This window comes from Rosa rugosa, chromosome 1 (genome assembly GCF_958449725.1).
Source record: "Rosa rugosa chromosome 1, drRosRugo1.1, whole genome shotgun sequence".
Classification (NCBI taxonomy): Eukaryota; Viridiplantae; Streptophyta; class Magnoliopsida; order Rosales; family Rosaceae; genus Rosa; species Rosa rugosa.
Genome location: NC_084820.1, coordinates 10,573,510 through 10,643,403, shown reverse-complemented (window position 1 = coordinate 10,643,403; position 69,894 = coordinate 10,573,510). Strand labels below are relative to the sequence as shown.

The 69,894-nt window shown below is 38.5% G+C and overlaps 6 protein-coding genes and 1 long non-coding RNA gene across 11 annotated transcripts; 3 read left to right on the top strand and 4 right to left on the bottom strand.

Annotated features, from left to right (window-relative positions):
* The first annotated feature begins 961 nt into the window (after window positions 1-961).
* Window positions 962-2,680, top strand: LOC133734995 (protein WUSCHEL). Its single transcript, XM_062162537.1, has 3 exons — window positions 962-1,645; window positions 1,763-1,839; window positions 2,190-2,680. Exons 1-3 carry the CDS (start codon window positions 1,240-1,242, stop codon window positions 2,553-2,555), a joined length of 849 nt encoding a protein of 282 aa, XP_062018521.1. The 5' UTR covers window positions 962-1,239; the 3' UTR covers window positions 2,556-2,680.
* A 3,086-nt stretch (window positions 2,681-5,766) lies between these two features.
* On the bottom strand, window positions 5,767-8,385 carry LOC133727195 (protein ANTHESIS POMOTING FACTOR 1). Its single transcript, XM_062154812.1, has 11 exons — window positions 8,230-8,385; window positions 8,051-8,139; window positions 7,858-7,958; window positions 7,687-7,787; window positions 7,533-7,599; window positions 7,330-7,429; window positions 7,120-7,233; window positions 6,870-7,007; window positions 6,680-6,764; window positions 6,345-6,394; window positions 5,767-6,254 (listed from the first exon to the last, which is right to left on the bottom strand). The coding sequence occupies exons 1-11, from the start codon at window positions 8,252-8,254 to the stop codon at window positions 6,108-6,110; spliced, it is 1,017 nt and encodes a 338-aa protein (XP_062010796.1). The 5' UTR covers window positions 8,255-8,385; the 3' UTR covers window positions 5,767-6,107.
* A 5,241-nt stretch (window positions 8,386-13,626) lies between these two features.
* On the bottom strand, window positions 13,627-15,223 carry LOC133727370 (WEB family protein At3g51220). The gene is made up of 2 exons (XM_062154964.1): window positions 14,908-15,223; window positions 13,627-14,302 (listed from the first exon to the last, which is right to left on the bottom strand). The coding sequence occupies exons 1-2, from the start codon at window positions 15,049-15,051 to the stop codon at window positions 13,796-13,798; spliced, it is 651 nt and encodes a 216-aa protein (XP_062010948.1). The 5' UTR covers window positions 15,052-15,223; the 3' UTR covers window positions 13,627-13,795.
* A 5,820-nt stretch (window positions 15,224-21,043) lies between these two features.
* LOC133716767 (uncharacterized) lies at window positions 21,044-42,777 on the top strand. 2 transcript variants are annotated; one of them, XM_062143434.1, is made up of 35 exons: window positions 21,044-21,409; window positions 21,592-22,331; window positions 22,486-22,611; window positions 22,706-22,791; window positions 23,703-23,811; window positions 24,208-24,303; window positions 24,393-24,455; window positions 24,555-24,614; window positions 24,976-25,044; window positions 25,899-25,980; window positions 26,068-26,120; window positions 26,234-26,299; window positions 26,372-27,604; window positions 28,121-29,125; window positions 29,210-29,545; window positions 29,902-30,160; window positions 30,256-30,478; window positions 30,834-31,224; window positions 31,519-31,668; window positions 31,781-32,002; window positions 32,145-32,366; window positions 32,858-33,508; window positions 34,298-34,555; window positions 34,651-34,998; window positions 35,889-36,295; window positions 36,371-36,797; window positions 36,988-38,286; window positions 38,546-38,806; window positions 38,901-39,191; window positions 39,273-39,740; window positions 40,189-40,620; window positions 40,843-41,121; window positions 41,289-41,840; window positions 41,949-42,158; window positions 42,438-42,777. In XM_062143434.1, the coding sequence occupies exons 1-35, from the start codon at window positions 21,352-21,354 to the stop codon at window positions 42,555-42,557; spliced, it is 11,652 nt and encodes a 3,883-aa protein (XP_061999418.1). In that variant the 5' UTR covers window positions 21,044-21,351; the 3' UTR covers window positions 42,558-42,777. The 2 variants fall into 2 exon arrangements, with proteins under 2 accessions (XP_061999418.1, XP_061999413.1); XM_062143429.1 differs by having other exon boundaries at window positions 26,201-26,299.
* Window positions 42,778-45,680: 2,903 nt separating this feature from the next.
* LOC133727194 (uncharacterized) lies at window positions 45,681-47,967 on the bottom strand. The gene is made up of 3 exons (XM_062154811.1): window positions 47,734-47,967; window positions 46,878-47,323; window positions 45,681-46,413 (listed from the first exon to the last, which is right to left on the bottom strand). The coding sequence occupies exons 1-3, from the start codon at window positions 47,813-47,815 to the stop codon at window positions 45,838-45,840; spliced, it is 1,104 nt and encodes a 367-aa protein (XP_062010795.1). The 5' UTR covers window positions 47,816-47,967; the 3' UTR covers window positions 45,681-45,837.
* Window positions 47,968-57,348: 9,381 nt separating this feature from the next.
* Window positions 57,349-58,311, bottom strand: LOC133727192 (gibberellin-regulated protein 1-like). The gene is made up of 2 exons (XM_062154810.1): window positions 57,920-58,311; window positions 57,349-57,812 (listed from the first exon to the last, which is right to left on the bottom strand). Exons 1-2 carry the CDS (start codon window positions 58,056-58,058, stop codon window positions 57,631-57,633), a joined length of 321 nt encoding a protein of 106 aa, XP_062010794.1. The 5' UTR covers window positions 58,059-58,311; the 3' UTR covers window positions 57,349-57,630.
* Window positions 58,312-58,790: 479 nt separating this feature from the next.
* Window positions 58,791-61,885, top strand: LOC133716750 (uncharacterized). Of its 4 annotated transcripts, XR_009849357.1 has the most exons (8): window positions 58,791-59,071; window positions 59,240-59,258; window positions 59,354-59,480; window positions 59,729-59,840; window positions 59,944-60,025; window positions 60,484-60,749; window positions 60,889-61,004; window positions 61,396-61,885. It is a non-coding gene; the product is annotated as an uncharacterized LOC133716750 (long non-coding RNA). The 4 variants fall into 4 exon arrangements; XR_009849355.1 differs by having other exon boundaries at window positions 59,951-60,025; window positions 60,889-61,885; XR_009849354.1 differs by having other exon boundaries at window positions 60,889-61,885.
* The last annotated feature ends 8,009 nt before the right edge of the window (window positions 61,886-69,894 follow it).

The following is a 69,894-nucleotide window of genomic DNA, read 5'->3' as shown; positions in this document are numbered from 1 at the left end:
ATGTAACTGCGAGCTAGTGTCTTGGATTCGAGTAATCAAAGAATCTATCATACCTTTGATCATAATCTAATTAACGAGATTTGATTCATAATCCTTGTTGTTAAGATATAGGTCAAAAACTTTCATGGTGAGGCTTACATGGATCGATCTATTGAATATATGTGGGCAAAAAAGGGAGATCACCGGTTCAAAATGCATATAATTACAGACTGAAAACATGCATTTTATTTTATCAAGATATATATTTAATTGCTAGCTACCTGTAATCTGTACGTAAATAAATAATCTAGAACTGCTTGCTTTAATTCAATTGCCAGAGGTCTCGATCACTAACCTAATTCACAGCTACATAGCTCAGCAGATTATTAATTTTACTGCATGTATAGAAGTTAGCACTATTCAATTTCCACCAATTGTAGAGTCTAAAATTTCACAGTGGAGATTTGATGATGAGCTTAAGATCTAGGCATCTAGGCTACACAGAACCGAAATATAGAAACCCTAATGGGAAAGAGACTCGAGTACAGAGTGGAACCTACATCTGCAAAGCTAGCTATCTAAGCTGCTAGGGTAGTAGTACGTACTTCATCAACTGCAATTTACAGTTTTGCCCATGACAAACAACCCTAGGGTAAAGTACAAGAATATCTCTGTGGGTCTGGCTAGCTAGCTAGCTAGCTAGCTCTTGGGGCTAGCTAGCTCTTGGGGCCTCATTTGAAATGTTAAATGAAGGACCCTATGATTCTATATATTATTCCTATTGAAAGAAGAACCCTCTTCTCTCTAAATCACACACCCCCCATCATAATTTTTATTCCCATTCATTCATTCATTCAGAGCAGAAGGCCCTCCCCTTCCTTCATTTTCTTTCCAATCCAATACATCACTTCATATCATGCCCTGCCCACACCACATACAATCATATATTAATATTATATTTCAAAAGTGAAGGTGCATCGATCATATGTCATACCCTTCCTTCCTCTTTCTTTTGTCCCTGCCCTTTTTACGAACACTTCGCTCTCTGTCTACTTCAGTCCTCCTCTCTCAGATATTTCTCTGATCTCATTTCCTCTCTTCACTTCACAACTCTCACATTTCTATATCTCCCTCCACACTATAAACCCAAATCCCCGATCCCAAAACCATTTCATCAACTCCAATATTTCTAACAGCAACCTTTCTTAATTACTCATCATCACCACTCTTCAATTCTCGCATTCTCTCAACCCATCACCAATGGAACCACAAACCCAGCAACCAACCGAGGATGGAGGAAGCAACAAAGCAGCCGGGAGTAGTGCTAACATCCTTTGCAGGCAGAGCAGTACCAGGTGGACTCCCACTACAGATCAGATAAGAATCCTCAAGGAGCTTTACTACAACAAGGGAGTTAGGTCCCCAACTGCAGAGCAGATTCAGAGGATCTGTCTCCAGCTGAAACGGTACGGAAAGATTGAGGGCAAGAATGTCTTTTACTGGTTCCAGAACCACAAGGCTCGGGAGAGGCAGAAGAAGAGGTTCACTTCGGATGTTCATGCGCCCATGCAAAGATCAGGGCTTGTTGGAAATGATAATGGTACCAATTGGAAACCTGAGGATCAGTATATTAACATGAACAACAAGTACTCTAACATTTGTCAAGGTAATCTACCAAATTTACCTACTTTAATCTTTTCTGATCCCTTGAGTTTTAATTTTTTGGTTACTTAAGTTGGGTGCTTTTAATTTTTAGGGGTTTCTTCTGCTTCTGCTTCTTCAGCTGGTGTGATCGCTTTTAACGGGCAGATGGGGAACTATGGTGCTTATGGATCTATGAACATGGAGAAGAGTTTTAGGGTAAGCACTTAAAGATGAATCAATAAAAGGGTTTCTTTTATGTCTAGATTTGCTACAACAAGTTAATAAATGGCAAGAACACAACAAATTGTACTAGAAACCCATGTGATCACAGTTTAATTTCGATCCACTAGTACTAAAAGGGTGAGGCAAATTTGTACCTAACAATTCTACTCTCACACATCTCACCATGAATTTTCTATATTGAGGAACAGTCTCTTTAGCCGTTTTGAGCAAATTGTAGGGAAAAAAAAAAAACATTTCTCCATTATTTAGGAAAATGTTGTTGGAGCAAAATTAAAAGTGCATTACTTACAGTGTGTATTTTTTTTTTTTTTTTTGTGAATCAGGATTGTTCAATCTCAGCTGGAGGGGGAACTAGTTCTACTGGTATTGGTGGATCCATTAGTCACAATTTTGGGTCATGGGTCGGCTGCAGTGTTGACCCATATTCCTCCTCTAGTACTAGTACTACTTTCCTTGACATGAATGAAGAACAAACTTTCATGGAACAACGAGGAGAAGATCACCAGGAGATTGAAACCCTTCCACTATTCCCTATGCACGGTGAGGACATCTTTGGCAACATGAAGACTACTTCCGAGGAAGGTGGCGGCTACGGCTACTACTCCGGTGGCTGGGGCGGTTACAACGGTGGCTCTCGCACTTCCCTTGAGCTCAGCCTCAACTCTTACGGCTACAACACTGAATTCTGAAGATTCCGCCTTCATCTCCACCCTAGCCAAGCTAAGCTAGATAGCTAATTATTCTCAGTTCTAATATTAATCCCCATGTCTATACTTTCAAGTTCCAATCGAAGTCTCACGCGTGTCATGCAAAGAACTTGTCATTTATGCTTATTTATAAATATATCTTTCTTTCAGAGTACTTGCTCTTTTCCAAGATTATATTCCATCATTACTTTGCTAATTAAGATGCATGCAATAATAATCCCATGATTCATTAGTTAATTAACTCCGAAACGCAGGCTAGGTCTACGTCAGTCTTCTTCAATCGTCATCACCAACAAGAACAGGATCACGACGAAGATTTCGTGAGATTACTGAATTTTACTGTCATGTATGGTTTGCCGTCGCCATCTTTGAATTGAATGGTGGTATTAATTACTTACTGGCTCGGTCATTTTCAAGCTCTAGGTTGAAGATCTGGGTAGATGGTAATTGGTAATTTTCACCGGCTTGCTCTGTGAGTCGTGACGTAATCTCTCGACAGAGATTTAGGTGGGGCCCTAGCTTGGTTAGATTACTTGTGAAGAAGAAGTACGTAGATCGAGTCGGTAGTAGTAGAACTGGCTGTGTATGTTATAATGAGTAGGGTTCATTTCTCTGCAAGGTTGTGAAAAGATTTGCGAATGATATGAACAGATAGGTATAAGGAAAAGAAGATATATGGAGCTACTGCTAGCTAGGGCAAAAATGATGAGAATGTGTGAATATATATGCAGCCGTTTTTTTGATAAAGTTGGAGTTGGAGTATAAGTTTTGAAGTTTGAACCCACTTTGAATTTTGAAAATACCAAAAATATTCTTTTTCTTGTTCTTTTGGGTATATGGAGGAAAACTGTTTCACTGTCCCATCAAGCAAACTAGCTAGCTAGACTGTATATATACAAGAGTAAGAGTAGTGTGAAAATGTGAATACCCCAAATCAATTCTTTGTTTGTAAATAGGATCGATCTTATATGAAATAGCTAGTTGTGTTTCATTTATATATTCTTTTATGTGTTTGGTCAGTTAAATTGCTCATTTGATTTTGAGAAGGAATTTTCATTGAACAACATGGTGATTGACGTTTTGTCAAAACAATTTATGGCACGACCTAATTTAAAATTATCTCATATAAGTATAATCCTATACATTGTAGCGGATTAATTAGTTCGTTATACGTATATTGGTCTGCCAACATATTATTTCATTTAAACGTATGTAACTTCTAATTAATGATTGTAATCGAACAATTTGCCTTCATACAATCTTCTTATTATGCAAACTCTCAAGTTAATTAGAGAATAGAAACCCTAATAGCAGTTACACGTGCAAATGGTAGAAAGAGTAACACACCAAAGAAAAAAGGTCAAGGAAAGAGGCTCTCTGGATTTGAAGAAATTCCACACCCTTTGACCTTTGTTACTAGGGCATATGACCATAGCCTGTATGTATAGCCAACCCATATACACCAATAAGTATTTGCAATAACATAAGAAAGACCAACTTTAGAGAAGCCATATATACAGCGTACACCACCTACATCTATGCATCCATGCTTTGTTTTTTGTTTTTAATAAGAAAAGAACTACAAAGAACTGAATTAATAGCTGTGAAATGGGAAGATCGATAATGGTTCGAAACACAGCTTGTACTAAGATTACGATCTATTTTGTCAAGTAATTAGTAGCAAAGTTAATTTCCTTAAAGATGTACTTAAACTTGATCTATTCGAAACATATTATAAGTTTCCTAATGTCTCCAATAACTAACTTGAGTCTCAAAGGATTGAAAATGAACCGGTGATACAATTGTATGCTTGCGAGATCCATCCGATGCATACACATACTTGTTTTGACCCATTTCAACATGTGCGTGGATAATATTTATGGATGGTAGAGGTGAAATGTGGGTCTAAATAAATGTGATACGAGTCATGCCACACACACACACACAAAGACATTCACCAACTGAAATCATGCATGCATATATAAATCACTAATTATGTGTATAAATGTTGAATATTTGTTCATTTATTTTTGCGTTTGGTAGAGCACCTTGTGATCTCAACCCCTCCATAAATGAGGTCCCCATCGTCAAGATTTTCTGATTTTGTGTGGATGCATTTCCTTTCTCTGGTTTGACAGAAGTCGAAACTCCACAGCTTGGGAGTGACCCTAGTATCGTTTAGAGCGTACAAGGTCATTTAAGAAGGGAAAACGACAGAGGGTATGGTCTCCATGAGGTAACTATCAGACAATTACTTCTTGCTCTGGGTTGGATAGATATAATGGAGATATAATTTAGTTGGGGATCGAAGCAGATCTTTGAAGCTTTCTGAGACTTGGAGTACGTAATGTCCCTTACCAGTAAAATGAGCCATCACATACATCATGATTGTGAGCCTATTTCATGTAAAGTGTTTCAAAGCCACACTTCGACTTGGTTTCATTACCATTTCGACCACAAAGCTTTTACCTGTATAAATTACCTCTTACCAAAGAAAACAATCCCTTGGTTAGGTTAATTTCTGTCTTAATCCGCATTCTAAATTCATGTGATGTAGCAATATATATAATCATTTTCCTTAGATCTTAATTTTGTGGGAAGAGAAATTTTACGAATTCTTTGTTACACGTGACCGTTAATTAGTAAATGTCAAATTCAGCATTGATCAATTGTAATCCCCATATATGGGAATGAAGCAGATAAAACTTCAACAATTTTGTTTTAATTTTAAGCGAATCTAGAGTATTTTTGTTTTTGTTTTTTTTCAATGTACTTTTCCAACGAAGTATTTGTAAATAGAACTGAGAAACTTTTGCGGATGAATTTTCAAAAGCAAATTTGTGTTTTTTTTTTATTATTATTTTTATTTTTATAAAAAGCTTCGCCAACAAATATTCATTCGGTAATTCAAAAGAGATTTATGATATAATCTAAACCATTAAAGAAATAACCTCGAGTACTAAATCCGCCGAAGCATTGTCAATCAGCCACGATTCCATAGCATCAACGACAGTCGGGTAACAATTTTCTTGAAGTTTCTTTCTTTTGGTAAAGATTTTCTTGAATTTTTGGAGGGCATGGTTTCAATTGGTACTTGAACAGAAGGAAACACCCATTCTGTCTCTAGTATGACACAGTGGTCAGTGGTCACCACTCTGTATTTCTGACCTGACATTTTATCTCCAGAAAACAATTTATAATCATGGAATATTCATACAATCAGAAAAATTGGAAGGTTATAATTCTGTAAAACTTTACATGTTGATGCCTGACACCGACTTTACAAAGGGTGGAAAATACAATCTTGACTATACTGGCAGAGCATCTATAAACCCTTTAAATATATTTTTTTAATTCTAAAGAGTCATAGAGAGTACAAGATTGTCTTTTCTCTGTTCGATTGGGTCCTAGAGGTAAGGTACATGACAACAATCCAGATGGGAAGACTCTCGGTTGCTTCAAGATTATGGACAGTTAGAATGGCATCTTTGAACTGCTTTTTGCCAGAAATCAAAGGAGAGCTGGCAAAAACTTCTACTTCCTTCCACCAACATAAGCTGCCAGTTTAGACAAATCCGGAATCCAAAATGATAGTTCAGAAGACCCAGTTGCAAACATGAGGCTTCCTGGAGCCCATTTAATAACAGGAGGTTCACTTTCAGTACTAAGCCAACTTGTGACCTGGAGATATTACGAACATTATTTTGCGACTGTTAAGAGGGTGCACATACAATGTTCATAAATGGAAACAAAGAATTATCATTATCATACTTCTTTCCCGCTCCGAACACTCCAAGCATAGACACTACCATCACCTGAACCTGTAAAAGTCCAGTAATCATACGAACTTTACTTTGTCATAGATGTTTGCTAGGAAGTCTATAGCATAAGATACATGGATGAAAATGATATCACAGCCTTTTAGAAACTATGCATTCAAAAATGCAGTTCATTAACAGCAATCACAAACACGGTTTCCAGAACTTCGTCACAGGACATAAATATTTGGGAACTTTATGCCCACTGAGCACAATAGCAAACAAGTGATAACAGCAAACAAGATACTTGGTGCCCAAAACGAAATATGTAACAGGAGACATGTATACCTGACATAACAAACATCCCATCTGGGCTAAAAGAAGCCTCTAATGTAGCATTGCTTGAAACGGGCTTTACATTGTACGTGGATAACTAAACAACAATGACAGCAAAACCATATTAGAAAGACTACATTGTGCAACGGGTATCCATAAATCAAAAGCAAAAAGAAAAAAAATTATAGAGAAAACTACTTACAAGCGTGCCACGGAATGAATCAAGTACATGAATATGTCCATCTGTCGTTGTTAACAGCATAAGTCTACCATCATTACTGAACTTTACAACATTTGCATCAGACATATCTCCCCCAACAGAAAAGATATCAAAGGGACCCTAAGAGGATTTAAATATCGAAATCAGCCATGCTTAATTTTGTCACACATATGACACAAGACAGCTCCCAACTTTCTCAATCCACATGTGTATTGAAATACAAACAACTGACCTTTTCATACATGCGGGCATCAAACATTCGTATGTATCCACCAAAGGCAATTGTAAAAACAAGCCCTTGGTCATCATAAGCAGTGGCAGGCCTTCCTTGTACACGTAAAAGACCCTATCATATGAATACAAATTAGAAATCTTTCGAGGCAGCAACATGATATAAGAAACTTGCACAGTTTCACCCAATATCCAAATCCCAAGCATCTACCTGGCACTTCTCGGCTCGTTGATCCCAAAGCAGAACTGTCCGATCAAGAGAACCAGAAATGAAGCACTCTTTGCGGGAGCACAAGCTAAGTGAGACAACCCTAAAAAAACAAAACACAAAAACACATTTTGCAATTACAAAACATGCTTAGTGCAAGCACTCACTTAATTAAAACACATAGCAATCAGGATCATAATCCACACCTGTCATGATGTCCTTTGAAATAGCGCAAGTACTTGTTGTCATTCAATGAGAGAAGCCTCAGCGATTCTGAATGAATTGAACATGTAAATAAGTGCATCTAAATTTCGAATAAACCACACAGCTAACAGAGTGAAGTCCCAAATGCAAGCATACCATCCCAGCCATTTTTCGACGAGTATATAACCGTGGTAGGATGAGAAGTAAAGCGGACCAAATCAACCCCATATTTTTTGCTGTTAATGGTCTTCAAGCACCTGTCAAAAACAAACAAAAAGAGTAAACCCTAAACCTTTCAAATCAACAAGGAAAGGGCTTATGCCTTACGTTGCAGTGGACACATCATACAAGCGAATCGATTCATCATCACTAGCAGTCACTACATAACTCGAAGCCTTGTGAAAATCCAACGAACTGATTCTACCATTCTGTAAATACACAATCAACAAGATTAGGGTTTTGATTCAATTGAGCTAAAAGCAATCAGAAACAGAGAGAGACAGAGAGACAGAGCCATTACGTAGTCTCTGAAAGCCAGCCCAACTTCCATGCTTTGGAGAATCTCCTCCGTCAGCTCCAAAGAGACCTTATCTTCTCTTTCCGGTCCTCCTTTTCGCGCCCAAAATTGAAAAATCAAATCCCTAATTCTCTACTGATTGATATCAAAATCGAAGACGAAAGCTTTGAAATTTCGGTTACCTGCCATTTGGGGAATGCTTGACATTGCTTATTGCTCTATCTCATTTCGGGGAACTGGAAATTTCAGAGCGGCCCTTCGTCTCCCGCGAACAGTCTCGCCGTCTCGAACCTCCGGACAGGGTCGGGTTTCTTTTGCCTTAAAAGTTAAAACCCCGACTTTAGCGGTTTAACCCGATTTCGGTATCGGGTGGGCTGTTTTATGGGCCGAAGGACGGTCTTTAGTTTGCCCCACATGCTTTTGAATTGATCCATTAAGTTTAGCCCGTGGGTAATTTGCACCCAATTTCTTACTTTATTTTAACGGAAATAATAAACGGAAGCTAAGACCATCTCCAGTTGATATGTCAAAATCCACATGGCAGCCCAACAGCTATAAATGACCTATGAAAATACTCTCTAACCCATATGTCATTGCCACGGTGGATGACATATTGAAACCAAACTGTCAAATTTGACAAGTCCTGTGGTCATCTGTCTTTTCTTTTTTATTGTTTCTCTATCATTCTCTCTCTTTCTTTCGCGTCTCTCTCTTATGTTCTTCCTACCCAGATCAACCAAAGCAAAACTCTCTTTTCTTCTCCCTCTTTCTAATTCCCACATCTCACAAAACATCAAAATCCCAGATTAATCAAAACAGGTAAAGAGAGAAAGGAACAACCTCTACATCATCAAAATCCTAGATCTTTTAAAATTGTTTTTCACTCCTCTCTAATTCTTTCTCATCCCTCTTTTTCATCATATCCAGTACCCAAAACGAAGCAAAACTTATAGTCTTGGCCCGAGTTTCACAGATAAAACAAGAAAGTAAGAAATGTCTCACACCAATTGCTCTCCCTATAATTCTTCATTTTTTGGCTTATGGGTTTTCTGTAATAGTCTCTCCGTGATCGATCTGATGAACAAGATGAAAGGGGTTGTTGCTCTATCTTAGAATTCAAAGGCCAGATTTCATAGATTTAGATGTTTATGTGATTGTATTGAGCTTATGCGGCTGGATTTGAGCAGAAGAATGAGTCATGGGCTTTGGATAGAGATCAGAAGCAGAAAAAGGAGGATGAGATCGAAGAAGAGAAATAGAAGGAGATGGAGATGGTGTATTTTGTGATTAATAAAATATTCATAAAGTTAATAAAAAATACATTTATTTTAAGTGATGGGTTGAAGTGTAAATATAGTAAAATTGTCAAATGCTACGTCATTTGTCAAATTCAAATTTGACCCAAATTTTTTAACATATCTGTTGGAGATGAGAGCATCTCCAATGATAATGTCAAAATGCGTGTGTCAAATTCAAATTTGAAGGCTGACGTGTTAAATGCCATTTTGACAAATTTTTACTCCAATAGATATGTCAAATTTAAATATTATTTTAGGGCTAAATACTGGTTACTACCCTGTGGTTTAGGTCCAAAATTAATTCAGTCACTGGACTTCTAATTTCATCAAAAATACCCATGTACTTTCAATTTTAATCTAATAAGTCCAATTCGTTAATCTTCTGTTGTGGGTTCCAGTTATAATTGGGTTATTTGTTTAAAAACTTTTTATTTGATAGATTTCTAATAGTGAGACTTACTCCTAAACTAACTATGCATACTACCTCAACACCACATCATAAAACATAGGCCCCATATGAGCCACGTCAGCAAGTTAATTAACGGACTCAATTAACGGAAAACTAACAGATTGGACCTATTAGATCAAAATTGAAAGTGCAGGGGTGTTTTTGATGAAATTAGAAGTTCAATGACTGAATTGATTTTGGACCCAAACTACAGGATAGTAATCAATATTTAGCCAATTATTTTATTATTTTTCAGAGTATTTTATATATGAAAAATCAAGAGAACTTTTTCTCTTTCTCTATATCGGCATATCCCATTTTGTTTCTACTTTCTTCCCTTCTCTTTCATCATTTCGTTATCTTCCTCTATCTTCTTCTCCATCTGGTTCTCTTCTTTGTCTCCTCCTTTTTCTGCTCTTCAGTCTAAATCTCTATCTTGCCCTTTTGATCCATATATGCACAACCATGAACAAAGTTCTGCTAGGATGAACTATTCTTATACTCATTGATATTGATTGCTTTTTTCCTGCTAGGATGTGAATGATGAATCTGGGTGTTCTAAGATTGTTGTTCTAATTGGTGATTGTATTGGATCCGATTGTATTTGCTTTGGTTTAAGCAATTGGGTTAAAGAACTGGGTTGAAGCAACTGCAAAGAACTGGGTTTTTGAAACTTGAATGTATTGTACAAGTTAAGAAGCTTATTGAGATTGAGGAAATTTGATTTGGCATGGGTTTTCTAAGAACAAAGAGCTTATTGCGTTTGAAGGCTGAACTTAGCCTTGCAGATCACACTGGAAGTTTTTTTTTTTGGTCTGGTTCTGGGTACGAAACTACGAATAAAGAGAGAGAGAAGAGAAAGAATGAGGGAGAAGGAGAGAGAAAGAATAAAAAAAGAAAAGACAGAAGAGTTTGGATCTGTCAATTTTGACAGTAGGATTTGACATATCTGCTAGAGTGAATTCCTCTTTCATTTGTTATCGTTGTGAATTTCATGTGGCAAATGACCACACCATTGGAAATGGTCTAACAAATGGATAATACAGTTACGACCAGACTCTATGAAAATTTATAGGTATTAAAAAGTGTATTTCGTGATAGTTCAGATACCATATGGAGATTTTCTCCTACCAATGTATGGTAGGAATTGTGTATCTCACTCTCTCTCTCTCTCCTTTTTTTTTTTGCTCGAGACAGCATCTAATGGTAAGCCGGTACCAACGGCAGACCCCACAACATCAAAAATTTTATGTCAATCTGATATGATTAACTCTTGCGTCGATCATCTATACTTTCGGAAATATGTGCTTGAATTGAATTTCTCTCAACAATATATGAAACCTCGACTTTATGTAACTTATCAGATTATCATATCCATTCATAATTAAACAGAAAACGTACGTGAATAAGAATGGTTAAAAAGGGAAAGAATAAGACGAACTATATGATCATGAAATTCCCTGGAAATGCATATCAATTTACAATTCACTCCTAACAATTTCAACAAATCCTTCTATAGAAAACCTAAAGAGAAAAAAGGGTAGAATATAAATGACATATTATAACTAAATAATACTCTCACAGATTCACAATTACTGACTCTCGTTAACATATGTCACATAATTAACTAGCACTGGTATGATGACCTCTAGATCCGCTGCGGCATCAATATTGGAACTACTAGCACTACTAGCTGACGATCCCCGGTTGTGGTCCTCGTCCTCGGGAGAAGCCTTCTTCTTGATGAACTCGATGCAGTCGGCAACCGCCTCGCTGTGGTGAGGGTCATAAGGACAGTATGTACATTGCTGCACATAATCTGTGGATCGATTTTGGTTCGCTGTGGACTTGTTGGACACTGCAGATAACATGATCAATCGCAAAACCGCCTCGCGAAACCGCTCGAGCAGGGTCATGGGAGATACCAGGGGTTTAGAGGTTTTGTTGGAGTACTTGCTGGTTTTCATCAGCCTTGGAATGCATAGATGGGTGGTTCTCATCTTGGGGCTTCCTATGGGTTTCTGCATTTCTTGTGAGACTTATTCGGTTGTGGTCGTTGATGCATATGAGAGAATGAGAGACAGAGAGGGGAGAGCGTCTATTTATATGAGAATCTAATTGCATGGAACGACAACTCGGATTCATTTGTATATGAATTGCTTGTTGGTTGGTTGGTTTTAGACTTTAGTAATGGGAGAGTGAGGCTTGGGGGCTTGGCTGAGCAAAATGCATCTCTTTTAGCTCAGTGATCGATTGGCTAGCTCTTAGGTTGAAGCAGCTAGCTGATTCATATACTAGAATATGGACAATGTTAGGAGGTGTATTTTTCTTTTTAAGTATATAAATTACTTCATCGAAAAATTCTTCTTTTTCAGAAAGAAAAATTTTCAATATTAATGGAGGACATGAAAATAGATGACGGGGTCAATGAAACCCATTACCGGCGCCTAAAAGTTATCAAAATTGCTATCTAAACTGGATACATGCACTTCATTAATCTCTTAATGTGACCGGATAATACATTAATACGTGCGGTGAGAAAGAATTAGCTAGGGCGATGCTTTCCCTACAATTTTCACATTGTAAGCCAAGCCACGCCAGTGGTCATATATAGAGCTGAAAAGTAGAGGAGCTAGCTAGCTATGGATATGTGCAGGCATGTTACTGCTATGAAAATTTTGTCTTCATCACTGTTATGCTTCACATGGCTGCATGTGCATGGTTACATAAAACTACTACTTTTATATATGCGTGGTGTCAATTCACCTTCCTCTATTCAATTCCGCCGACTTACCAGCCAGGAAAAGAGATTGAATTAAGGAAATGAATCCCTATGTATTAGTTTGGTATCTGTGATCAAATATACCAGTACGTCCCCAGTTGCATTCTTCCACAAATCTCTGGGTGTGGAGGAGATGAAACAGGTCTAGAATAAACAAAGAGGTATGTGAGGGGATGGAGCAATTTAAGTGAGGTACGTGGGGGTCAAATCTCTCTGCTCTCCACCACCATGCTTACATGTTGGATTTGCTGTCGGTCTGTGTTTTTTTTTTTTTTTGCTAGGTTAATTCGTATCCATGGATTGAGGGAGTTGTTGGGTTGACTATAAGTACGTACTTAGATTTAAGATAATCAGCTTGTTAGTTTATATTATGAATTAGTTTGGGAAAATTCTACAAAATGTTAACGTATGACATGCATACAATTGCCTTAAAAGTGGTAATTTGAGTCCTCAAAATAGTAATATTAGTCCTCAAAGTGGTAACATGAGTCCTTAAAGTGGTAAATTTTCTTAGTTACCACATGAGTCCTCAAAATAGTAATATTAGTCCTCAAAGTGGTAACATGAGTCCTTAAAGTGGTAAATTTTCTTAGTTTACCATATGAGTCCTCAAAATAGTAATATTAGTCCTCAAAGTGGTAACATGAGTCCTTAAAGTGGTAAAAATAGTTGATGTATGAGAAATGTTAACATACCATAGCTTTACCCGTTAGTTTGATGGATTCATTTATAGAAGAGAGAAAAAATGTCAAGACAATCGTTTTCACTCAACATATAATGTATTTTTTATGATAAACAAGAAGAATATGATTAAAGATGAAATCAAGTTAATTAATTAGGTGCTACAATATCTACGTAGGACAAAGGATGGCAATCTGGTGATAGGTTAGATGTGCCATGAACTTCAAACAAATAATATGGGAAAATTACAAAACATGGCAGTTCATGCATTAGTCGGCAACCATATATATATGGTGAGAAATATATATTGATTGCTATTTATCTGAATATTCAATCATAAATTCAAAATGCCATCAAAGGCAAGGCAGCAAGCCTTTGATTTCTTTCAAGTCCTCCCTATTTTCTCCTCATATGACACAAAAAGTGGTAGTGATATTGCTCATGACCGAGGACAAACGTTATAGTACATCTTGAAGACAAAAAAGAAAAAAAGAAAGAGAATACATTTACTTCATATTTTGCTTAATCTGCTGAGAGCATCAGCCTGATCTTGGAGACCCTCCTTGAAGGGCCTTGTTTTTGTTGAAAAGCCACCCTATTAGAGGCTTCTTCTTGTTCATCTTCTTAAAAGATGGGTCCCTCAGCCCCTCTCCTTGCATTTCCTCTTTGTTAACAATGACTTGAGCAAGTGAAGGAGGACTTGCAAATTTCACATATCTTTTCTTCTGAAACTCCTCTTCATTTTGGTTCAATTCCCTCTTAGTTTCAAACTGATCCGTTGCATTTTCGATGAATTTAAAGTCTTCGATCTCGGGATCCTGATGATCAATTGACTGCTTTTGAAACTGCTCTTTTGCTTTCAAGTAGTTATACAGCTCTCTCCTTGCATGGTCAAGATCATCTCTGAGGGACTTTATGCAGTATGCCATTTCCTTGTTTTCTTCTCTGGCTTTCTCCAGATTTTGCTTTGTTTCTTTAAGCTCAGCGGTTAAGATTTCAACTTGGGATTGAGTGCGTCCATTCTCATTTGCTCCTGCAGCTCCAATCTAACAGACAGGAATCGTGTACTAGAATGTGAGGAAGAGTTGTCTATTGAATTAAAACGAGAAAATGCTGAGCTCTTGTTTAAGTCGTAACATTCAATTCAACATCAGTCTTGATAATGTGGAAGGCCCTGAGATTTTATATGTTGTATTGTCAAGTTCTAAATGCTCAATATATGTGCATGGAATGTGATCGTCTTGAACCATATATAGGTCCATTATCAGACCACACATAATCTATGTCACCCAATATATTGTTCACTTGTTCACGTGTGTTTAAGAGCACATGCATTACACGCAACAATAGTAATGCGTAGAGATCATCTAACTCTAACAGGCAACAATTAAGATAGCTAGCTAGAATTTGAGAATGCGCGCAATCCAAAACTAAAGGACAATGGGTGGAAAATTTCAATAAGAGGTAATCCAGCTAGCTTGATTAGGACCATCTAACTCTAATGCGTGAATGCTTTTTCATATATAGACGTAATATCTAGTCAAGGCTTTAAATATGCAATGCGAGCCTTAATTTTACACTTACATGGAAGAGAGAGAGAGAGAGAGAGAGAGAGAGAGAGAGAGAGAGAGAGAGAGTACATTCACCGTACCTCTTTGAGCTTGTTGCCATAGATCTCCCCAACTAAAACTCTTTCTCCAAACAACATCACTGCTTCCTTAACAGACCTGAAAGGCGCCCTAGTGTCAATCTCGGCACGCCCCCGGACCACCAGCTTGCCCTCTTCGGCGTTCATGATTGCTTATACAGCACAGATCGAGTTTCCACTACCACCTCGCTAACCCGATTTCACAGATGATAGAGAAAGAAAGCAATGCTAGCAGTACGGTCATGAAATGAATGTTGAAGGTCCTTTAATACAACAATGTTTCAAACCAGTACGTTGAGCTATAAGGAGGTCGTTACAAATGGAGGGTGGTTTGATTTTGGATTACTTGGAGGAAGTTAAAAGAAAATGATCATCATGGCCTGGGGCTTTGTTATCTTTGCGTCCACTTCACTGGAATTTTGTTAAGTGAAGTTGACAAGGGGTTGGTTGGACCGTCTTGATCATTTTGTTACTGCCCTATATCTGTGAAGGGCGCTATCAACCTTGATTAGGACCCTGCATCATTTTAAGTGGATATAGTTTATATTCACACAAATTTTAACCAACATTTTTTCTTAGTAATTATCTAATGACAATCTTGTTCAGGGCTAAAATGTTGATCAAAATACTTGGAACGTCTCAATTTGTTTACAGAGATTTTAAAGAAATAATTTGGATTTGACAAATGTATAACCCACCTATTCTATAATGCTAGTGAATTAAAATTGTGTTTTCCAACGAGTTAATTATTCGGAATAACTTCGCTTCTTCCAAAAATCTATGAAGAAGAGTAAAGACCTGCTAGAGCATTGATAATGACTCAAATTTCTCAAATTAGGACATTGAATATTTGGCAACTGTTGCCCTGTCAGCACTAGGAAAAGGAAAAGGAAAAGTAAAAGTAAAAGTAAAAGGTAAAAGGTAAAAGTTTGATGTGACAAATTATGGCGTATCAGTAACATTGAGTACATGCATGTTAAGCATGCGACTGCACATCTAAATGCATGCATAATCTTACCAAATGTCTTTATGCACGCTTTAGATTAGGGTTGTCGATGGTTGTGTTGTGTTGGGTTGGGTTCGTATCAGGTCAAAGTATTTGTCGTGTCGCAAAAAACAAATCCAAATCCAACCCATTTAATAATCGTGTCAAAAATTTAAACACAAACCCAACCTATTTATTAAACGGGTCGTTACCCGTTTCCAACCCGCTTAACTCGTTTAATAAATAGGTCATGTCATGTTAGACAAAATGACTTATTTAAGGATTAACAATGCAACCCATTTAACTAAAAAAATGCATAAATTGATTAAATTCGCTAAAAACCCCACAAGACGAAAAATATAAATAATTATAAATAATTAAATCCAATAATTATAAAGAAAAATATTTCAAATTGTCTAATCCTATGATCAAATACTCCCGACGTCTAAAATTTCAAGAAGTATAGCATATTCGGGTTATACAAGTTCATTTCGTGTTGGCGGGTTGACCCGTGGCCGACCCATTTATTAAATGGGTCATGGTGGGTTGACCCATGGTTCACCCGCTTTTTAATCGTGCGGGTTTCGAGTCGTGTCGGAATTGACAGCCCTACTTTAGATTTTCTTTAGAAAATGCTAGAATGTGTATCCTCATGTATGATATAAATTTTAGCATTAATCATATTACGAACATTTTAAAAGCATTCGAACTTATAAGTAAATTAAGAGATGTTTGTAATATATATATATTTTACTATATATATATATATAAGAATATATATTACAAAGTTTTTTCTCTCCACGAGAGAACCCTAAAGCGGGCGGCGTCCCGATCTGAGCAATCCTTCTCGTCCGGCGGCGCTCGGACGAATGGGCTGGCCTCTGGCCTTGCCGTCGTCGTGGGATCTGCTGCCGGACGGGTAGTCAAGGCTATTGCTCTTGTTCCATCAGAGGGAGTTTTGCTCGAGGCTGCTTGGTGGTTCTGGCTGGGATGGTGAGCGGAGGTTGTCGTGCTAACAAGTCCGGCGTTCGAACCCTGATGACGGCGTCATCGGTCTGAACTTGGTGGTGGTGGGAGATGAGTTTCCTAGATCGGGGTTGGTTTTTCTCTGTGATGGCGTGGGTTGAGGCGGCGTGGTCTGTGCAGTATGGGTCGTCGGTGGTGGGCGCTAGTGGCGGCGCAGGTTGGGCGACGCAGATTGAGGCAGGTGCATGTCGTGGCAGCGTGCGGCGGACGGAGCAGGGTTGGGCTGGTTCGTACGACGGGGATGTGGAAGTGGGTGGACTGGACCGGATCTGGCAATGGGCCTTGGGTGGACTTTGCTTTGGTGGGCTTTGAGTTATGGGCTGGGGTTTCTACCCTAGTCCAATAGCTTCTAATTTGGGCTAGGGTTTAGGCTCTTGGCCCAAACCTATGTTTTTGGCTTTTGTCTAATTACAATAAGTTTCTTGTATTAGGGACCTAACGAGTGTAGTTTGGCTTGTCTATTTGCTATGTTTCCATAGCTTTTAGGCTCGCTTTTAAAGTGAGCGATTAGTTCGAATATAGTTGGTCTACCCTATGTACTACTGTGGCTCCTCCACGAAACCTTGATCTGGCAATTGTTATGTGTCAGCGGGTGAGTATGTAATGACCTTCTTGGCATGCGCTATTATCAATGGAATTACCATTATTCAAAAAAAAAAAAGAAAAAAAAAAAGAATATATATTACAATTCTAATATATATATATTTTAATATGATAAAGAAAGCGTGCTCTTGTAATATTGATAATTTTAATTCTTCTTATAAGAAAGCGAAATACTGGCAGTTTAGGAACCACAAAAAACGAAAAGCGTTCTCATGGATAAAAGCCCAAAAAAAGGTGAAGACGCTGGGTTCACTCAGTGGCGGATCTAGGATTCGAAAATAGGGAGGGCTATATATTTATGTGTCCCTTTGGGTGAAGCCCAAAATTTTTTTAGTACAATTATGCACAGGTGTGCAAATGCAAGAGTGAGGAGATGAGAACCTGAGAGTTCAAGTGTTCAAATATTGAATTTGGTCCATAATTTAGGCCTTTTTGTGAAGAAGAAGAACAAGAAGAATGAGAATTTGTGATGGACAGAGAGAATGGGAGAGCTAGAGAGGAGTTTGACTTCGATAATTTGAGAGTTCAGGTGGGGCTTCGTTAAACAAACATATATATAAACAAAAAATATACATCATATATATAGTTTTTTTTTCAACCCAAAAATTTGTTCTGAATATAAAGCCATGGATAGGACGAAATAACTAGCAAATAAACTCAAGTCCAATATGCAAAGTTAACTCTATAAACTTTAACTGATTACTCGACATTCGAATGAGGCCAAGCTCTTGGCCGAGATACTAAGATAGCACAACAATTGATAAAATGATAAGTATTGAAATCAATTAAACCCACAACAATTGCACAACATAAAGAAGACCCACTGATCGACCTTAATAAGTTTTGAAATCAATTAAAGTACACATCTGATTTTTTTTTTAAGCCTAAAAATCTCGGACGGGCTCCAGCCCGCCCAAACCACTACCTAGATCCGCCCTTGGGCTCACTACAACCCCTCCACAAGCTGGTATTTCTGAGTTCAAAATCATGTTCTCGTCCTTATTACAGTACTTTATTTTAAAATCGGTAACAACGTCTTAAATGTCTTTTGTTATTTTGTTTTTCTATGATTCTCTGTCTCTTTCTCTCAACCTCTCTATCTAGGCGCTTATCACTCTCATTCTCATATTATGGCTCCCTCGAGGGTTTAGGGTTCATCGATCATCAAAGTTTCTTTATGTCTCGTTCACTCCAATAATCTCACTTTCGGCCATTGATTCAAGGTAAACAGAATTAACACAAGTTGTAATTAGATTACTTTTTTTTTTCTTCAATACCAACGAGGTTTGGAAAAAAGAAACAGTTAGTGATGCATTTTATCTACAGTTATAATAGTTAATCTTGAATCGGTTGTGTAAATTCACAACAAATACTTTTCTTCTTTCAGTCTAATCTCTACTTGATTTTTTTGCTAGCTCGTAAAGAATGCTAGCTACTTGCTTCATCTAATTTGATAATTCTCGTAATTTCCAACAAACAACAACCTCAGCGATTGTAATGGTTTTGTATTTGATTACCATCTAGAATCACCAACATAACATAATTATTCGAACCTCGTAATTTAGTTTCGTATTAATATATTGAAACAATTTGTATCCATCTACTAATCATTTTGTTTCTATATTTATATTACATGTTGTTTCTTATTATACATTTCAATATTCAGGGATATCATGGTTCTCTGTATGTTGGGTTAATGATTTGATTTTAGAGTGGTGATATATTGGCAATTCAGGGAGCAAATAGATTCATATTGTCAAAAACACTAGGATCGATCTGGCTTTTGTGTTAATTAATTAATTGCATTTAAGGTGCTATAAACTACAATTTTTGTACTCTCTCTTGCATGAACTCCAACTGTCGTCCAAAAAACTTTAGGATTTGAGCATAAAAATTGATTGTCTTCTGGTGACCTCTTTTCATAAAAACCTCGAATTAATACAGTTTTGCTTTGAATGAATTCTTTTGATGAAACTACCGCATGAAATTGCATTCAAGGATCAAACAGTTTCTGTTTGCACTGGGATCAAAACTCGATAAAGGGGTTTGAAAATTGAAATTCAATTAGAGAAGACAAGATGATAAAACCAACTTCGAGAGCTAAGATTCCAAGCTATCCCCTATTTTTTTTTTGACAATTATGAAAGAGTAAAATACTAGGGTAAACTGTTTTAACCTCATAGATATATAGTGTGCTTTTAAAGTATTTTCTCTATTTATTTTGACATTAAACGGACTAGCCATAGCATGAGGGGAAAAAAGTAACTATTACCAAGAACGAAACTTACGGAAGCATGCATGTAGTGTGTAAAAGTAAGTTATCATTTAATTCGTCAAAATTCGTAACAACTTATTTTAAGTAATGAGTCCGATCAAAGTCGTTTATAAAGAATTTAACGACTACAAATCTCATTTTGTCCAAATCTTAAATTGTCTAAAACAAAACAATGTGCATGTTTATGGAAAAATTATAATGGGTAAATTATTAAATTGAAATTTACTACCATACCTAGATTACTTTTGAACATAGTCAATTACATAGTGCATGAACATCTTAATTTATCACAATAATCGTGAGGCCTGCTCAACTAAAGGATAATTTTTAAGAGACTGTGAATGACAAATGAATATGACGGGTAAAACAGTTTTAAATTGTTATAATTTCAGCTTTTTAATTTAATACATGTGGTTGAGATACATTTGTCTTTCACAGTCTACTCCTTAATTAGGTGAGCAAACATAAGATAACTGTTTAATATTTACAAGCCTTTACGAGGGCCAGGAGTGGCGTAAATATTAGTAAGTAGAGACTTTTTTTTTGTTTGAAATAAAGGGTTGGTGCGGCTGCCCTCAGTCCTCTATTAATAAAACTGCCAAATACAAGGGGGGGGGGACATTGAGCCTAAACTCCTGATTACAATAAGCATTTAGAGTACGTCCCGAAATGATATCAGGAGTCTCTACTAAATACATGTATTCAAACAAACACCAATTAGCAAATAGTGCACTACTGGCTACTCCATTTGCTTTGACATAGGGGTGACATATCGGAAAGATAACTCAATTACAACGAAGCATGATTACCAAAAACACAGCTTTCCCACTATGTTAGTAAGTAGAGACTTTTTAGAGCAACTGATTAAACTCATCCATGGGTGTGTGTGATGACTGATGAGCAAGGAGTGGAGTGCAAATAGATGACACGTTTACTTACTTGGAATAAAAACTAATCATGAATCGAAGACAACTGGAATGAGAGAAGAAAGCAATTAGTATTGATTCCAGAGGAGTTGATTTCTAAACCCATCTTCCCCCTTCGTAATCAAATTCCTGAAGGAATCGCTTCATGTGTTAGTAAACGCAGAAATACTTTTACTCCGTAATCATTCCAAGTAAGTAAACATGCCCAGAGTTTCAATCGGACCCTAAAGCCCATTAATCGGGTCCAGTCTTTGGGCCGGTTCGCCATTCGCGACTATAAAAAGGGCTTCGTCCCCACACTCGTTTTGATCAGTAGAAGTAGAATAACAAAGACCTCAATTCCCCCCAATTCTTCGAGTCCTCAGGCACCTGAGAGTGACCGTAAATATAACCTAACTCGTCCCCAAAACCCTAATTTCTTCGCCTCTGGTTCGTCTTTTCACAGACCATATGATCTCTTCCGTTTCAGCCGTGGCCTCATGGGCAGTGGCAACTCCGGTTGCTTGTACTGCTGCTTGAGGTAGAAGGGAAGAAGAAGGGAATTTACAGAAGCATTTCGACTCTGAAATCAGAGAATTCGATTTTGGAGCGTTTTCCGGAAAAGCTAGGGTTTCCTGGTTGTTCTACTAACCATGAGTCCCGTTCAGGACTTCAATCAACACTCTCGGCGTCTCGTCGAGCCCGACCTCCGTAAGCTCTCTTTCTCTTTCTCTGTCCTAAGCATGCATACAGTTAGTTTCTCTGTTTCTATGCATACAGTTAGTTAGTTTATGAGCAGATTTCGGTTTAATTTTATGGAGTAATTTTGAACTAAATTCTTCGATCAATTGCCGAGTCGCTGATATGATTGTTGTTTCTTGTTTGAGAAACAGCAATTCAGGTGAGACTGCAGATGGCAATGGAGGTTCGGGACAGCCTAGAGATTGCGCACACTGCGGAGTACTTGAATTTTCTAAAATGCTACTTTCGGGCGTTCTCGGTGATTCTTCTGCAAATTACAACACCACAGATGACTGACAATCCGGAACACAAGCTCCGGAATATAGTGGTGGAGGTTCTTAATCGTCTCCCTCACACTGAAGTGCTCCGCCCTTTCGTCCAGGACCTCCTGAAAGTTGCAATGCAAGTACTAACCACTGACAATGAGGAGAATGGATTGATATGTATTCGTATAATCTTTGACCTCCTCAGGAACTTCAGGCCCACGCTGGAAAATGAAGTTCAGCCATTTTTGGACTTTGTCTGCAAAATCTACAGCAATTTTGAGGCAACTGTTAATCATTTCTTCTTTGTCAAAGAAGAGAAAAGTGCGGCCCCTGTGGTTGGGGAAGATATTAAGTCTATGGATACTTCTTTGGATCAGTCATTAAGTGGTGGTAGTAGTTCTTATACTGCGGGTGGGAAGCTTAACCCCAGTACCTGTTCCTTCAAGATAATTACCGAGAGTCCCCTGGTGGTCATGTTTTTGTTTCAGTTGTATAGTCGACTTGTCCAGACCAATATTCCTCATCTGTTGCCTAAGATGGTTGCTGCTATATCTGTCCGTGGTCCCGAATCTGTTCCTCCGCACTTGAAGACTCATTTCACTGAGTTGAAGGGTGCACAGGTGAAGGTAAGCAGCTGTTATTTATCCGTTTATGTATCTATTAAATGTTCTCTGAGTGTGGTATTGTTGATTCATCTGCAGTTCCGCACACACCTATTCTTTTTGTTACCTCATTGATTTCTTTCTTAGTTCTTTACTAGTTTGTTTCCTGTTACTGCAGACTGTTTCGTTTCTGACATACCTGTTGAAGAGCTTTGCTGATTATATCAGGCAGCATGAAGAAAGCATATGTAAAAGCATAGTCAATTTGCTAGTTACATGTTCAGACTCTGTATCAATTAGAAAGGTAAATTTTTTTGTATCTCGACTCATTTTCTCGACCAGTCCTTTTCTTCTTTTCTGAGCGTAAGTCTGCAACATAGATCTTTTGTTGATTGCAGGAATTGTTAGTAGCTCTAAAACATGTTCTTGGAACAGATTTCAAGAGGGGCTTATTTCCTCTGATTGACACACTATTGGAAGAAAGGTGATACTGTTGATTCAATCTTATTACGACTTTTAATTGTGAAAAAAATTATACAGAAACTATTGCCAAGTTGACTGGGGCAAATCATGGATCAATGTCATCCTTATATAATGAGGAAAATATATTCTTGTTAGTAGCCTTTAAACATGTTTTTGGAACCAGGAAGGGTTTATTTCCTCTGTCATATCTCCTGTTAGAAATTTTAAGCACTATGTGCTGTGCATACATATATGGCTGCCAAAACACAGAAGAATGTGAAAGAGCATTTGACCAATGACTTGCATATAAGTTCTCTTTTGATTTTATGGTACCGTTTATGCCCACCTAGTTCATGTTGGTTGCCATGAGGTTAGAATAATCTTTAAACTTTTTCGAATGTGGTCTTGTGGATTTCATGCTAAGATATAAGAAAGTTAAAAAGTTGTTGAATGTATTAGTAATGAGAATGGTGAAAATGTTCATACATAAGGTAATGCAACCACTGATCATTGTTATTTATTTGTTCACTCTGGTGTTCCGTGATAAGCTTTTGTGATGAATTATTTTATAGTCACGGCTTGTTTGGATACACTTTCTGGAACAGGTTCTCTTGAAATTTATATATGTGATATTGATCGGATGGCACATATAACCACACAATAAACATAAAATGGGCCACCGACTTGTATTTGCTTGTAGTTTGCTCAGGATTATTACATCTTTGATTTTTGTGATAACTGCATGTCACATTGAGCGCATTCTACTGTTCATCCCACATTGTAACTAGCAATTATGTCTGATATGTACTTTCAGATGCAAATAAGAATATTATTCCATCTGATGCTGACTTTTGAACGGAAGTAAGAATGTTATTATAGCTAATATCTGCTCTGATTAATTTATGAAACTCTTTTTATTACTGATCTTTTCAGGGTTCTGGTCGGAACTGGTCGAGCCTGCTTTGAGACATTGAGGCCTTTGGCATATAGTCTACTTGCAGAGATTGTTCATCATGTTCGAGCGGACCTTTCCTTGTCACAGGTATTCTATCTGGTGTCTAATTCAAAATCAGTCTGGTTTTAGTGTCATTGTCTGTACTGCAATTCAAGCATTTTGCTCAACAGGATTTGGTTCTCTTTTTATTGTGCAGTGCCTAATTTGGCACTTTTTCCCTCTTTTTTTTTTTTTTTTTCCAGTATTCAAATTTCATGGTTATTTGGTTGATTAAATAACTGATAATAATCCTTTTGGGCTGGGCTCTCTCTCTCTCTCTCTCTCTCTCACTCTCACATAGTGCTGGGGTTGCTAGACGTGCAATTTGTAGTTTCTTTTTTTGTGTGTTTGCCCCTTCAACTGAAAAATTAATTGATATTTTTCTGCTTTCTCATCAGTGATTCTCCCATCCTACACTAACAAACTTGCGCAATTGTGCTGCAGTTATCGCGGATCATATACTTGTTCTCGAGCAACATGCATGATGCTTCATTGTCCTTGAGCATTCATACTACTTGTGCCCGCTTAATGCTGAATCTGGTGCATATACAAACTTGTATTCTTCAAGAGACTTTACTAGTTTTTGTATTCATTTAGTATTCATTTCCTGTATATTTTTATGGACGTAGGTGGAACCAATATTTGAGAAAGGTGTTGACCAGCCATCTATGGACGAAGCACGGATTCTATTGGTCTGAGTTACAGTCTAAAGCTTTTGCTATGATCTGAACTGGTATAGTTCATCAATTCTCTTTTTCTCTAGCTAATAAAAATAATTTGTTTCTTTGTAGGGGCGTATATTGGATGCTTTTGTTGGGAAATTCAGTACTTTCAAGCGTACTATTCCTCAGGTAGTCTTTGATTGTTGTCCAGTTAGGTTCGCAGAGGTGATATTATCTGTTTGATGTGAACCAGTATATATATATACACACACATATAGTGTTTTGAATATAGTTTGTTTGCCAATTTTTGTGTGGCATCTCATATTGTTTGGAGCTCATGGTGGATTATTATTATTTTTTTTTCACAATTTATTGAAAGAGTCTATAGCGGGTTGGAAGTTAATTGAGTGTCGTTATGAGGCTATTGAATTGTGAGGTTATTTGCATTTTCTTATCCAAATGCTACAGGTCATGATTGTTTTTATTTATGTTTTTATTTGTTTATTTTAATTTTATTTATGAACACTGACATGTCTATAATTTCTCATAGCTGTTGGAGGAGGCTGAGGAGGGAAAGGATCGTGCTACTCTAAGGTCCAAGCTTGAGCTCCCTGTGCAGGTTGGTGTTTTGACAAATTTATTTATTATTATTATTTTGTGTAAGACGGTGTTATGGTTTCCAGTTGCTTTTTTTAATGTTGTGTTGCACTTCTCCACTCTTTTCTATTTTTTTCTTTCATTTTTTTATGTTAAAGGTTCTTTTGTGTAATATTTTTGTTGGTAAACAGTATTCTATCATTCACTGCAAATTGGTAAAGCTCCAAAAATAGTTCGCTTTTGTTTATAGTATCTAAGTAAATGGTGATTTAATGGTTTTGGCTGACCGGCTGTTTATATGCTGTTTGAGTCCAGGAAATTGGGGAGGTTGATTTGCATGTAATTATGTCTGGTTTCAGGATTTATTCAATTTTACTGTTGTGATGTTGTCAGATTTCTATTGTGTTTTTCTAGTTTGAACATCTGGATCTTTCTTATGGTTAAGCGGAGTCACAGTTTGAAGTACATATTGGGTCTTCAAAAGTTTGCTTTAGTTCTTTTCCTTTGCAGTACCATTCCAGATTCTTGCGTACATTACACTTCCATAAGATTGAAAAGATGGTGTTTAGTATGGTTTATCATTGAGGAATCAGCCAGTCAATGGTCTTAATTGTTCTGTTGATCATGGAATGTAAAATCCTTCAGTGATGTCTTTAATATGAACTTTACATGGCTATTACTTTTGGTTTGGAAGACAATAGAGTATGTTGTCTTCATTAAATAGCTTGAAAGTTGATATACATGCTTCAAGTTTTTGTTGCTTTTCTATCTATTCATTTTTTAATTGCTTGATCATATCCTCTTTTTGTAAACTGCAGCAGTTTCTTACTTTGGCATATGTTTAAATATTTAATAGTGTCAATAATTTGGTTGCAGGCAGTTTTGAATGTGCAGGTCACTGTGGAACATTCCAAGGAGGTCAATGATTGTAAGCATCTGATCAAGACATTAGTCATGGGTAATTGATCCACATTCTCATTTCCCTTTACTATATCTTTAGTTATATATCATAATGATACTTATAAGAAATGTGTGATCTTGTCAGGAATGAAGACCATCATATGGAGTATCACACATGCACATTTACCTCGCTCACAGGTATTAATATTACGGTTAAATAGTTTGTCATGAATTTAATTGACATTTATTATCTTATGTGACATTTCTGATGGTTTAAGGTTTCTCCTTCTACGCATGGAACGCACCCACAGGTGCTTGTTTCCCCTTCATCCAGTTTACCGGCACCACAAGCATTTAAAGGAATGCGAGAAGATGAGGTAATACAACTCTTGAGATGTTGAATTTGGTTTTTGGTTTGATTCCCTTTGTCTGACTTTGGCATTGCATAGGTCCGGAAGGCTTCTGGTGTTTTGAAGAGTGGGGTGCATTGCTTAGCGCTCTTCAAGGAGAAGGATGAAGAGAGGGAAATGATGCAACTCTTTTCCCAGATTCTAGCTATCATGGAACCTAGAGATTTAATGGACATGTTCTCGCTGTGTATGCCCGAGCTTTTCGAGTCCATGATTAACAACACTCAATTGGTTCACATATTCTCTACGCTTTTGCAAGCCCCTAAAGTATACCGGCCTTTTGCAGATGTTTTGGTTACTTATCTTGTGAACAGTAAACTTGATGTCTTAAAGTATCCAGATACACCTGCAGCAAAACTGGTCTTGCATCTCTTTCGCTTCATTTTTGGTGCAGTTTCAAAAGCGCCTCAAGAGTTTGAACGTATTTTGCAACCTCACGTGCCTATTATAATGGAAGTCTGCATGAAAAATGCTACTGAAGTTGAAAAGCCTCTTGGTTACATGCAACTTCTCCGCACCACCTTTCGAGCGCTTGCAGTATGCAAATTTGAGCTTCTTCTGAGGGATTTGATTCCAATGTTACAACCTTGTCTTAATATGCTGTTGATGATGCTTGAGGGTCCAGCTGGGGAAGATATGAAGGATCTTTTGCTGGAATTGTGCTTAACCTTGCCTGCACGCTTGAGCTCGTTGTTACCGCACCTTCCCCGTCTTATGAAGCCTCTTGTTTTATGTCTTAAAGGAAGTGATGATCTTGTGAGCTTAGGTTTAAGAACACTTGAGTTTTGGGTAGACAGTTTAAATCCTGATTTCTTGGAACCTAGCATGGCTAATGTTATGTCTGAGGTGATTTTAGCCCTATGGTCTCACTTGAGGCCTGCCCCCTATCCTTGGGGAGCGAAAGCGTTGCAACTCCTGGGGAAGTTGGGTGGTCGTAATAGGCGTTTTCTCAAAGAGCCCCTTGCCCTCGAGTGCAAGGAGAATCCAGAGCATGGACTCCGTGTGATTCTTACATTTGAGCCTGCAACCCCATTTTTGGTGCCATTGGATCGATGCATTAATCTTGCTGTGGTAGCTGTTATGAACAAAAATGGTGGAATTGATACATTTTATCGAAAGCAGGCTTTGAAGTTTCTTCGTGTTTGCTTATCATCTCAGCTTAATTTGCCAGAAAAGGTTACTGACGATGGATGCACACCTAGTCAGTTGTCAACATTATTAGTTTCTGCAGTTGATTCTTCCTGGCAGCGGCCAGAAACTTCAGACATAAAGGTTGGTTTGGTTTAATCTTATCACTTTGTGAAGTGCTGAATATGGCTCTGTTAGTGTTTACACTCAGTCTCTTATTGCCTTTCGTTGATTTACGTATAACACATTAGTGAACAATATCTTAGTAAGAGGGAGAAGGGTTAAAGATTTACCCAGTGAGAGATATAACATTGTTCGAGGAACCCTAGATGCTTGCATTCAACTCTATTGTTTATTGCTTTTTGTTGATTTATGTAAAGCATGAGTGAACAATATGCATTATGATACCTATTTGGGTATCAATGATTTGTTATAAGTTTACAATACCTTTGCTTCTGTACACCATGTAAATGACCGCACGTTGGATTACTTCGTCTCATCTTTATGGAAACTGAATGGGCTTTATTTTGTTCCAATTTCTATGCTATAGCCTTTATATTGTTAACTGTGCTTTTATTTTTTTCCTAATGAATTCATGTTTTGAGATAACCCCAAAAGGAATACAGTACTATAGTGTAACAAATGTATGCATGATTGCAGGCTGACTTAGGCGTAAAGACGAAGACACAACTTTTGGCTGAAAAGTCTGTTTTCAAGATTCTGTTGATGACTGTTATTGCTGCCAGTGTGGATCCTGACTTCCATGACCCCAAGGATGACTTTGTTGTCAATGTCTGCCGCCATTTTGCAATGATGTTTCATATTGACTCATCCTCAAGTAGCACTTCAGTTTCCACTGCTGCACTTGGCGGTCCTATGCTTTCTTCAAATGTCAATATTGGTTCCAGTTCCAGGTCAAAGAATAGTTCTTCTTCAAACCTCAAAGAGTTGGATCCTCTAATATTTTTAGATGCTTTAGTTGATGTTCTAGCAGATGAAAACAGACTCCACGCTAAAGCTGCACTTAGTGCTTTAAATGTTTTCTGCGAAACACTTCTGTTTCTTGCTCGCTCGAAGCATGCTGATGTGCTGATGTCAAGAGGCCCTGGTACTCCAATGATGGTCTCTAGTCCATCATTAAATCCTGTATACTCTCCACCTCCAAGTGTTCGCATCCCTGTTTTTGAGCAACTTCTGCCCCGTCTATTGCATTGTTGCTATGGAACAACCTGGCAAGCACAGATGGGAGGTGTTATGGGACTTGGTGCTTTGGTTGGGAAGGTCACTGTTGAGACTTTGTGCCTTTTCCAAGTAAGAATTGTTCGCGGTTTGGTATATGTTCTTAAAAGGCTTCCTACTTATGCTAGCAAGGAGCAAGAAGAGACCAGTCAGGTGCTTACGCAGGTTCTTCGTGTAGTTAATAATGTTGACGAAGCAAATAGTGAACCTCGCCGGCAAAGTTTTCAAGGAGTAGTTGATTTCCTTTCTTCAGAGTTGTTTAATCCCAATGCATCTGTTATTGTGAGGAAGAATGTGCAGTCATGTTTGGCACTTTTGGCTAGTAGAACTGGTAGTGAGGTATCTGAGTTGCTTGAGCCTTTGTATCAACCTTTGCTTCAGCCTCTTTTGGTGCGACCGCTCCGATCAAAAACTGTTGATCAACAGGTAATCTATGTTTATGTTCGTTAGTAGTTATTTTTAATTTTTGAATTTTTAATTTTCTCTGACTTTATCTGATGGTGTATATAGGTGGGAACAGTTACCGCTTTAAACTTCTGCTTGGCCTTGAGGCCACCTCTTCTCAAGCTTACTCAGGATTTGGTTAACTTTCTGCAAGAAGCATTGCAAATAGCTGAGGCTGATGAAACTGTATGGGTTGTGAAGTTTATGAACCCAAAAGTGGCCACGTCACTAAATAAGCTTCGAACAGCTTGCATCGAGTTACTCTGTACTACAATGGCATGGGCAGATTTCAAAACTCAAAATCATGCTGAATTGCGCGCAAAGATCATTTCCATGTTTTTCAAATCTTTGACATGTCGAACCCCTGAAATCGTTGCTGTGGCTAAGGAAGGCTTACGACAGGTCGTGTTGAGCTCTTTTTTCATTAGTCAATCCATCAAGTGTTTCTTTTTCGTTGTCTTACTTTATATTGATGATTAATAGACATTTCATTTTTGAGTGTTGGCCTCCCGTTTTGGGTATTATTTTAGGTTATGCCTTGGCCCATTGACTCGTTGATGTTACTCATCTGATTTGGCATTTTTCCTTTGGCCAGCTGAGTCATGTGTGAATGTTTCATGGAGGACTATTTTCATATTATCATTGACCTATTTAGTTCCCTTCCCTTACTTCGGTTTTCACTGGAAATATTTTGGATTTTTAATGTACTCATACCACATTTCTCATAATAAAATGTACTCTACTATGTTGCTGTTCAGGTTATAAATCAGCAGAGGATGCCAAAAGAGCTTCTTCAGAGCAGCCTTAGGCCTATTTTGGTCAACTTGGCACATACAAAGAATCTGAGCATGCCTCTTCTGCAAGGTCTGGCCCGGCTTCTTGAGCTTCTGTCTAATTGGTTTAATGTTACCCTTGGTGGCAAGTTGCTAGAACACCTAAAGAAATGGTTAGAACCTGAAAAACTTGCACAAAGTCAGAAATCATGGAAGGCCGGTGAAGAACCAAAAATTGCAGCTGGTAAAGTACTTTCAGTCTACTTGTGTTTATTGATTTTTCATTTACCTAGTATGCATAATTACTGACAATATTGTGTCAATTTCTGTTCATTTCAGCTATCATTGAGCTTTTTCACCTTCTTCCTATGGCTGCTTCAAAATTCCTTGATGAACTTGTAACTTTGACCATGGAATTGGAAGGAGCTCTTCTCCCCGGACAAGTATACAGCGAGATTAATAGTCCGTATCGTCTTCCACTTACAAAGTTTTTGAATCGCTATGCAAGTCTTGCTATCGATTATTTTCTTGCGCGATTAAGTGAACCAAAGTACTTCAGGAGGTAATATTCCAATGTGAGATACACACACACAGAGATATATGTATATATAATTTTAATCTCTTAGTGACCATATACAATGACAATCAATGGTTGGATCAGAATTCAACATTCCAAAAAAAAATAAAGGCCATACTTTTTTTGGGATGTGATACAAGTTTGAATGCCAACAATTTGATTTATTCAATGATTGGGGGCCATGGGATCTCATGGATTCATGTTCAATACTGACCAAGGGATACCTGAATTGTGGACATGCTCAATGTATTGAATAATTTTTTCTTTACTTTTTATCATTCAGTTCTGTACTATACATATAATATACATATATTTACTTCTCTTTGCTCATCCAACCTAGGTTTATGTATATAATCCGCTCGGATGCCGGCCAGCCATTGAGAGATGAACTTGCTAAATCGCCACAGAAAATACTTGCAAATGCCTTTCCTGAGTTTTTGCCAAACTATGATGTAGGGATGGCTTCGGGGTCATCAACTCCACCTCCGGCTTTGTTGGGTGACGAAGGTCTTGCTAAGCCTCCACCTGATAGTTCGAACCCACCATCTGCACAAGCTGGTGCAACTTCAGATGCTTATTTTCGGGGACTTGCACTTGTTAAAACTTTAGTCAAATTGATACCTGGCTGGCTACAGAGTAATCGCAATGTGTTTGAAACCTTGGTTCTTGTTTGGAAGTCACATGCAAGACTATCTCGTTTGCAGAATGAACAGGAGCTGGACTTAGTGCAGGTAAGTTTTATGCCGTCCCTTTATTGGTTGTTGATTGGGTGTCAAAACAGGGGAAGAAACCCTTTACCTTTTCTCTTAGTTTGTAGTAATATATCTTGCTGTTTGCGGGGTGTTATACGTTATTTGGATTGTTGACTGCATGCTGCAGAAGTTTGTTCTAATATGAACTAACACACTGTCGGCCTGTTCTTAGCATTTTGTTTTTATTTTCACCAAAGTGATTCTTTGCTTTTTGTCTGGATCAATTGATCTGCTGTCTTTTGATGAATTTTCCCTAATGATTTTAAATTGCAGGTTAAAGAAAGCAAATGGCTTGTCAAATGCTTCTTGAATTATTTACGCCACGAGAAAACAGAAGTGAATGTTCTCTTTGATATACTCACCATCTTCTTGTTTCATTCTCGAATTGATTATACATTTCTGAAGGAGTACTATATCATTGAGGTATTTTATGGGTTTTCGTTTCTTTTTTCTCAGTTATTCTACGTAGGTTGACTGTTTGTCAAAAAGGATCATCTTTTTGTTTTTTTTTGTTTTTTGTTTTCTTTTTCTTCAGGTTGCAGAAGGTTATCCACCGAACTTTAAAAAGGCACTTCTCTTGCATTTTTTGAGTCTCTTCCAATCGAAACAACTTGGTCATGATCACTTGGTGGTTATTATGCAAATGCTTATTCTTCCAATGCTTGCTCATGCCTTCCAAAATGATCAAAGTTGGGAAGTTGTAGACCAGGCTATTGTGAAAACAATTGTTGACAAACTTCTTGATCCTCCAGAAGAGGTATTCGTTTCTGAAACCCAAGAGTTTCCAGTGCCATTAAATGTTTTCTCCTAACTTCTGTTTATAATTTTTTGTTAAAATACTTTTGACTAGACTTTTAAGTACACATTTCATTGATCTCATTTATTCCATACCTTTGTAGGTTTCTGCTGAATACGATGAGCCGTTGAGAATAGAACTTTTGCAGCTTGCCACTTTGCTGCTCAAGTATCTGCAGAATGACCTTGTCCATCATAGGAAAGAGCTGATCAAATTTGGTTGGAATCATCTCAAACGTGAAGATAGTGCCAGTAAACAGTGGGCATTTGTAAATGTTTGTCACTTCTTGGAGGCCTATCAAGCCCCAGAAAAAATCATACTACAGGTATGGCAGAGGAAGTGCATGATATTTTCTAGTGTCCTGTTGGCAGTTACCGTCTGATTGGCATTAATGCAACTACTTCTAGATTGATGTTTGATTGTCCTAATGGCAGTGTCTTATTGGCATTAATGTTACTGTTTCTAGATTTATATTATTTGGTGTCTTCCATGTGGAAGATTCCTGTTATTTGTGATTTACAAACAAACAGCCCTTTTGCATGTGGACTGTGGAGAGTGAAAACCACATCACTATAATTCCAAGCCATAATGCCATATTTTCTATTATATACTGCTGTTCTTATGGAGTTGGAATGTAGACATTGTAGTTGGCATTACTAGTGGACATCTTGTCGCGTTGTTGTGCTTTATTCTTACAAAAAGACAAAAGGAGAGTGCACTAGCATGTACATACAGACTTCCCTAATACGGACATAACTCTTGTTCCTTCTTTAGTTACTTATTAAGTTTATCCTGATTTTGTACCATGGTTTCCAGGTTTTTGTGGCACTGCTGAGAACTTGCCAGCCAGAGAATAAAATGCTGGTCAAGCAGGCCCTCGATATACTAATGCCAGCACTGCCCCGAAGGTTGCCTCTTGGAGATATTCGTATGCCAATTTGGATACGGTACACGAAAAAAATTCTGGTTGAGGAAGGCCACTCAGTTCCTAATCTGATTCACATTTTCCAGCTTATTGTGCGCCATTCAGATCTCTTTTATAGCTGCAGAGCTCAATTTGTACCTCAGATGGTCAATTCTCTCAGTCGCCTTGGATTGCCTTACAACACCACTGCCGAGAACAGGCGTCTTGCAATTGAACTTGCTGGTTTGGTGGTTGGCTGGGAAAGACAACGACAAAATGAAATGAAAGTGGTAGCTGATAGTGATGGCACCAATCAGATCACTGAATTTAATCCCGGTCCTTCTAGTGCTGATATTAAGCGCTCTGTGGATGGGTCTACATTTCCTGAAGATTCAACTAAACGTGTCAAAGTTGAACCTGGTCTTCAATCCCTCTGTGTAATGTCACCTGGTGGTGCATCATCAATTCCTAACATTGAGACCCCAGGATCTGCTAGCCAACCTGATGAAGAATTCAAGCCAAATGCTGCTATGGAAGAAATGATAATCAATTTCCTTATAAGGGTAAGTCATTTTTTCAACCCTGTTTTGATGTCTCTTGTTTTAAAACTAACTTTTGGTATTCAAAACTTCATTTATTGAATCCTGAAGTTATTTGTTATGTTATGCCTCTTCAAAATCCTTCCTCAGAAGTTATGGGATGAAAAAGCCAATGCTAACTTCTCTTACAGTTGGATATTATTTACTTAATATATTTGAATCAATTGTGTTCAATTTTGCTTTTCTTTTCAGCCTTGAGGGTTTAAATCAATTATGCAAACATTTCAGTATTTTTATATAATTGAACAAGCAGTCAATAGTTGACTGATGTTGAGCTTGACATACATTATTTGTACCCTTGTTGTAGTTCTGCACCTCACCCAGCACCCTGCAACAGGGGTTTAGCTGAACAAGCAGTCAATAGTTGACTGATGTTGAGCTTGACATACATTATGTGTACCCTTGTTTGTTATGTTATGCCTCTTGAAAGTCCTTCCTCAGAAGTTATGGGATGAAAAAGCCAATGCTAACTTCTCTTACAGTTGGATATTATTTACTTAATATATTTGAATCAATTGTGTTCAATTTTGCTTTTCTTTTCAGCCTTTAGGGTTTAAATCAATTATGCAAACTTTTCAGTATTTTTATATAACTCAACAAGCAGTCAATAGTTGACTGATGTTGAGCTTGACATACATTATGTGTACCCTTGTTTGTAGTTCTGCACCTCACCCAGCACCCTGCAACAGGGGTTTTCATGATACGTTCATGTGATGGTTTATTGTTCTACAACTTTCTTGATCTTGGAAACAGGTTGCATTGGTCATAGAGCCTAAGGACAAGGAAGCAAGTACCATGTACAAACAAGCTCTGGAGCTACTTTCACAAGCTTTGGAGGTGTGGCCAACTGCCAATGTTAAATTCAATTATCTTGAGAAGCTGCTGAGCAGCATTCAGCCTCCTTCCAAGGACCCTTCCACTGCCCTGGCACAGGGGTTGGATGTGATGAACAAGGTTCTAGAGAAGCAGCCGCATCTCTTCATCAGAAACAACCTTAACCAGATTTCCCAGGTATCTAACGAATGCTCTGTTTTTCTTTTTCTTACAACGCGTGATACAACTTAAACTTGTACCTCACTTTGGTTCTGTGGGCTTTTCTTTGCCAGATTCTTGAACCGTGTTTCAAGTTGAAACTGTTAGATGCCGGAAAGTCATTGTGCTCCATGTTGAAAATGGTCTTTGTTGCTTTTCCTCTGGAAGCAGCTACCACTCCCCCTGATGTGAAACTACTATATCAGAAGGTTGATGAACTAATACAAAAGCACATGAATACTGTTCCAACTCCTCAAACACCTGGTGAAGAGAGCAATGTTAATTCAGTTAGTTTTGTCCTGCTTGTGATTAGAACCTTGACAGAGGTGCAGAGTAACTTCATTGATCCTACCATCTTGGTTCGTATTCTTCAGCGCCTGGCAAAAGAAATGGGGCCATCATCTGGTTCTCATGTGAGACAAGTATGCATCTGTTTCTCCTTGTTTATCTCTTTTGTGCTTCATTAACTACTGCGTCTTTTGGATGAAATTACATTTACCTCTTTTCTGCTTCATGAAGTTTGATGGAATCTTTATTCTATTCCATTGTTCTTTGTAGTTCTCTTGGTATACTCGTTGCTTTGCTGTTGATTTCTTATATGATAGCTGGACTGTTCTGTTTATTATGTTCATTTGATGTTCCTTCGTGTTAGGCTTCTGTTTTGTTGGTACATATCATTTGTTTCAAGTAAGTGTGACATCCCTCTTCTTTTCCTTTCCATCTTAGCTTAGGCATAGGGAGGGGGATAGAGTTGTAGTGGTCAAGTTGATAAACAGGGCCAGTGGGTTTTATAAGCTGGTGATATAAGTAGTCGCAATAAAGTCATAGCCTAGGATCTGATAAATGATTTTACTTAGAAAGGTATTAATTTCTGCATACTTATCATCTTTGATCATAGTTAGATTAGGAAAATACAAACATGTGTTGTAGAGTGGTAGTCGTGACTTTATGTGTCTGGCAAACTTTACATAAGTTTGATAGCATTTGCTATAGTGAGGCACTGACTACTGAGGCTTCATTTAGAACAATGACACATTAATCGAGTTCAGGCTGCACTCTATGTATAAAGGACTCTTGTAATGTCATGCAGCACTGATGGATTTTGTCTACTAGGGTGGGCATTGGCTCACTGTTAGTGTGTAGTCATTGTAGTTAACATTTAGGTGTCTCGGACGAATTGATACTTCATGTGCATGATACTTCTATATTTTTTCAATGTACATTTCTGCTTCCTCTATTGTCTGATGTCTCAGTATCATGTTTTCCACCTTTTTATTGAATTAAATATAGCAACACTTACTGTCGATTTCAGGGCCAGAAAGATTTGGATTCTGCAGTCTCTTCTTCTCGTCAAGGTGCCGATGCTGGAGCAGTGATTTCTAATCTGAAATCTGTGCTGAAACTTATTAATGAAAGGGTCATGCTTGTTCCTGAGTGCAAAAGATCGGTTACTCAAATATTAAATAGTCTGCTATCTGAGAAAGGTACTGATTCTAGCGTGCTTCTATGCATACTAGATGTAATAAAAGGGTGGATTGAAGATGACTTCGGAAAGCCAGGCACATCAGTCTCATCAAGTGCTTTTCTCACTCCAAAAGAAATAGTTTCCTTTCTTCAGAAGCTTTCACTAGTTGATAAGCAAAACTTCTCAGATGCTCTGGACGATTGGGACAGTAAATATCTTGAGCTTCTATATGGATTATGTGCCGATTCAAATAAGTAAGTAATAAAAGTCGGGTCATTTTTATAATACTTGGATAATAGTTTTAATTAAATGATTTCTTTGACGTCCAGATATCCCCAATCAGTGCGTCAAGAGGTGTTTCAGAAGGTGGAAAGGCAATTCATGCTTGGTCTACGAGCAAGAGATCCTGAATCTAGGATGAAATTTTTCTCACTTTACCATGAATCTCTTGGGAAATCATTGTTTGCTAGGCTTCAGTACATTATTCACCTTCAGGACTGGGAAGCTTTGAGTGATGTCTTCTGGCTCAAACAGGGCCTTGATCTTCTTTTAGCAATCCTAGTCGAGGATAAGGCCATTACACTTGCTCCAAATTCAGCGAAGGTGGCACCACTGCTGATTTCAGGTTCTCCAGATGCTTCTGGGATGCAGCACCAGGGTACTGATGTTCCAGAGGGTTCAGAAGATGCTCCATTAACATTTGATATTCTTGTTCGCAAGCATGCGCAGTTTTTGAATGAGATGAGTAAACTTAAGGTAATACTGCATCACCTCTGTAATGACTGAATTTCAAACACTGTTTTTAAATAATTGTGCTTAAATTTCATTTTTAGTCAATAGAAGCTGTTTCTAAAAATAAAAAATAAAAATAAAAACTATTTCTAGTTTTCCACTCAAATAAAAAATTTCTGACAGATTTTTTGTTGGGGTTAAATCTAATGTCTAGGTGGCTGATCTCATTATTCCACTGAGAGAGCTTGCTCATATGGATGCAAATGTTGCATATCATTTGTGGGTGTTAGTGTTCCCCATTGTCTGGGTAACCTTACACAAGGAAGAGCAGGTAGCATTAGCTAAACCAATGATTACTCTCCTCTCTAAAGATTATCATAAAAAGCAGCAAGGCAATAGACCAAATGTTGTGCAAGCACTTCTGGAAGGGCTTCAGTTGAGCCATCCTCAACCTCGGATGCCAAGTGAGCTCATTAAATATATTGGGAAAACTTACAATGCATGGCATATAGCATTAGCACTGCTGGAGAGTCATGTCATGTTGTTCACAAATGATACAAAGTGCTCCGAGTCGCTTGCTGAACTTTATCGTTTGCTCAATGAAGAAGATATGAGGTGTGGGTTGTGGAAGAAAAGATCAATCACTGCAGAGACTAGAGCCGGGCTTTCTCTAGTTCAGCATGGTTATTGGCAGCGTGCTCAAAGCCTCTTTTACCAAGCAATGGTTAAGGCAACTCAAGGCACATATAACAACACTGTACCAAAAGCTGAGATGTGTCTCTGGGAAGAACAATGGCTGTACTGTGCTGGTCAACTTAGCCAATGGGATGCATTGGTAGACTTTGGCAAGAGTATTGAGAATTATGAAATACTACTCGACAGTCTTTGGAAATTGCCTGATTGGGCATATATGAAGGATGTTGTAATTCCAAAGGCTCAGGTGGAAGAAACTCCAAAACTTCGGCTTGTTCAAGCATTTTTTGCTCTCCATGATAAAAATGCAAATGGTGTTGGGGATGCTGAGAACATTGTGGGGAAAGGTGTTGATCTTGCTTTAGAACAGTGGTGGCAGTTGCCACAGATGTCTGTTCATTCCAGGATTCCGTTGTTGCAGCAATTCCAACAGCTGGTTGAAGTTCAAGAATCATCAAGAATACTTGTGGATATTGCCAACGGAAACAAACTTGCTGCGAACTCTGTGGTTGGTGTGCATGGAAATCTTTACGCTGACCTCAAAGACATCCTTGAAACTTGGAGACTCAGAACTCCTAATGATTGGGATAACATGTCGGTTTGGTATGATTTGCTACAATGGAGAAATGAAATGTATAATGCAGTCATAGATGCATTCAAAGATTTTACAACTACGAATCCTCAACTTCATCACCTTGGTTATCGTGACAAAGCATGGAATGTCAATAAGCTTGCTCGCATTGGTCGTAAGCAGGGCCTTTATGATGTTTGTGTGACAATACTTGAAAAGATGTATGGCCATTCAACCATGGAAGTGCAGGTATTAAATACTATAAATATGTTATGTTGGTTCAGAAAGACAGCATCATTGCGTCACACCCACAGGGAAAATAAAATAAAAAAAGAACAGGTCTGTTGGGCCTTTAATTTGTGCATAATACAAGCCTGAACAGAACTGTCATTATTTCGGGTCATCATCTTGAACCATCTGGAGGGCATTTTGTTTCAGTAGTTTTCTTTTGTTTCTCGCCCCCTTTTTCCTAGATACTGGCTTCTCATCCCTCTTTCTATGTGTGCAGGAGGCCTTTGTTAAGATAAGAGAACAAGCAAAAGCTTATCTGGAGATGAAGGGAGAGCTTACCAGTGGTCTCAATCTAATTAACAGCACTAACCTAGAGTATTTTCCGGTGAAACATAAGGCAGAAATATTTCGTCTTAAGGGGGATTTCTTGTTAAAGCTGAATGACTCTGAAGGTGCTAATCATGCATACTCTAATGCCATCAGCTTGTTCAAGAATTTGCCTAAAGGATGGATAAGCTGGGGAAATTATTGTGACATGGTATTTCCTATTATGTGCTTTTGTTGCAATTCATAGTAATGGTTACTCGTTAGTTATGACTCATAACTGCTGTTATTTGCTCTGTTTTGCACAGGCTTACAGAGAAATGCATGAAGAGATTTGGCTGGAATATGCTGTGAGCTGCTTTCTTCAAGGCATTAAATTTGGCATATCTAACTCAAGAAGCCATCTGGCTCGTGTTCTATATCTTCTCAGCTTTGATACTCCTAATGAACCTGTTGGGAGGGCTTTTGATAAATATCTTGACCAAATTCCCCACTGGGTCTGGCTTTCTTGGATTCCACAACTCTTACTTTCTTTGCAAAGGACAGAAGCTCCCCATTGCAAACTTGTGCTACTTAAAATCGCAACTGTGTATCCCCAGGTAAATGTCGTAATACATTTGTAAAAGGAAAAATTTATCACATTATTTCACCCAACAGAATGCTGACATTCAAAATCTCAGGCCCTATATTATTGGCTTCGCACATATTTGCTTGAACGGCGTGATGTTGCAAATAAAACTGAACTCGGTAGTAGGATGGCAATGGCTCAAAGAATGCAGCAAAGTGCCACTGGTGCCACTGCTGGTTCAATTGGCTTAGCTGATGGGAATGCTAGAGTACAAGGTCATAGTGGTTTATCCTCGGACAATCAAGTTCACCAAGCTGCTCAGTCTGGTGGGGGTATTGGTTCTCATGACGGTGGAAACTCTCACGGACAAGAATCTGAAAGGTCTACAGGTGTTGAGAGCAGCATGCATCCAGGGAATGAGCAACAAGGTGGTTCAACCATCAATGATGGTGGTCAGAATGCATTAAGGCGTAATGGTGCTTTCGGTTCCCTACCTTCTGCTGCCAGTGCTTTTGATGCTGCCAAGGATATAATGGAGGCTCTTAGAAGCAAACATACTAATTTGGCTACTGAACTTGAGGTGATGGTTTCTGTTTCAGACTTTTTGCTTTTATATAGCAATTTTAAGGCTTTATTTTTCGATTATCAAAAACTGATCGAAAGCAAACCAAGATAAGTTAAACAGAGACAAGAACAGCGTTTATTCGTAATACAATCTTAGAGTTCAAGAATCAAACAAGATGCTCCATGTCTCCAAGTGGGCCTCTGAATTCTTAACCACCTGTGTTAATTCATGCCTCAATCAAAAGTGATATTTGAGTGTACATGACATAGTGCATAATTTTCTTTTCAGACAATTGCTCATACTTTTTTTTTGGCACCAAGCAGCTACCCGTACATGTTATGCCGATATATATATATATATATATTTTTGGTCTAAAGAATTTCACAGGTGAAATGTTTCAGAAATAATTCTTTTCTCATCTTGATGACGCATATTTAAGTGTGTGTTCTCTTTTTGGATGCAGAGTCTGCTCACTGAAATTGGTTCAAGGTTTGTCACTTTGCCCGAAGAGAGACTTCTAGCGGTGGTTAATGCACTGCTACACCGTTGTTACAAGTATCCAACGGCGACCACAGCTGAGGTTCCCCAATCTCTTAAGAAGGAGCTTTCTGGTGTTTGCCGAGCTTGCTTTTCAGCAGATGCTGTAAATAAGCACGTTGATTTTGTGAGAGAGTACAAACAAGATTTCGAGCGTGATCTTGATCCTGGGAGCACTCCTACTTTTCCGTCGACCCTCTCTGAGTTGACTGAGCGGTTAAAACATTGGAAAAATGTCCTCCAGAGCAATGTTGAAGACAGGTTTCCAGCGGTTTTGAAGCTGGAAGAGGAAAGCAGGGTGTTGCGTGACTTTCATGTTGTGGATGTTGAGGTTCCGGGACAGTACTTCAGTGATCAGGTAATTAAATCATTGTTTATTCTTTTCTGCTTGTCATTGGGATGCTGGCTTTATAGTTTAATCATTATGATACACCTGACTTTTGTGTTCTCGTGCCATTGGGTCAAATGGGGTCAGAAAGCACCACTAGAAGAACAATTGGTGTTAAATGTTTATCATACCTCTTAACTAATATGCTTCTCGATGCATCTTCTTAATAAAACCTGATTGCAATGATTACAGGAAATTGCACCCGACCATACCGTAAAGTTGGATAGGGTTGGAGCTGATATACCAATTGTACGAAGGCATGGAAGCAGTTTCCGGCGCTTGACTCTTATTGGTTCTGATGGATCTCAGCGTCATTTTATTGTCCAGACATCTTTGACCCCTAATGCAAGAAGTGATGAACGAATATTGCAGCTTTTCCGTGTGATGAACCAGATGTTTGATAAGCACAAGGAATCAAGGCGACGCCACATATGCATTCACACTCCAATCATTATACCTGTTTGGTCACAGGTTTGTCTCTTCTCTATCGATAATATATTTTCTCTTTTTGTGAGGCGGGGGAGGGGTGAAAACAGTTGGTGCAAAAGTGTACTTGTGTGATTTAAATTACGCTGCTACGCTTAAACACTGCAAAGCAGGATTAGGTGTGTTAAAACTAATTATTGCTGTATTCCCAGGTCCGTATGGTAGAAGATGATTTGATGTACAGCACCTTCCTTGAGGTATATGAGAACCATTGTGCAAGGAATGACAAGGAGGCAGATCTTCCCATCACCTATTTCAAGGAGCAGTTAAATCAAGCTATATCTGGCCAAATCTCACCAGAAGCTGTTATAGACCTTCGCCTCCAAGCTTATAATGACATCACAAGAAATCTTGTAACGGACGGGATCTTTTCCCAGTACATGTACAAGACTCTACCAAGTGGCAACCATATGTGGGCTTTCAAAAAGCAGTTTGCCATCCAGTTAGCCCTCTCGAGTTTCATGTCTCTCATGTTACAAATTGGGGGGAGGTCGCCAAACAAAATATTATTTGCCAAGAACACAGGAAAAATATTTCAAACTGATTTTCATCCTGCATATGATGCAAATGGAATGATCGAATTTAATGAACCAGTGCCTTTCCGTCTTACGAGGAATATGCAATCTTTCTTCTCCCACTTTGGAGTGGAAGGCCTCATTGTGTCTGCAATGTGTGCAGCAGCACAGGCTGTTGTTTCACCTAAAGTGAGTTTTTCTTGGAAGTTCTTTTAGTATAGTGATAATATTAAAAACACGTTTTGAAACAAGACATGGTGTAATTTTAGCCTAAGTTCCAACTTTTTTGTATTGCAGCAAAGTCAACATCTATGGCATCAGTTGGCTATGTTTTTCCGCGATGAGCTTCTGTCTTGGTCTTGGAGGAGACCACTTGGGATGCCTATGGCCCCCTTTTCCGGAGGGGGTAGTATGAACCCAGCTGATTTCAAGCAGAAGGTCATCAACAATGTTGAGCACGTGATTAACCGGATCAATGGAATTGCCCCACAGTACTTCTCTGAAGAGGTAAGCCAGTCCCATCATATGATAAAATAAAGCTCTCACGTTACTTGCTAACTGCTTGCCCGACAGCATAATAAAAGCTTGGAAGGACAGATATAGGTTCTTAAAAAAAGAAGTTTATGCTAGTTGGGTGCGCATATGTTAAATTCAGTTATGATCTGTTCAGTTTCAGACTTGAGAATAATACGTTTTGAGCTTCTTTTTTTTATCTTTTCCATTTACAATCTGGAGTTAATTGCTAGTTCATATGGCCCAAATGATCACGTCTTATCCTGCATACAGGAGGAGAATGCCATGGAACCACCACAGTCAGTTCAGCGTGGAGTGACTGAGTTAGTTGAAGCAGCCTTGACTCCGAGGAACTTGTGCATGATGGATCCAACGTGGCACGCCTGGTTTTAGAAGTTAGCACTAGAGTTTTAATAGTTGAGATATAGTGAATTTGGTTTAGATGGGTTTCCTGTTGTAAATGTCTATGTGCATGATTAGGTGAAGTCATTCTCAGTTGTAATATTTCTTTAACATCTATTGTGGCATGAAAGCAATTGGGTGTTGAATGTATATTACAAAACTCATATTTAAGATTAATGGAAATTAGCTCCCGCTGAAGTATGTCCCAAAAGCTTTTGTTTCTTTTTTTCTTCTTCCAAACATGGAAAATAGAAGTACTACACAAATATGTCTGCATTACGAATAGAATTTAATGGAATCTCACGTATTGGAGCTACAATACTCATTCAAGCCCCCAAACAATTTATTCAAGCCCATAAGTTGAGATTTTGGTAATTATGTTTTGTTGTAATTGAGTTATCTTTTCTGTATGTCACCGTTATATCAAAGTAATGGAGTAGCCAGTAGAACACTCTTTGCTAATAGGTGCTTGTGGGCATGTATTTTGTAGACTGTTGATGTAGAATTAGGGGTTTAAACTCAATGTCCCCCTTTGTATTAAGCAGATTCATTAATCAAGACATAATAAGTTTGATATGGACCAAAACTGATTACATCGCATATCAGTAGTTACAAGTACAGAGCCTACAAATAAGGAAAGTGATTAAGGAGAAGATTGCATGTATGAGGAGCAAGAAATATCTACAGAGATATTCTAGGATTTGTATCATAATGTGGAGAGCATCTTGATTATCATAATGTAAAATGGCTGGGCTTGGTTGTATGCTGAGGTCACGAAGGATGAATTTTAGCCAAGCTAGTTCACAACTAACATTTGTCATAGCTCCATATTCTGCTTCCACTCTGGAACGAGCACAATGTCTTGCTTCTTGCTTTTCCAAGAAAGGTATAATATCCAGTAATAGAGTTCCTTGTTGTCATACAGATTGCCCAATCTGAGTCAGAAAATGCTCTTACATTCGAGTTGTTTTGTGCTGGAAACAGAAGGCCTTGACCCGGTGAGGCTTACGAGGGCTGCCTCAAAGTGAGGCTTACGAGGCTGGTGCATAAGTCTGCTGAGCATGTGAACACAGAACATGATGTCTGGTCTTGTAACAATTAGGTAGGTAGATGAGACGTCCAACTAATCATCTATATTTTTCAGGATCTTTCAAGAGTTTTCCTTTGATTGGACTTAACTTGGAAGTGTTGCTCCATAGGGCTACTCATGCACCAAGAAGGCCAACATCACCAAGGATATATATCCAACGCATACTTACGATGGAAAATATAAATGCCTTGTTTGGAGCATCTAACTTCAATTCCCAATAAGTATTTAAGTAAGTCAAGATCTTTGATACGGAAGCGGTTATGAAGGAAGACTTTGAGAGACTGAATAGCCGTGGAGTTATTACCTGTGATAACAATATCATCAATATTTATCATAATTAAGTAAATGATGAGCCATGTGACCTGGTGGAAAGAGAATAATCTGCCATGGATTGCTTGAAACCAACTGCTTGAAGGGCATGTGTGAATTTGGCAAACCAATTTCGGGACGCTTGTTTCAAGCCGTACAGAGACTTGTTTAGTCGATACACCAAATTCTCCCCCTATCAACTAAAACCGGGTGGAGGAGACATGTAAGCTTCCACATCCAGGTCACCATGGAGAAAGGCATTTTGAACATTAAGGCCGATGAAGTGGTCAATTCTTAGCGGCGACAATGGCAAAAAGATGGCGGAAGGTAACCAAAGAGACATGTAAACTTCCGCATCCAAATCACCATGTAGGAAGGCATTTTGAACATCAAGCTAATGAAGTGGTCAATTCTTAGCGGCGGCAATGGCAAAGAGACAGCGGAAGGTAACCAATTTGGCAATAGGGGAGAAAGCCTCCTTATAATCATGCCTTTCTCGTTGGGCAATACCCTTTATCAACAAGTCGAGCCTTGAAATGATCAATGGAGCCATCAGACTTGTTTTTGACTTTATATACCCATTGGCAGCTGCACCAACATCCAAATCACCATGGAGAAATGCATTTTGAACATCAAGTTGATGAAGTGGTCAATTCTTAGCGGCGGCAATGGCAAAAAGATAGCAGAAGTTAACCAATTTGGCAATAGGGGAGAAAGTCTCCTTATAAATTATAATTAAGCCCTTCTCGTTGGGCAATACCCTTTAGCAATAACTCGAGCCTTTAAACGCTCAATGGAGCCATCAAACTTGTTTTTGACTTTATATACCCATTGACAGCTGCACCAACCCTTTATTCAAATAAAAAAAAATTACTTTTTATGAGAATAAGAATTAACTAGCATTTGCTTTAGTAATTAAGGGCATTTTTTTTTCCAACATAATTGGTAAATAGGCATATATTATCATTCTCTTCCTCTTCTTCATGGTTTTGAGCAATATGCAATGTGTGTTCCTCATTGGCAATCCTCTCATTCTTTGAAGTGACTATGAGAGAGTGAGAGATTACTATCATACATCAATGAATGGAATTACCCTCCTTATCATTCTCTTCCTCAATGGTTTTGTGCAATATGCAATGTGTGTCCTCGATTGTCAATCCTCTCATTCTTTGGAGTGACTATGAGAGAGTGATGTGTTCATAGCGCAAGACTTTACACTCAAGCTACGTTATATACTCATCACCAATACATCGCAGGATTCATTATGACAGGGGCTTTTGCTCACGGAGCTATATTTTTTATTAGAGATTATAACCCGGAACAAAATGAGGATAATGTATTGGCAAGAATGTTAGACCACAAAGAAGCTATCATATCCCATTTAAGTTGGGCACTCTCTTTTTAAGGTTCCATACTTTGGGCCTTTATGTTCAATCCTCTCGTTCTTTGGAGTGACTATGAGAGAGAGTGAGAGACTATCATACATCAATTAATGGAATTACCCTCCTTATCATTCTCTTCCTCAATGGTTTTGAGCAATATGCAATGTGTGTCCTCGATTGTCAATCCTCTCATTCTTTGGAGTGACTATGAGAGAGTGAGAGATTACTATCATACATTAATTAATGGAATCCTCCTAGCAAAAAAGCATCAATTTTGAAAAAAGAACCGCATCATCATATAAAAGATATAACCTCACATCAAAGAAGTACCAATTGGCTTTAAACTAGCATAGAGTTATTTCATTGCAAAGTAAATTCATAGTGTTCTTTAGAACACCGAAAATATATCATTTCCTTGTCCAAAACAAACAATCGAAAAGCATTCCTAGACATATATGGTTATCAGAAAGACAACCCAAACATTATTTCATTAGCAACTATAAGCAGAGTCGTTTTCGTCCAGGAATCGCAGGTGCTTTCCTCTTGGTGTAGGCAATCCCTTCAAGCACAAGGCACTTGGTGACAGAACATCAGCTGAATCTGGAGTACGTGGAGTAGAGTCTTCCACAACTTCTTCAGCAATTTCATCATCACTGTTGTACACAAATTTTGTGTGCTTTCCTTCAAACTTGGGAATCATTCTCTTCTCACCCACAAAAATCTTGCTTATACCTTCACAGAGCTCATCAACATCATATCCTGCATCCTCTTCATTCTCTTCCTCTTCGTCGATTTCATCAACTCCCTTCAGATAATAGTCTTCTCCTTCATCCTCTTCTTCATCACAGGTGCTCGCATTGACCTGAATGGACCACACTGAAGCACTATCATCATCTGTGGATGACCTTTCTTTGCTTTCACTAGTAATCACAGAAGAGCAATCTTCTTCTTCTGAGAAAGAGATTTCAGACTTCTCCGAGAAATCAAGCAGCAGAGATCGACTCAGGATACTCTTTTGTGATTCAAGGCTCGCTTGATTCTTTCCTTCAAAGATGTCACATACCACCTGCCACATATCCCATGGAATGCTAATCAAGAGTCAAGACATTGCATTTTGCAGTTCTATTTTGGAGGTTCAAAAACAAAAAGGCAATCAAAATATTGTCCCCATTTTAATCCCAAATGGAATTTCATCAACATGTTTCCCCAACAATCACACCAGTATAACAATATGAGAAAAATCCAAATGAAAATTGGACTCCATAACTCTAGCCAATCGATTAAGAATCAAAATAGTGTCCCCAAGTTCAATCTAAATGCTGTCACACAATATTAGAATATGAGAGGAACCCCAAACAGAACTTGGACTACAAAAAACTGTACACCTATTCAGAAGAACTCAATCAAAATATTATCCACAGTACCAAGACTGACCAGAACCGTAAACCCTAAGAACATCTCTAGAACATCTTCAATAACACAAAATATAAACAATGTGAGTAAAACCCAAGTGAAATTCAGGGCTCAAACCTGAGAGATCAGTTGTTCTTGGACTAGAGGAGAGGGTCTCTCAACGTTACTCCCACTTCCATCAACCGAGAGATCATTCACCTGCGGGGTGTTCGCCGGAGTTGGGGCAAGAAGTCCGGTCGGCGAGTTCCCAATAAGTCCTTGAAGATGACGAAAAGGCCGGTTTTCGAAAGAGAGCTTAGAGAGCTCGGCCTCTTCCTCCACTTGTTGCAACAGGGTCTTGACTTGACCTCTCAACAAAGCCTCGCCGGAACCCGGTGTGGTCTTGGCTCGGATGCTCCTCAGTTTCATAATCGCCGATGACGGCGTCTGCATCGCAACTCCCACAATCGGAGAATCGTTGGTTATGTCGATCAGAGCAGACCGGTCTTGCTGTTGTTGTTGCTGTTTTCCATTTCTTGTTCTTGATTTCGATACACCCATTTCAGAATCTTCATTACTCTTCCCTGAAAATTAAAGATTATAGGTAAAACCCTTTTCTGATCAAAACCCATAAATCCCCAAAATTGAAAGAACCAACAATTATTAGTAAAATCCTTTTCTGATTGAAACCCATAAACCCCAAAATTGAAATAACAAACAATTATTAGTAAAACCCTTTTCTGATTGAACCCCAAAATTGAGAGAACAAACAATTATTAGTAAAACCCTTTTCTGATTGAACCCCAAAATTGAGAGAACAAACAATTATCAGTAAAACCCTTTTTTCTGATTGAAACCATAAACCCCCGAACTGAAAGACCAAACCATGATCAGCAGTACAACCCTGTTCTGATTGAAACCCATAAACCCCAAAATTCAAAGAACAAACAAAGACGAAAACTTTGAATCAAGAAACTGAGGAAGACCAACTCACTTGAAATTGGTATGGTGTTGTTGCTCTGGGGGACCAAAGTCTGCGACCTTGTGACTCTTCGTGTTGAAGATGGGGTTTCCATTCGAGAAGGTCGCCGGAAAACGAAATGGGTAGTCGGAAATTGACCGGAGAAACCGAAAACTGAGATGACTTGGTGAATCTTGAGAATCAAATCGTTGAAATGCAGAGGGAAAGAGTGTGTCTTTAGGCGAAAGCCGCAGCGGTTTATAAAGGAAATTGGTGAGGACCTGAAAACGGGGTTGTAAATGGGGATTTGACCGTTGGCGCGTGCACGTCACCGTTGAAATTGACAGGTTTGGCTGAACTAGCCGTTGGGGTTTTATTTTATTTGAATAGCTACCGCCTCGCTTCTCTTTTTGGACATTAATCTTCCAATTTTAATGGGCCTGTGAGGCCTTCTGGATTAGGTTAATTAAGCCGTTAGTGCTAACCCAAAGCAAAATAATTTCTTTCTTTTCCTAAAAGTTTGACTGCTTGATGCTTTCCCAGGTATACATTTCATAGATTTTTTTGATTGAGAAAGAAAATACAAATTGTGATTTTTTACCAAAAGCAAAAGGATGTGTTCGTTTGTTGATTTGGAAAGGCTTTTATGTTTTTCTTTTTCTTTTTTATATATCCAAATCACAAAAGTTTAGAGACATTTAGAACCATTGAGATTTCTTACCAAAAACAAAAGGATGCGTCATTTGGTGATTTGAAAAGGCTTTTACATTTTTCTTTTTTCTTTTTTATATATCCAAATCACAAAGGACTTAAAGCATTGAGAACGTCTCGAAAGCAAATACAATTGAGATCTCTTGCCAAAAGCAAAAGGATGCACCATTTGTTGATTTGGAACGGCTTTTATGTTTTTTTCTTTTTTATATATCCAAATCAGAAAAGTCCAAAGGCGTTAAGAACGTCTTGTGTAATGCAATGGTCTCGTGGCCGAACAATTTGAAAGAACGACTCAATTGGATATCATTGATAGTGAAATTTTACTTCTTTAAATGAAGAGATCTAATGAATAATCCTTATAGTTGTCCACAAGTAGCATGTTTCTTTTTCTATCAACATTTCCTTCAACACAACGAACAGGGGTTGTGGAATTCTTTTCATTATTTTATTTTAAAGTAACCAGTATCATTACGTAATGATTCTCGCCTAAGATGCACGGCTTACTTTATTGTTTCATGTAAAAAGTTAATAAAAAAAATTGAAAAAGAAAATAGAAATAGACTTTTATCATCGAGGAGTCGTCGGCAAAAGTATTCAATATGTACTTTACCAAAACACATTTGCCACTGTTGCTTGACCTCTTGACCTCGCTGTGTAGAAAATCGATCAATAAGAGCAAGTCCACTGGTTCCTCTTTGACCGGGCAAAGCATGGATTTGGTGAGGTGGTTACCTTCAAACACCAAATTGTGGCTTCCACCGGTTTGTCCTTGACCAACCAAGATTTAGATTTTCTTGACCTAGTCCAAGAAATAGGGCAAGGGGTTGACAGAATTCTTGCCCAGTCGAAGAATGTACATACCTCCAATAATATGGAGTATTTACTACGTCACCAAGCATAAGTAACACCCACTTTGGGACATCCAAAAGACATGGCAAGGCCCAACCGAGACATGCATCGTGTAGCCCTATGTTCAGGCTACGCGGCGGTATCCGGAAGTCGCAAATCCGCCACCGGGAAGCCACCTTCCCGCCCTTGCCAACATGCCTCCATAACATAGCTTTTTACATGTTAAATAGACTAGAATAGTAACTTTGCTTGTCCCACATCGAATAACAAGTAAAGGAGATGCATTCCTTCATCTATAAAAGGAATGCCTCCTCCCACAACTCAACACATTCATCCATCCCATTACATACTTTGTAATCCCTCTTGGGCCGCAAGGCTCAACACACTAGTATAAGCTTTCAAGTGGACGTAGTCTCCCGCTCATGCGGAGGCGAACCACTATACATCTTGTGTCAATCTCTCTCTCTCTCTCTCTTTATTTATAGCTAACTAGAGATCCCCACGGATCACTAACGTTAACAAAGAAGTTGCCAGCTTGGCCCAAGAAGCAACGTGGGTGACGTCAGCCGAAGGAGGGGAGAGGCTGAATGGTGCAGACGCGCGTGAAGGAGCCGTTTTTTTGTCGCGTAGTGCTGAGCTGCTTCACGTGTGAGGGAGACGCCATTTTTGTCGCGTAGCGCCAAGGGGAGGGACAGCTGCAGGGACGTGGCAGTCATCTGTTGGGCTTTTGGAATTTTAAAACCAATGGTCAATTAATCTTGGCTGTTGGTTGCAATTGATGTGAAGATCTGATGGTATATAATTAATATGTATGATTATATAGGTAACGGTAAGAAAAAAATTGTAAAAAATTCTAAATATTTCTCTATAAATACCTACCATTTTCTTTACATCTCACACCCAGAAAATTATACTTCATAGTTACACCTTCCTCCTCTTCATATAGCTCTCATCATCCAAAATTGTTTATATCCAATATGGCCGAACAAAGGGGAAACACACATCCAGTGGCCGGACACGTGGGAGATCAAAGTGAAGATGATAATACCGAAGAGAAAAGGAGATGGACGGATGAGGAAGATGTTCAATTGTGCAAGTCTTGGAAAGCTGTAAGCCAATGTCCGGCTGTGGGCACAAATCAGAAAAAAAAAAAAACGACTTATGGATGCGCGTGAAGCGACACTTTGTCGCAAATTGGCTCAATAGCCGATCAGCTTCCTCTTTGCAGGGGAGGTAGAAAATTTTGAAGGTTGAACTATTTGAGTGGCATTATGCATTAAGGCAAGCGAAAAATTGGTACAAGAGCGGTTCGAATGCGGTTGATGAGGTATGTATTTGTTGATAAATCATTTAATTTGTTGATACATTATAGTAAAATATTACATGATAAATAATGTAGTAATTATAATATCGTTTTAATTGTAGTAATTGCTTTTCGTTACAATTAAAATAATTAGTTGATAAATAATGATGTAATTACAACGATGTTTATATTTGTACTTATTGATTTTTATTGTAAAACGGTGAGATACTTTCTTATTAAAATTATGACCTTTATAATAGATGACCCTTCATAATAGCGTTTATATTTGTACTAATTGCATTTTTTATTAATTTTTTTAATTACGTAGCAAGATGAAGCACATAAATTGTGGCATTTCGGGATGAAGAGAAAAGGGAGGACCATAAGACACCTGTTTCAGAGTTTTGATAGTTACGCTGTTGTGGAGGGCTTTGCACAATTTAAAGACATCCCTAGCCATAACATCCGGAGGAACATCAAATGAAGGAAGTCAACATACGCACACACAACCAATTGCTGAAAATTCTCCCATCAACTTGGACATGGATGTAGATGAGGTAATTGCAGGTGAAACTGCAAATCCTAATGTGAGACCTCAAGGAAGGAAGGCTGCGAAAGAAGCAATTCGGAAAGGAAAGAAGGCAGCGAAAGATCAAAGTCATTTGTCAATCGCTGTCGAGAGTATAGCGAACAACCAAATAGAGGCAACCGCTGGCAAGAAAAAACTCGATGAGGAATTCGCTCGAAGTCTCCAAGAGGAAAATCAACGAGATTGTATCCGATTACAAATGGATATGCGAAAAGAGGCATTCCTATTTCAAGAGAGGGAAGACCGAATTAAAGAGAGGGAATAGCGTATTATGGAGATTGATACAAGTCATATGACGCCAACTAAAAAGCGTTATTGGTCAAGAAGGAAAAAGAAGATAGCGGAGAGAGAAGATCTTGGCGAGCAGATGCCACCTTCTATGGGTGGATACTATCCGCAACCCAATTTTGGTGGTGCATTCCCACAACCAAATTTTGGTGGTGCATACCTATAACCTCCTTACCCTGGTGCATACCCACAACCTCCTTACCTTGGTGCATACCCACAACCACCTTACCCCGGTGCATACCCACGACCACGTACCTTGCCCCGATGGATTCCCACAACCTCGATCCCTTCACCGGTAGATTCCCACAACCCCCTTACCCCGGTGGATTCTATCCGCAACCACCTTACCCCGGCGGATATCCTACACAACCACAATTTTCACCTTTCTCTACGGGTGATTCCACCAACCCTAACCTTAATGATGACCCTTCAAACACAAATTGGATTCCTAGAGAGGATGAGGATCATGATTGGAATAATTAGGTGATTATGCATGTTGTGTAATTGTATTGTACTTATTCCTAGTTCTTCATTTATGTAAGCATAAATTTTATGAAATAAAAGTTGTATTTGACATTAATTATCCATAAATCTCCATTATTACCATCTATTTACATCAAATCTATTTCAATTTTCCAAAAAAATAAAATAAAAAAAATCAATGAACAGTAAACCTGACTGGTCAAGAAACGGAACGGGTGGAAACCCATGTCCAGTGGCAGTGAACAGTTTCTTGACTTTTCGACCTTGACATTTCTTGACTACAGGTGGATTTGCTCTAAGTAGACAGTTTCTTATGAAACAATGATAAATCACTACTACAAAAATTCAATCAGACGACACCTCTCACACGACGCATCATAATTTTCCGTCGTCTGATTGATTTTTATTTTTTCAGACGTCGGTTTTACAAAATTTGTCGTCTGATATGGACTTGTGAATTAGTTCAGACGGCGTTTAAGGAAAAAACCGTTGTGTGACGCTTAAAAAATCGAGCGGCAAGTTTCCCACCATGTAAGTGGTGCCAAACCCCATCTCAAACCCCAAAATTTCCCCCCAACATGTATTGATCATACGACAAAAAATAATAAAACTGTGGTCTGATCAATATGTTTGGCTGAAGGAGGGAGATTTCCCATCACCATTTTTCTCTACCTCCCCAAAGAGAGAAATCAAATTGATTGGAGACAAATTCCAAATTTAAAATGGTTGCATTCAGACCACATTTTTATAAAATTCTGTCGTGTGAGTCTTTGTCCAAATTGATATAGCCGGGCTTGAAGCCTCGACACTCGAGCAAAACAATAACAAAAATACCCGCAGCTCCTCAATCTCTCGACAGCGCCTCACTCTCTCTCTCGACACAGACCCATAACCAAAACCCACAGCTATCAGTGCCTCCTCACTTCAACCAGCATATCTCTTTGTTCTCGACAGTGTCAAAATCCATCAGATCTAAAACCTAGACCTCTCTCCTCTCTCCTCTTTCCCTCTATCTTCTACCCCTAGACCCCAAATCCATCATTTTGAAACCTTGGACCTCTCTTCTCTCTCCTCTCCCCGACAACCAAACCAGTTTCCACCTCATAGGATGGATGGTGAATTCATCCCATCACTCTCGCTTCAAAACAGACCGGAGAGAGCCCCCTCTTCTCCAATTCTTCGAGTCCTCTTTCTCTTACATAATCCAAAGCAACCTCTCTATATATGTTTGCAGAAAAACCCGAAGCTCGAGCTCCTTTGACCCCATGAACGGGTCAAGAAGATCGAGTCGGTGCCTAGCATAGATGACGAAGAACCCCATCGCAACTGATTCTCTCCCGAAAGGTAAATGTCCCCAATTGAATCTTTGTTAGAGTTGGATCTCGAGATACTTCGCATCTGTGGTAACCTCTCCATTATTTCTGATTTTCATGTTGCCATTATCCGCAGTTGTCTCCCCTCTCCTCTCTCATGCTCATCGATTGTGTTGATCTTTGATTGTAATTTGGTACTACACGAATTTATGTGGATTTCGTACCGTATTGATTCGTTTTTCTTTTTGGGCTCAAGAACTAATTTTGATTCGCTTTTCTTTCTGGGTATTCAAGATTTCATAAGAGAAGGAACTTCCCCAAATGGGTCTCTCAGATGCGCCCCAGAAATGGTTTAAGCTCAAATCCTCAAATAGGCATCCACTCAGTGCTCTGTCTTTTCATGGCGGTCTATTTGTTCATTCTTCTCTTGTTATATATATGTTTTTGTTGTTCCATTTGCTCAGTTTTTGTGAAATTTGCTTGACTAATTAGTTTCATTAATTATTTGAATGGCTACTTCGAAGCATATATAGGTCTGCTTTCTCATGCATCATCAACTGTGTTTGTTATCTGCTGTTGTATTCATCAATCAGATTTAGCTATAGATGAGACCAATTCTAGAATAACATAATGAATTGTTGCTGGTTTGGGTCAATCTTGGAACTGTCTGATGTTTCTGCCTAATATATTTTTGTGGGTAATTCGGTATTGTTGTGCTTCTGCAACAGTTCATGGTTGTATACTAGAATTACTGAACAAGAAACTTGAAAACCAGAAATGGGTATCACGTAGAGGCACTGTGTTGAGCTCCTTCACAACTAAAGCTGCTTCTTTGGAAGGTAAGGCTTTCTCTACCTTCTTGGAGCAAACTCAGCAGCTTTAGCTACTTCTGGATTAAACCCAGTTTCCAAAATTGCACAGTTCAGTTTTATTAGTCTTTGATTTGCTCCCGAAGGAACCATTGCCTGTCTTTAGAGGGATTTTGATTTTTTTAATGAACTGGAATTGTTCAGAATCCCATATGGTCAAAGCCATGAAATTTAAGAACGAAACTTTTACAAAAGAAGCATTATTTATGTTGTGAAAATTTAAGCATTAGCATTCAAGATTGGAACTTAGGCAGCTTTGAAAATTTTCTATCAAATCAGATTGGAGGAAGCCTTGAATTATTGAACAATATTAGAAATTGAGTTCGATAGTGGCTTGGATGGTTTTGTACTAGATTGATATGATGATTTTGTTTTCTAGTAATTTTTAATTATCCTATTGCCTTTGGTCAAATGTAGCTGGTGCTACTGCAGTTAATATCCTATTGCCTGTACTTAATATAAATCGAAGGCTCTAGGAGAAATAAAAAAATGGTGAAAAATATGTTGTTTTGGTAAGATATGTGGGACTTATGTTAAATGTAAACATGCAGAGACGTGTAAGTGGATGTCGGTCGAAAGCTGTCTAAGCTGGCTTCAGGAAGTGAAACCAAGATGTGAGTGTGTGGGGCCTTTGATAGTTGCTGGGCTTCCAAATGAATTTGCACAAACAAGAGAGTTGCAGATCCCATCGACCTTACCTTAATTACCAGGTTTGCCTATTGCATTTCTAGATGGATTGAGTATGCTTTAATAAGCTTCAAGGATGGATGTACTTGGAAGCATTCATAAGGAACCTTGTAATAATCCGGATGTTATTAGAATTGCTTATAATGGCCTATGTTTACCTTTCCTCTTTTTATTGAAATTAAAACCCACTCACCAGCTATTGAACTTGAGGGAACCGTTTGGTGAACTGTCCTGGCTTATTTCATTCTCCTTGATTAGATGCATTTTGACCTTCAATATCTGATTTAACAGCTCTACTGAGAAAATAAGTTTGCGAATCTGATAACCATGGTGTTCAAGTACTGGTTCTGTTGTTTTATTTTACTGCACAATTTTTATCAAGCATAACAGATTCATATCTTTGTTTGTGGTCTTATAGAATTAAGGAGTAAAAATTTATTTTCAATTTAGGAGTACCCTCCTGGTGTTGTGCTTGTACCTATGGGAAGCAGGACAGGAAAACCTTTTCGTACAACAAACCTGGTTGTTTTTGCACCTAAAAATGTTCCAAATGATTCTGGAAAGAATGGTTTTGTCACGTGTGGAGATGCGTTGATAGTGGATCCTGGGTGTCAGTCTAAATTCCATGAAGAGGTATGGCATGTTAGTTTGCTTTGCTGCGCCTGGAAAATGGTTTATTTTTAGCCATCTTTTACCAGGTCTGTTTAAGAGAAGAAACTCTTGTAAAAGAATTAGTGTTTACAGATTTTATTGTGACAGTAGGTTTTGCTAAGACCGGAACCAGCTTTATTTTTCATCTATTACAATTTCAACAAATTCTGTACAGAGTGCTTACTAGTTTAGTCTTAATATATATCATTTTTCATTATGTATTATCAGCTCAGACAAATTGTAGCTGCTTTGCCGAGAAAGTTAATTGTGTTTGTTACAATGTGTTTTCTAATCTCAGGTACGTGATCCTAGCATTGACTGGTGAGAAAGGGTATAATTGAATTGCAGTGTTTCTGTTTTGGCATGTGTACCCCTCAGTGAACTATTGATCCATATGCAGCTGGAACTACAGAAAGATAGCAAAAAGCTCCTACAAACACTTCTAAAGCTAGACTCCAATGAGGCCATGAGAGCAGCAAAGCTTGCAAAGCTAGACTCCTTAAGTAAACTTCTCGATGTATATTGCTAGGAGAGTAGTATTAGATGTACTCCTTTTGTAGATGAAAGATTACCTTTGCACAATCAATTTGGTTGCATAATGTGGATTATAACAATTTCTTCTATATATTGATCAGCTATTGTTAATTTGATCATTTTGATCATTTCAGTTTCAGCATATACAATGCATTGAATCATTCTATTAGGACAACAATAACCACAAAAAAACTGTCGTATGTGCACAATAGTCACAATGACCCAAAAATAAAAACTGTCATCTGAATGTAAAATAGATAATGGATACTTTGAAAAACTGTCGTCTGAATGAAAGTCACACAACGGGCATAAAATAAAGCGACATCTGAATTGCAATCACACAACAGTTTCTAAAGTCGCCCGACGTCTGAAGAACAGTCATGCAACAGCTAATGCTGTCGATAGGCTGCCGACATGCTGCCGCCATGCTGCCGACATGCTGCCGATCCCTTCACACGACGGTTCCCTACAATCGACCTTCATCAGACGGCGCCTCGATATACGACGGTCAGCATCCATATCAGACGACAGTTTTTGCCCGTCGTCTGTTTCAATTTCTGTAGTAGTGAATTATTCCTTTACCACAAGTCCACAACACATGTAAACTACAAGAGTAAAGTCTAAAAAAGTAAAAAGTTGGACGTAGGGGTCTTTGAAGTTATCCGAGCCTCCAAACCCGAGGTAACCATGGGCTCCCGCAAGGAGTCTTTGAAGTTTGAACTTGCAACAAGAGAGAAGCTTCCAAGTTCCAACAATGTGTTTTTTCTTTTTCTTTTTTGCTCAATCATGCTCTTCCAATAATTGTACGTACCTCCAAAGCGAGATGAGGAAACTTGGTGGGAAGGCCGGCCAGCTTGGAAAGTCATTGGTTTCTCAGAGGCCATCGATCAATTTCTTTCTTAAACTTGGATGGGGGAGAATAAGCACAGCTCATATTGATCATTTGACCGTCAGCAGCATCCTAAACCTACCGCAACCAAATTTAATCGTTTTTTCAGATTCACACTAGATCTACTCTGTTACTTGTTCAAAATATAATATATATATATATATATATATATATATATATATATATATATATATATGATGATTCTTGTACTTGCTATATATTGAGCTTTGAACCCTGTCGTATTGTGATTAAACTACTTTTGGAAAAAATCTGAGTTCTCTCATATGTGCACAACATATATAACCAATTTAATACTAGTACAAGTGGGATTAAGGAAAACCAATTCAGAAAGTAGCAAGTACTTAGGCTATAGCTTCTATATACTTGATATATATCAGTTGGTGACCGCTCCATTTTGAAGAAGAAAAAGAAGAAAGAAATTATGTGTGTACTCAATAATCATCAGATCGACAATGGACTTAAAAAAATGCTTTATTACATAATATTGAAACTCATAACGGAGAAATACAAAAGCTAATATTACACATGAAGGCCTACAACATTATATCTCAATAATGATAAAGGTACAAGTTTTTCGACCAAAAAAAAGAAGATAAAGGTACAAGTTTGTGATATGAACATCAACTTTATTCTGGTGGAAGACAACCATATATATGATTGATCAAGCTGACAGCAAAAGCTAGCATATGAGCAAGCATATATATGCATGTACTTAAATTAATTTAAACAAAATAGATTAATTAAGGGCATTTGCGGGTTTGGTTGTGGGTGGTGAGATTAGCGTAGCAAGGGCAAGCATCCAAGTTGCCGGCAGTGCCCGGAGGAACACAGTTGCACTTGTTACAGCAACTTCCGCACGCCCTTTTGCACAGGCGTGACCGGGACGATAGTTTGCACCTTCCATTACAAGCCACTCCACAATCTGCATTATCAATTCACACGTACGTTAGGGTTACGTCTAATATGTACAGTCATACATTAAAAGCTAGCCTGTTCTGAGATCGATAGAGCTATATAAACTTTAAGTACCTATGGTGGGGGGTAAGGGGCTGGGAGCTGCAGCGTGATTGAGGTCCATGACGGTCTGGTGATCTGCTTCGGCCAGAAGGAGAATTAGCAGAAAAGAGAGAACCAGTGAAGCCATCAGCGTTCTCGACAAGGCTCCCATGTTACTGATAGAGAAGAGGGATATGAAGATGATGAAGTGCCTGAAATATATGGTCGATGAGAGAGTAGTGAGAGAGATGAGTCTGATAGTGTGTGTATTTATAGAGAGAAGAGGGTGAGGGTAGTCAGTGACACAGTAGTGCTTGAGGTTCAAGCAAGGGCGGGTGGGACTATCAGTGCCTCGCTGTCTGGTGCCCAGTTGCAATTATTCTATGGTTTGTTTTCACAGTTCAAGGGGTCTCGGTGAAGGTCATAGTACTGAAATGCCAGACTGCCCCCAACTCATAATGTTTCAACAAATGCCTTCTTCTCTCTCTCTCTCTCTCTCTCTATGATGATTAGTGATTACATTAGTTTGATTAATTTGAATCTACCGAGCTATAGCTAGCATGTAGTGAAGCTCACTTTTTGTGTGTATATGGCCCGCCCAGTTCTAGTAAGGGCCTCTTGATCCATACGTATAAACAAGTACCACTACTAGAAATTTCCCCAATAGGGACTAACTAGTAGCCACCATAATCGATCAGTGCCATTTTGAAACAGTTTCACACCGTTATAAAACCTCAGTGGCTTGTTTTGCTCCTGCTACTGTTATTAGTGGGAATGAGAAAAGAAATTAAGAAATGGAAATTTGGTGGAGCGATGTGAGCCATGGATCCACTCACCGCTTGATCTGGGTCGTCCATTGTTAAATGGGGCCGTCCATTGTTAAATGGACCAATTTGAATATAGTTGTTGATCGGATCAAAGAGAGAGGGAGAGAGAGTAAGCTCGAGAGAGAGAGAGCCCGAGAGCTCGGTGCTCTCAGACCCGAAGCACGACCCGACCGGCGCCACTCCTTCCGGCCACGGCACAGCGGCGGACCACCAGCATCGTCTTCGTATCGCTGTCGCCACAAACCTCCTATGCTTGGATCGTACATGCACTGAACGGAGAAGGAGACTCGACGACTGAAAGCTCCGAGACTTCTCCGAAGAGCTCTGCAATTTCCGGCCACCGTTTGGGCCACCTGAGGTATGAAACCTCACCTCCTCGTCATGCTTTACACCCCAGTACGATTAGTTTTCCAATTAGATCGAGTTTTGACATTTTGGTTTTTTGAATTGTTTCTGCCTACGTCGCTGTTCCTTGCTGCCGGCGACTTCTCCGGCCTTCTGGGCTTGGTTTCTTGTTCGATTGCAGATTTGCAGGTCTAGGCGAGGTATTAACTTTGAGTTGTTTGATTTTGTTTTGACATCTGAATACTTGGGGTAAAGTAATTGCAGAGATACTTACTTTCCCATTTTTGATTTATAGGTTTTGGTTGTTTGACGTCGTTTCAAACCTGGAAGACTCAGATCTACAAACGCCCCCAACTTCCCAGGTTCGATATCGCCGGATACGCGACATGCGTCACCGTCCCCTTTACTTTGAAGGCCTTAAGGTGAATGATTGAGGACTATTCGTACATCAGTAGCTCGCTAACATACCCGATCTATCAATTTATGGCTTTTCTGGGTCTTATGTGGTGGGATTTTGTTAATTTTCAGTTTGGGTGTTTTAGTAAGTTAAGAATTGTGAAATTTTAATCTCTTGGGACTAGTTTAGTTTTTTGAATGCTTCTCTCAGCCTCTATTCGTAATTACTTTCATGCGTACTCCTTGCTTAACATATCTGAGTCTTCTTCATCAGGTGGCTTGATCAAGAACTTGAGAATTATTGCAAAATCTGGAACTTCATGTCTCTTTTGCTGTTATATTGAAGTTTACATTTGTTATCTATTTCGAATGCAGTTGTTGGAAAGGTAAAAGTTATTAGAACCTATTGTTTGTTTATTTGTCTTTAGTTTTTATAATAGTGCTTTTGTGTGAGGACCTTATTGATGTAGTTAAATTAATTAATTATAGTTTGCAGGGGTTGATGTTAAACAAGGAAGGGTATGCTTCTATAGGAGGTGGTTCACCCTTGCGTAAGACGACAGATGAGCAGGTAGATATAATGCGGCTTAATTTTTGTTGAAATTCTTTGTTTAACTTTTGTTTGCATAGTCTGTATTGCTCTGCAAGAATGAATCTATTTGTATACTGTTTGCTGGTATTCAAGTTCTACAATGGCCCTGTTTCGTTAGTTGTTACTACTACAACCAGTGATTGTTAACTTCTAGTCCAGTTAACAATGTAATAACCAAAATGTTGTTATTGTTTACTACTTTCGGACAAATGGCATCTCTTTAGTACTTTACAATGAGGGCTGAAGTTTGAATTTTGATTACTTATTGGATTACGCGAATCTTTTGCCGTTGAATATTTGGGTTAGTGGGGGCTGATGCAGCTTTTGCATCTTTCTGTGTGTGTCCCTTTCTTGGGTAATTTACTTGGTTAGTTACTACTTACTACCACCAATTTTTAACTTCTTTTATTTGTTGTGATGTTGTTTATTGTATCCAGGTGTTTCTTTGAAGACTCAAGAACTCTATGCCCTTGTTTTTGTTACTCGCTACTTGGACATTTTCACCGATTTCATATATTTATATAACACCGTCATGAAGCTAATATTCTAGGGGAGTTATTTTTCAATTGTTTGGTACATTAGGCAGCACAGGATTGTTCGCAGGTCCTATGATAGAGACCAAGACACCTTCCGCCATCATTTCCTACTGGCACCATGTCTAGTTTTGGCCCTAATATTCAATGAGAAGTTCACTTTCAAGGAGGTTCGTTTCCTTGTTCTTTGTGTTTCTGTGTAGTCATATGTTCTTCCTGTCTCTCTTTACATCTCATAGAGAACTTGTGCCATGAAAATTGCTGCAGTACACTAATTTTGGTTTTCTAAATTCTATTAATATGAACCAGGTCATGTGGTCATTTTCATTATTTTTAGAAGCTGTTGCTATCCTTCCTCAGCTTGTGCTGTTACAGAGAACGAGAAATATTGACAACTTGACAGGGCAATACGTCTTCCTCCTTGGGTATTCCAAACACCCTGATATTTTCTTTACAAATACAATTCTATATCATATTTTTGGTTCCTTCATTAGACCTATATAAATAGCTAATGCTGGACAATTAAGTTTCAGTTTTATCTCGTGTTTATATGTACTTATTGCCAGCCTGCACTACTATATTAGAGTATTAGCTACTTATGTATCCAGTTGAATATTAGAGTATTAGCTACTATTCATTAGTTGTCGATTGTTTGGTTTGGGGCTAGTATATTATTCTCAGTATCTTGTTTTGCTATCAATGTGGAGTTTTATAATCCTCGTGTACAAGAACTCATTATTTTCCTTGGACAATTTTTGTTATGTGCTGTTAAGATGTTAAATTTTGGATACTGATTGAATTGAATAAATTTGCTAGGTTGGCTGCTTTATATCTCTGTTTCATTCTTGTGTTTGTTGCAAGTATTTTATTCAGAATTATATAAAAGTTGCTGGAGGAGAGGTAGCAGATGCAGCTATGGGGAGGAACATGAAGGGATTTATGTTTTTTTATGTTGTATTTTATTTGAAGTTGTATATGAATTGTACAGTATATTTTAGAATTATACAATACATTTTGGCCTTATTTTTTTTTTATATATTCCCCAAATTTTGCCACTGATGTTGGTGGCATTGAGAAAACACACTGATACAATAACAGTGGGAGAGAAAAAGGTTATATGCAGCATTGGGATTTGGTATGCCACTGTTGTTTTAACAGTGTGGATTGCCCCAATAGCACCTGCAATAGAGGGCACTGATATCTCATTAGTGGCTGCATGGTGGCTAATGACATTAGCCACTATTATCAGTGTGCTTTGTCCCAATAGGGACTAATTCATATCAGTGTGCTTTGGGGAAATTTCTAGTAGTGTACTATGAGTACTCTACATGTTTCTGTATGTATAGAAGGTTCTCGTCTGTCATACTGATCTTTTTGCGAATGTCTGATTTCAGAATGTAGAGATATTCTTAGGTAAGGCAGGCATGCCACGTGGTGGTACCTCTAGCCAATCATTGCCTACGCAGGGAGGTGTTTTGGGTATTTCATTATAATTAAACATGAGTTGTTTTGGAATACAATTAAAAAATAGAGATACATGATTGGCTGGACATACCACGTGACTGGTAAGTTTGTCTTACCTAAGAATTTCTTCAAAATGTAATACAATGATCAACGTTTGATTCTTTATGTCCTTCCATAAAAATTATTTCTATAAATAATTAACTAATTATAAAAAACCGTACTCATTACTTTTAACAATTTGATTAGTATCAATTTCCCTTAACATAATATAAAGTTTACACATTTTCAGTTAATTGAGCTAGTTTTACTATTTTTAATTAAGAATCGACAAAATTAATAATTCTTATCGCAAACTTCTATTCAAAAGTATCATATATATATATATATATATATATATATATATATATATATATATTGGTACGTGCCAAGTGGCGTCTAGGTTTAGGGTGAGAGAACGCGCCTCACACGTGGAGAAAAACAGTGAGAACGAGAGCGCTCTCTCTCTCGGCCGAACGCCGGCAGCGCCCCTGTCGCTGCGTTCCGGTCCGGGAGAGGATGATAACAGGGGCTAGCAGTGTGGCTCTATGGCGGAGGCCTGGCTCAGGGATGGAAGTAGACGGCTTTAGCTTGGATCGTGGCGAAGATAACCGATATGGTTCCTTTCTTCGTCAATAGTGGGTGAGAGCTGGCAAGGACTTCCGGCGTGGTGCGATTTGCCGGCGGGGCTCGATTTGCCGGTTGTTGCAGGTGTCTCGGCTAAGGATGGATGCTGGGCTGTGGCTGGGTTCTCGATTTCAGGGAAGAGACGAGCCCAGTGGGGTTCCGATTCTTCTCAAGGTTCGATCTCGGACTCCATGCCAGCCAGGTTCTGGTGTGGTTGGCTTTGTGGTGCGACAGTGCTATGGCGTTGCGGCAGCGGGGCAGTGCAAGGTGGAGGGACGGCGGAGCGTGCAGGCACAGGCGGCAGCCTTAGTGGATCGCGGTGATGCGTTGGTGGATTGTGGCATTGGAGTCTTGTGGGGAGTGGTGGCTGGGCCGGGCCTTTGTGATAGGGCCTGGCTATTTGGGCCTCTATTTGTTTTTAGTTTTGTTTGGTTTGTGTTTTTCAGTTTTTTGCAGTGTTAATAAGTCCCTACTTGTTAGGGTTAGTGTCATGGATTCTGACTAGGGTTGTCACTCGGTCGGTTCGAATCGGTTATAGGTATTACCAACTTCAAAACCAAAGCTTTCGGTTTCAAAATTAAGCTACCAATTACCAACCAAAATTTTTGATTTTTAATCATATCTACCAAATTCGGTATTTCGGTTTTCGGTATTACCAACTTTAGAACAAATAATTCTTTGTAATATAAATTAGAATGAACAAAATTAGGTTTTTCAATTTTATAACCGTAAACTTTGTATTCATCTACTAATCATAGCTTTCTTTTGTATATATGACATCAAATTTTATCTATTTTCAATAAAACTAGGTTATTTAACCATCTTGGACTAGGTTACTCAAAATACATGTACTATTAATTATGTAGTATATTGAGTAATGTATGAACAATTATGAAAACTTTTATGTTTATTTCTTAATATACATGTATGTGTATTGAAAACCATAGTATATAAAGTTAATATTTAGATAATCGGTAGATTCGGTATTTACCAAAACCAAACCAACTTTTTCGGTAATTTTCGATTTCGGTTTTACTGGTCTCGGTTACCAAAAAGTCGGTTGACCAAACCTAAAGTATCGGTCGGTATTCGGTCGGTTTGGTAATTACCAAACCAAGTGGTAGCCCTAATTCTGATGAATGGTTTGAGTTGGATGGTTGGTTTAGGGTTCATAGGATCCAGTCTTTTGCCGGCTTTTGGCCGTGCATTTTATTATCAGCCTGTGCTGAGGTTTCCGGGAGATCTTGGGATGGCCCTCCCAATAGTCATCTATTGTGGCTTGACCCCATCCCAGTCAATGCGACTTATTTTGGCCTAGCTAATTCTATTAGCCATCCAATTCAGTCTTCGTCGTTGGATTCATTGACATACCAGTTTAGTGTCTTCAGAGTAAGTATGCGCAGTACTAGTCAGTTGCTGCTTTACTCGATTGTAAGCCCGTATTTGGGTGCTGTAATTGCGGCAACGTTGTAATTGCAGTTTTAATGAATGATATTTCACCTGATCAAAAAAAAGTATCATATATATATATATATATTTGATTGTGTGTGTGTGTATTTTTGTTATATATTGAACCCCTACTTAGACAAAGGGACAGCTAGAACGAACAACGACAATTACTTAATTGGACCAAGGACGCCCGGAGTGATTTATTGATTTATTCTCAAGTATTGTTAATTGGAGCAACGACAACTTACAAACAAAGTACAAGTAATTGATGATTATATGCAGTTTATATACAATTTCCTTGGAAGGCCGGAGATGAATAAAACTCTGGTGTTTTGTGATGAAGATGATAAGAAAGCCTTCATTGATCACTTAAACGACTTGGATGGGCTTTTTATAAGAAAGCCTTGTACTGTGGTGGGTTAGAGTTCCACTTGATGGACCTTGGAGAGAAGAAACGAACGAAAGAAACTACGTCTTGGCCATCTTGCTTCTACATCGTAACAGAGCTCCTCTCATAAAGAAGCCCAAATGGTTGTGGCAACTTACCTGTTTTAAGTTTGAATCACAAGTAATCAGATTTTGGCATTTTGCAATGTGATTCTTATCCAATATCTTTGTTTGCCTTGATGATTTGTGTGCAGTTACCAGAAATAGAAATGTCTCAGTTATTAGTTAATCTGTCTCTTTTGTTTTCGGGTCTTTTTAGACGACCCCCATGTAACCAAAAAGAAAAAGAAAAAAAGTCTTTGTTTGACATATAGTTTGTGCTGCAAAAAGACTTAGAACCTAATGCTTGTCTACTAAGCAAGTCGAGTAAAATGTAAATTAGGTTTGCAGCTGGATTTAGATCTCCTTTTAGGAAGTTATTCGTCCGCCATGAGCACACACACATATTTACATAAATAATTTGTAATTTTGCCCACACAGAAATTAGTCAAATTACATCAAGAGATTAACTGTGCTGAGGAGACCGAAGACTCGATTATCTTCATTGGATTAGCGATCATGAGCTATTCCTTTGTTCTTGGTTTGCGTCAAACTTTTTTGCTATGATTCTCTATAATTAGTGTATCAATAATTGGGGTTAGAGGGGGTTTAATATAATTTCATTAGGATATTTCTAAATGTATCCAACAAATATCTAAATACACTCGGCACTTAAAATATTTTCCCATATTTTCCAACTTTAACCTTAATCTATACTATTATTAAGAGAAGAGGTGTTGTTAACCAAAATTAATTTTTTTTACCTTTATAGCCCTCAAATATTAAAATATCATGGATCACATTTTAAGATCAGAGACAAAAATGTAAAAAGCAAAATAAAACAATAAAGAAACATAAATAAAAGAAAATAATTATTTCAAACTCCCCACTCTCACAATTATATTATTATAACTCTCCACTATTTTCTTAAAATAAATAAAAAATTATAACTCCTCACTGCTCTCACACCCATCGAGATGGGTGTGTGTAGACATTTTCTTGTTTTGATAAACAAATCCAGCAACCAGATCCAACACACGTTGATACCATTATTGGAGTAAAGGCTAGGTAGAAACTTTTGTATTTCAAAGGACCTTCTTTGAATCTATTGGCGCAAATGCATACAAACACAATAATTTTACTGCTACGTACTAGTTATTATATTGCTTTTGTTCCTTTTGATTTCATCTACCTCATCCGTCTGCCAATTATTATCTTGATTTGTATCAAATATGCTCTTCTTAATTGAAAAGTTGCACATATTTGCACATAATTGAAAAATTCACCAACGGTGTCTGGACACTTAGGGGACTTTCAGAATGATACCTGAACTTACAAAGTTATCAATGTGATACCTGGACTCATTTTTTCGTATCAACGTCGTACCTATGACCAATTTCTGTAACGGCTCCGTGACGGAAATTGGCCGTAGGTATCACATTGATACGAAAAAATGAGTCCAGGTATCACATTGATAACTTTGTAAGTTCAGGTATCATTCTGAAAGTCCCTAAGTGTCCAGACACCGTTGGTGAATTTTTCCCAATTTTGCACGTGCGATGCACGTGAGTCACTTAATGAAGACAAAAGGACCGATTTACCCTCAAATTCTTTCTTTCTTTTCTTTTCTTTTTTTCTTTATTCTTCTTTCTTTCTTCTTCTTATTTTCTGGTTTCTTCTTCCCCTGATTTGAATCATCAAGATTCAAATAATCTTGCTCGTCCGATTCCCACCACCGATCGCCGATCAAACACCGCCGTTGCGTCTGAATCCACCTTCATGCACCACAGATGTTTCTGGTTCCCCAAACTTCAAATCCTATAGCAAATTGAAATTGTGCATTGAGGCTTCACCGCTCACTCCGAGTTCATCCCCGCCGCCGTCGCCAATGACTTGACCACAACAACCTCCACCACCGCACAACAACAACGTCCTCCGCTGCTTCTCGATTGGGTTTGGGGATAAGGACTGCTTCTTCCTCCACCGCTAGCGAAATCGTGGAGGCTCAAGGCCACATTCTAAGGACCACCGGCCGAAAGGACCGCCACAGCAAGGTTTGCACCACCAAAGGCCCCAGGGACCGCAGCATCAGGCTCGTCGCCCACACCGCCATTCAATTCTACGACATGCAGGACCGGCTTGGATACGACCAGCCTAGCAAGGTCGTCGATTGGCTAATCAAGAAAGCCAAGGCCGCAATCAACGAGCTCGACTAGCTGCCACCGTGGAACCCAAACTAAATTTATGTTCATACAACATTTTCTCCGACGATGCCGATATCCGCCGCGCAGGACACGCAGAACGTGAGCCTCAATTTCTCGATGGTGGAGGCTCCGAGTTCTTTGTCTACTAATCGGCGAGGCACAATGGTGGGTAGCAGCGGAGTGGCGAAGCTGATGAATAAGAACAGCTCGAATTTTCTGCAGGTGAGGATGGTGTGGAGGCCGAAGTTGTTAATCTTTGTCTGCCTAAAATTGCCTCTGATCGAAGTTGGGCTAGAGGCCGAAGTTGTCGGCTAAACCGATGAAGTTGCAGGTGAGGATGGTGTGGAGGTGGTGTTGCATGTCGGGAACGAAGGAGAGGATGGAGGGGTGGGATTGGAGCTGTGATTTGAGAGTGGAGGGCTGGCGGGGTCTGAGTTTCTGATCAATGGTGTATAAAAGGGGGTCGGAGGAGAGAACGAGAGTGGTGGTGGTCAAGTCATTGGCGGCGGCGGCGGGGATGAACTCGGAGTGAGTGGTGAAGCCTCAATGCACAATTTCAATTTGCTATAGGATTTGAAGTTGGGGGAACCAGAAACATCTGTGGTGCATGAAGGTGGATTCAGACGCAGTGGCGGTGTTTGATCGGCGATCGGTGGTGGGAATCGGACGAGCAAGATGATTTGAATCTTGATGATTCAAATCCGGGAAGAAGAAACCAGAAAAGAAGAAGAAGAAAGAAAGAAGAATAAAGAAAAAAAGAAAAGAAAAGAAAGAAAGAATTTGAGGGTAAATCGGTCCTTTTGTCTTCATTAAGTGACTCACGTGCATCGCACGTGCAAAATTGGGAAAAATTCACCAACGGTGTCTGGACACTTAGGGACTTTCAGAATGATACCTGAACTTACAAAGTTATCAATGTGATACCTGGACTTATTTTTTCGTATCAATGTGATACCTACGGCCAATTTCCGTCACGGAGCCGTTACGGAAATTGGTCATAGGTACGATGTTGATACGAAAAAATGAGTCCAGGTATCACATTGATAACTTTGTAAGTTCAGGTATCATTCTGAAAGTCCCCTAAGTGTCCAGACACCGTTGTTGAATTTTTCTCATTATATTATTATAACTCTCCACTATTTTCTTAAAATAAATAAAAAATTATAACTCCTCACTGCTCTCACACCCATCGAGATGGGTGTGTGTAGACATTTTCTTGTTTTGATAAACAAATCCAGCAACCAGATCCAACACACGTTGATACCATTATTGGAGTAAAGGCTAGGTAGAAACTTTTGTATTTCAAAGGACCTTCTTTGAATCTATTGGCGCAAATGCATACAAACACAATAATTTTACTGCTACGTACTAGTTATTATATTGCTTTTGTTCCTTTTGATTTCATCTACCTCATCCGTCTGCCAATTATTATCTTGATTTGTATCAAATATGCTCTTCTTAATTGAAAAGTTGCACATATTTGCAGTTTGAATCACTTTATTATGCATGAAGCATTGAGCTCCCCCTATTTATTGGTTATGTATCAGATCGTTATTTAATTATGCTCGAAATCGGTTTAATTATGCCCCTAAGCCTTCAATTATCGTTTTTCATAGTGGAATGGTTGCTTTATTTTTATGGATGGAAAAAATAGAAAAGATAAACAGTGTCTCTTTCTTTTGTCTTTTAGTATTATGTTTGTTTTGGAAGTGGTCTTGGCCTAGTCTCCCGCTTCTCAATGATTTTTTTGTATCTTCTGTACTTTGCAATTTTGTATTCTCTCTCAGCAAGGTTTGGTCTTGCCCCCTTTGCTATGTTTCTTTTTTTACTTGATTTTTAATAAATTCGGGTAAGAACGCTGAGTTAGCTCTTATACCGCTTCCTGAAAAAAAAAAAACATGCAATCATCGCCCATAAAACATGCAAAATGAGATCCTATTACAAGATCAGTGTTCTTTCTCCTTGATCTGAAGTCTTAATTATAATGATAGAGATTGATGATGACATTTAGATTTATATCGAGTATATGTGTAATGCGTTGCTGGGATTGAATGGTGTTTGCACTTTGCAGGGTGTATTAAAAGATAGGATAAAATTGAAAAGTTTGTAAAAAAAAAAATTATTACGTACCTAGTAAGATATTTATCGGGTACCACTAACAACATTCATTTTATTAATTTGACTACTAATTTGGTTGGTATGAAGAAAATAGACAGTTTATGATTGATAAGAACAAAAAAGAAAATCAATGGCGAGTACGCAAGCGTGTAGATCGGATGTCAACTAAATAATTAAGGTAGCGGGTGGGGTTGGTATGCACATGCATCCCCAGCTCCTTGCTAGTCCTGTTAGGTGAATATCACATGTCCCCCATTTCAATCCCCAAACCCCTAGTTCTAGTTTAGGTAAAATATTTTGAAAGATATCAAATACCATTGGATAAAAACTTTTTTAAGAAAAAATTTCTGCAAATTTTATCATTTTTAATATTTTAGCACGATCCATCAAAATAGACTCCGTAGAATCGTCTTTTAATCAAAAAGGGAATCGAACTCGAAACTTGTACTAATAGTTGATTAAAAAAAAACTTAACTAGTTAGACAAAAAGCTACTCATATTTCTTACATACTTGTTATATGTTTGTGACGGTTTGTCTTCCCCTTACCCAATCCCTGGCTTAGGTTTTTACGTGATCTCCAAATACTGGGTACATCGCCATAAGGAGCATTTAGTATATTAGGTGATCGTGACATATATCTATTCGGACATTTATTGATATGAACAGAGAAGAGAAGAATGGTTTCTATGGTATTTCATTCCTATTCAGATAAAATATTAACAGCTCTAAGAGAGTTGAATTAATTTCTGTTAAAAAAGTGATCAGGTCACGAGATTTTAGTAATGAGGCATAATTAGTAGTGAGGCAGAATTGGGACATGTTCATCCGGGACGGCTGATCTACTCCCCACCTCCATAATGAGTATTTAGTATATTAGGCCGTGACATTTATCGAGTCGGCCCTCATAAAAAGTTTGTGACTATACCATTT

What these genes read in the sequence shown, in the direction of transcription:
- LOC133734995 (XM_062162537.1), top strand. Translation starts at nt 1,240, where the DNA reads ATGGAACCACAAACCCAGCAACCAACCGAGGATGGAGGAAGCAACAAA. An exon ending in GTACTCTAACATTTGTCAAG is followed by an intron (nt 1,646 to 1,762) that starts GTAATCTACCAA and finishes CTGCTTCTTCAG; the next exon opens with CTGGTGTGATCGCTTTTAAC. An exon ending in ACATGGAGAAGAGTTTTAGG is followed by an intron (nt 1,840 to 2,189) that starts GTAAGCACTTAA and finishes TTTGTGAATCAG; the next exon opens with GATTGTTCAATCTCAGCTGG.
- LOC133727195 (XM_062154812.1), bottom strand. Translation starts at nt 8,254, where the DNA reads ATGTCAAGCATTCCCCAAATGGCAG. An exon ending in GTCGAAAAATGGCTGGGATG is followed by an intron (nt 7,600 to 7,686) that starts GTATGCTTGCAT and finishes CAATTCATTCAG; the next exon opens with AATCGCTGAGGCTTCTCTCA. An exon ending in ATTCATTCCGTGGCACGCTT is followed by an intron (nt 6,765 to 6,869) that starts GTAAGTAGTTTT and finishes ATTGTTGTTTAG; the next exon opens with TTATCCACGTACAATGTAAA.
- LOC133727370 (XM_062154964.1), bottom strand. Translation starts at nt 15,051, where the DNA reads ATGAACGCCGAAGAGGGCAAGCTGGTGGTCCGGGGGCGTGCCGAGATT. An exon ending in ATGGCAACAAGCTCAAAGAG is followed by an intron (nt 14,303 to 14,907) that starts GTACGGTGAATG and finishes CCTGTCTGTTAG; the next exon opens with ATTGGAGCTGCAGGAGCAAA.
- LOC133716767 (XM_062143429.1), top strand. Translation starts at nt 21,352, where the DNA reads ATGAGTCCCGTTCAGGACTTCAATCAACACTCTCGGCGTCTCGTCGAG. An exon ending in GAACCAAAGTACTTCAGGAG is followed by an intron (nt 30,479 to 30,833) that starts GTAATATTCCAA and finishes CATCCAACCTAG; the next exon opens with GTTTATGTATATAATCCGCT. An exon ending in CAGAAAAAATCATACTACAG is followed by an intron (nt 32,367 to 32,857) that starts GTATGGCAGAGG and finishes CATGGTTTCCAG; the next exon opens with GTTTTTGTGGCACTGCTGAG.
- LOC133727194 (XM_062154811.1), bottom strand. Translation starts at nt 47,815, where the DNA reads ATGGAAACCCCATCTTCAACACGAAGAGTCACAAGGTCGCAGACTTTG. An exon ending in CAACACCATACCAATTTCAA is followed by an intron (nt 47,324 to 47,733) that starts GTGAGTTGGTCT and finishes TTTAATTTTCAG; the next exon opens with GGAAGAGTAATGAAGATTCT. An exon ending in AAGAACAACTGATCTCTCAG is followed by an intron (nt 46,414 to 46,877) that starts GTTTGAGCCCTG and finishes GATATGTGGCAG; the next exon opens with GTGGTATGTGACATCTTTGA.
- LOC133727192 (XM_062154810.1), bottom strand. Translation starts at nt 58,058, where the DNA reads ATGGGAGCCTTGTCGAGAACGCTGATGGCTTCACTGGTTCTCTCTTTT. An exon ending in CCCCTTACCCCCCACCATAG is followed by an intron (nt 57,813 to 57,919) that starts GTACTTAAAGTT and finishes TTGATAATGCAG; the next exon opens with ATTGTGGAGTGGCTTGTAAT.